The sequence below is a fragment of the Coturnix japonica genome, chromosome 4 (genome assembly GCF_001577835.2).
Source record: "Coturnix japonica isolate 7356 chromosome 4, Coturnix japonica 2.1, whole genome shotgun sequence".
NCBI classification, from domain to species: Eukaryota; Metazoa; Chordata; class Aves; order Galliformes; family Phasianidae; genus Coturnix; species Coturnix japonica.
The window spans coordinates 51872710-51944798 of NC_029519.1; the positions used below are offsets into that span (position 1 = coordinate 51872710).

A 72089-nucleotide genomic window follows, 5' to 3' on the forward strand; every position below is an offset into this window, starting at 1 on the left:
AATAAATATATTCAAGAAGGCACAAGCTTGTCAACTTGGGCACTAGACTTATTTTTAAACATTTATCTAGTCAGCATGCCAAGCTCCCAGATATGCTCACCAGCAAAATTCTTAAGCCCAGAGCTTTATAGCTGCAGAAAGTGTCTCTTGTCTTTCTTGGGAAATTCACTGTTTCGGCCCTGTCTGCACACAGAAGCTGTGCTGTGCTGACTGCTCGGGCATAAGAGCAGCAGCACAAGCTTTCCTCTCTTCCCCCCCATCGTGGCTGCCATTATACTAACATAAAGACCCCATACTGGTATTATTATTCCTCGCCAGGAAAAGGAATGAATTGCAAGCACCTTCCTGACACTGTAAGTGAATTGATACCAGAAGCTGTAGACGCAGTTAAAAGACCCCCCTCGTGCTTCCCCATAAAGTCTCCCACGCAACCGACACAGTTACACTTGTACAAAATCTACCTGTAGAGCAGGCTTTCATGGACTAGGAGTCTTTACTCCTTTTTAATCCACATAGATTACCAGCAGCGCACTGCTAATTCACATGGCAAAGGGCAAAGGGCTTTCTGCAAAGCACTGCTTCTTCTTATACTAGAAATAGATGAACCCACTTTCCTCCAAAGAACTGATTACTTGATACCTTTGTGGGTTTTGTATGGCACTCTGGCCATGTGAATTGCACATAGCTTGGTGACTGTGAAAGCTTAACCTCCCTTCCTCCAACAGCGTGCAGAGAAAGCAGGAATTTAAGTTCAGGATTGCAAATAATACAACAAGCTTCTTCTTTTAATAGGTCATATTTCTGTTTTTACACATAATATCCCACATTTTAAATGAACAGATACACAGAGCTTTCTAAAGTTTTCCTGAGATGTCTGTCACATTAAGAAACACAATTTCCAGCAAAGTGGCAGAACATTTTAATGAGAAGCAAAAAAAAAAATCATAAATATGTTAAGGGCTAACTTTACTGTGTTGACACAGCTACTGATCCTTGGTCCACAAGTAAGTTCTTGTGAGATAGACAAGTAAACTTAAGGGAATTATTAAATATTAAAGGATCCCATTTACTTTACGTACAGAACTTGTGTCTTTAGGCACTCTGGATTTTCACTAACAGAAATTAAGCAATTCAGAACATAGGCTGGTGCTGTTGCTTCAGCCCACCTATGCTGCAAAAGCCATTTTAAAGCATGATATGTTCTTTAAGTACAACCAGCCATTCATTTACATCAGGATTATTTGACCACGTGCAACGAAGACAGGCACTGCAACAATTCTAAGACAACAGAACAACATATATAACATGACTGGTGATACTAGAAGTGATGGGAAGTCGGAGAGGTAACACATGAAGGCAATTTGTGACCACCTTAATCCTTTTTTTTTTTTTTTTTTAACTTCCTCTGGAATTTGGAATTTTCTTTGTGGGATTTTTCTCACAGCAGTGGGAGATCTCTGAGTAATTAACTGAAGATGCTAACATTTTTTTTTAGTTTCTAATACTCTGTATACCAACTCAGTGACATTATTCAAGTAGTTAAAATTAAGCTCGAACTTCAGGATCTTGCTGAAAGAGCCAAATAGATTTTTCATTGCTTACTCAGCAAAGGAGTTACATCAGTGCTAACAAAAAGGGTTTATGCATGAACTGATTATTAGTCATGTTCTGTCAGTCTGTCAGATTTCGCTTCCTCCTTGCCTGATTCCATATCTACTAAATCTCCATTCACCTGTAGATTAAAGCAACTAGGGGGGAAAAAAAAGGCCTGGATTTTTTTGTGTGAAGTATTACCAGAAAATCTCAGTCGGGTATTAAAATGAAAAAATACTGTGGATTAGTAGAGATTAAGACTACAGAGAGTTATTTTCTCCCAATATTAATTCGTATTTAAGGGGAGCCCTAAATCTGAATTTGCTTGTGCTTGTAATTCTTATAAAAAGTTTTCAGTTAAAACTGAGATTTTATTTTCTTGACAGTAAAATGCCCATGACTGCAAAAGGAAGATTGTTTTTTTTTCAGGATGTGATGGAGATAAATATTGCACCATCCCTCTTTTCCTCTTCTCTTCCTCAAACTCTGTTTCAGCTCCTTAGGCTATGACAAATGATGCTTAGGTCCAGGATCCCTCAGTATCACAAGTGCAGTTTCCTTAAGCATAACATCGTGCTCTCTGTACCAGTACACTTCCAGTGTCTACAGTGGAGTGCATACTTCCATCCAGCCTGCGTGCAGTCTCCTGAAATGCAGCAAAGCTGTAGTTGTAAGTCAGTTGTCTACACGCATCAAATTTGAGAAGTAAAAATAGATTTCTGCTAGGATAACATGCAGAGCCAACATCATCACCAAACTTAACTGTGATGTTGATAATATCTGCTAACAATTATAACTTTGATCTAGTGCTGTATTGTACATTCCATAGGGATAGTGATGTTAATGTGCTCTCATGTGTAGACCTTTTCAGCTCCAGTTCTGTACATTTTATCACAAGGCTGCCACCCCATATACAAAAAATTCCTCTTTTGTGGACCAGATGCTAGGTTTAGGGCTTTTAAAAGCTGTATCCAAGATCCACAGAAACAAACAGATTAAGTAATTTTGCATCCAGTAACTCTTTTCTTGGGACATGAAACTAAGAGCTTTCTTCTGCACACCCACAGATGCACAAAGCTGATAATTTTGGAGATGTAGAGAGACTGCGTCCCCACACTTCACTGAAGCACAGAGGCAAGACATAGTTGAGGCCATTGCCAGGACCCAGAAGCTAACAGGTACTTGGGGTCAGGCTTCATAAACACAGTCAGTATTAAATCTGTATTGTTTGCTTACACCGCAGTGCCTCAGGTCTCTGAGAACCTTACTGTGATAGGCACTGTACAAGTCCAGAGCAAACTTACCCAGCTACGGGCAACATAGAGCTGTGACAGACTTAGAACACATCAGTAAAACATATTGTTAAAAATATTTCAAATAGCCTCCCCCAGCCCCCCTTCCCCATTTTTTTAGCAGTAACACCCCTTCTTACTCCCTTTGGAGGGGAGACCTTGACAGGAACTAAATAAATGATTACAGAAGAGTGTTTATGACACAACATTAAATAATGATTTATGTTGAGAGAGCCTGAGTGCTAGCAATACATCTAAGAATCTTGATGCACCTGAAAATTTATTTCCTGTTTCAGACTATTATATATATATATATATATATATATATATATATATATATAAAAGAGAATATATTTTTATATATTTATATGCATATATATAAGAGAAAAACTCTTAGCATGTTTTAAAGTGGAAGAAAAATTTCACATTAAGTGTTAACAAAAGTGATCTGCAATCCCTTCAAAACAGAGCCCTCTACTAGAAATGGGGACAGAAACTGCTGTAGGTGTTCTAGCACAAAAAACAGCATAAAAGAAATCATCGCCATGTGCTGTATGGATTCCTTTCCTCATTCAAAACTTATGGTTTCATAAGTCAGGATTTTTAATCAGCCCTGTCTTTTCTCCATTCCTCTGCTTTCTCTCCTTATGTTAAAGTGCCTATTTGCTTCAGAACAGCCTTCTTAATTCTGACCTACCGGTGGCCCAGCTAAGCGCTGAGCTAATATTGACTAATATTTCAAAATAAATTGCTCCCTCTAGTGAGCCTGCTGCAGCATTGATGCTGGTGGATGGTGCTCTGCACGGCTCCACAAAGCCTGGCCCGTGGTTGCTTTGGTGCTCGCTCCAGACTAGCTCCCAGGGAGCCTTGCCTGGGCAAGGAGAGACTGATAAGGCCTTCAGAGTTTAAGATAATATTATTTTAAACAGGTTATGCCTTGTACGTCGTTAAAGCCTTCCCTTAAACAGCAGACTGGTTAACTAGCAGACTTCTGGAGAGCCACATGAGTACACTGAATACGGATCTCGTAAGCATGTGGGTGCCCTTTTTCTTTTTGATGTATTGGAGCTGCTCTGGCAGCTTGATGCTGCTAGTATCTCCTGAGTGGTCCCAGGCCTGGCAGGGGGCTTCACTGTTTTGCTGTGGGGCTGCTGAGGTTGCTGTGCTGGGGCATGGGCTGGGTAGCCCCTGGCAGAGAGCTCTTCTCAAGATGTGGAGTGGCATGGAGGCCGCAGCAGGCCTTGGCACAGACAGGCCATTACAGTGCTGCCGGGGCTGTCACAGGCAGCAGGGTCAAACCCTGGTCATGCTTCCCAAAGAGGGCATTTTCTTTAAAAGAGAAAAAATGTTTTTTTGTGTGGCGCAGATGGAATAAGACAAGAATTTGGAAGAAGCTGCAGCCACTCCTGACCATACTAGGAAGTGACTGCCTCGCAGAAGTAGGTCCAGGGGTTGTGACATGTGGCAGGACTTGTGCTTCACGTTTGCATTCCTGTCAGGGCAAACTCAGCCCCCCTCTGCAAAGATGAGTCATTCAGCACAAATAATTCTCAAAACCCCTCCTTGCCACCTCACAGAGGGACAGAACCTTCTACTCAGGACCCTGCGGCATTGTGACAAGGCCCCACTGCCCTGCCCAGTGCTGCTGGGATGGGTGACTGATGGCTGGATGCTCTCCCTCATGGGCCACAGACTCCCAACCTCCCTTGTGCTCCTCAGTCTTCCCCTTTTAACACTGCAAAGGTCTCATGGAGTCACTGGGGCCTGTAGATGTGGTGTTGAGCCTGAGTCCACATCCTGATAGCAAAACTCAGCTCACCTGGATAGCTCTTCGAGGTCAAGGCAGGTGCGTGCTTGTGGGAGGACAACATCCACAGACTGAGATGGCTGACCTGTTCCTCTGTAAATGCCATAATGACTGAAAGGCGGGTGGTAAGTTTTCTTAAATCAATATTTCTTAACCTCTTTTCATTAAGGAATGAAAGAACATATCAGTCTTAAAAGCAATGGATTAAACAAGACAAACACAAACCTGTTTTGGAAATACTGAGCTCAGACTGAAAGCGCTTTGTTGAAGGCTGTTGTCAGCTGGGCAGGATCATCCTGCACAGAGATGTCCTTTTGGGCAGGACATGGCTCCTCAACCTGGGCTCTGTCATTCCACAGACTATTCTGATTGTTGCATGGCTCTTGCTGCAACTCCATCATGTTTTGCTAAGTTCAGTGCGGTTATCCAGCAAGCTCAAGGGCAACTGCTCGTTTCCACAGCTCCTTGAAACATGTTTGTGTGAATGTTTATAAAAAAGTCAAGTTTGCAAAGAGCGGTAATGTCTTTTTAAGGAATCAGGTGCATAAGTGGAAAGAGCTTACAAATATATGTTGCAGAATGGTGAGTTGATGCACATTTCTGGTTGCTGCAAATGACATATGGCTGTTTTTGGAAAAACAAAACAAATTTGAACATAAACAAACAAAAAAAAGCCTTTCTTTGGCTGCAGACAGCTCCTTGAGGTAAAACACCCATCTCTCCTGAGCTTAGTGCATCTGCTGAGTACAGGTGTGCAGTTACTGCTGTCTCACTGTAAAACAGTAAAACACTGTTTGGAGAGTTTTACTTCCTGATCCTGTATAGCAGTGCTTAGCATTTTTTGAAACATAACTTGCATTTTTAGCAGTTCCTAAGAACTCATATGGCTAAGTAATATTTTCAAAGTGACAGAGGACCTTATGGCTTTGTTTTTGTGTGTTTTTGTTTTACATGCCTACGCATTTTAGCTAAATGATAACTGTTAATTTTAGGTTAAGTAGACTTATTCAGTGTTCCTTATCAGTGCCCATATGTCCAGTAACTGGTGTTATTCCTACGATCCTTAAGACAAATTTCTTTTCTTAGATGTATTTCGAACTATTAAGGACGCTGTGTTAAAACCCAGAAAATATAATGCAACGACTACTAACTGTCACTAGAGGCCGCTCTTAATACATTGTGGAGAAACAAAAATAGGAAACTTTCCTGCACGTTCCCTCGTCTCCCCTCCCATACAGGAGACTGATTTTTCTATCTTTCACGAGAAAGCAAAAAAGTTCATTTCTGTTTCCATGATGCTTCTGCATAATTAACCTATTTATTTCCATCCTTTTAAGCATAAAATCCTTCTAGATATTACATTCTGGTGAGATTAGGCAAGACATGGATAAACCACATATCCTAGATCAACAATATTTGGTTTTTTTTTTTCATAGTATTTTTAAGCTCCATACTGAGAAGTACTTGAGCAGTAGTAGCTAATTTATAAAATTAAATTTATAAATAATTAAAATTAATTTATAAAATTAAAATTATAGTAGCTAATTTATGTTTTAATTTATGTCTGGGGTAGCAATATCTTTCCTGTAATATAAACTGGATGCTATTATCTTTCTAATGTTTTCTGATGCTTGCTGTTTTCCACCCTTAATCTTCCCCATCTTATATTGCATTCATCTCCTGCATAAGGAGTCACAACTGAAATAATTTGAAAAATATATCAGTATTTTGTCTAGAGCTCTAAAATCACTTGTGTGGATCTATTAACATCTAAAATAGGCAATATCCAGGATAGGATATGTATGTCATCAGGACATGTACATCAAATTACTCTGGCAAGTCACATGCCTTTCTGGTACTCTGTCCTGCACATTGCTTCCACGTTCATTTGTTACTCCAGAAGGGTTGTTTGTTTGTTTTTCCTGAGTGAAACTACTTATCCATTAGATCAGAATGAGCAGATTGTTTTGGGCTAAGGAGGTGTTCTCCAGGCTATCAAAACACACCGTCGACCGAACATCTGTTCTCTGCTCTGTTCTCTTTTAGCCGTGCCTCTAAAGAAGTGTTTGTGAGGAGTGGTCGGTCCAGGATGCTCTGTTCTGGAAGCTGAATCGTGTCAGCAGAGCAGCATGCTCATATGAACAACGTTCTTGATCCTAGCCCTGACTTTTCTGTCCAAGCTGCTCTGGTGCCAACTATGACATGCTATTTGGCCACATACTTGATTTCCCTCTCCTGCAATCTGATCTTTGCCATGGCTGACCTTTCCATCGGTTGTGTTGTTTCAGTGCTAATCGTGTGTTGTTGGCTCTGCTGGCTGTTCTGTATTTGTAATAATGGAGTGACTGATTCAGGGTTCATTAGAACTAGTCCCTACTTGCATCAGCCTCTCTCAAATTGTGCAATGACATGCTTCTGTTTTGTGGCTAGGGCAATACCTGAGGGTGCAGTTTGCTCTGGTTCACCTCCTAGTTTGCACTGGTTCAGTTTCCTGCCTGAAGCTTGTCTTTCCTCTCTCACAGTCTGGCTGGGGAGCTCAGCAGCCTGTGTGCAAAGCCATGGGTCCTGTTATTTCAGGGCACATGCTGGGGAAGCACATTTTTGTTTGTTTGTTTTTCTCCTGAACTAAGGAGGAGGGGAGTGAGTCTGTGCAGCTTGAATGAAGCTTTGTTTTGTGCTGAGGAAATGAAAAGCTGAAATCTTGTCTAGCCTGACACAGAAATGTTTCCTTCCACAGGACCGAGTCTTTTGGCTTGAGGTCCGTGAAGTGGTGAGGTAAAAGAAGGGCCGCATTTACTAGAGTGCCAGAGCAGAGGAACACCCGTTACACGCAGCGGTTGGAGACCTTGTGTGGGAGGTGGTGAATTATTGTTTCTGCTGGAGAGAGTTTTTAACCACATGCCTTCCCCTTCAGGCTATTGCTCAAACCACTGTACTATAGAATTGTCCTATTGTGCTCAACATTTGTAATTGCTTAGGGCGTACTGATGCAGATCTGAGCTTATTAGCACCTCTGTGAAAGACATCCATCTTTACTTAAAATAATAATAAAATATAAGAGTCTGGTGCTCCTGTGTTTTCAGATGCTCAGTGACAGACCAAACTAGAAAGCTATTCATTTGCTTTTAATCCTGACTATTATTTAAGCACCATCTGGGAATCTGAAAGACCAGGTTCAGTATACTGTCATGTGGAAGAGTTCATGTGCATTTCTGTGGAGGAGACAGAAGTGAGCCTTGATCTGTTTGCTTTTGTTGTAAATGCTCCAGTCCAAAGGCAGCTGACAACTTTTCATCTGTGATTTTGTACTTTTAAGCACACAGTGTTTTCTCCATCTGAAGTTGCTTAACAGATGTGGGTGGGCCTTAATTTCAGTTTGATGAAAGAGACTATTTGCTAAAATAAATGAATCAATCTGCTTTTGGCTACCCACCAGACACCTGCAAAATTTGCTTCCTAGATTGCCACAACGACTATTTCAGCTCATGTGAACTTGACCAGTGGCATAACAAGTTCTTATAATGATGTTGTGAAACTTTTGCTCTGGCTGATGGCTACACTGTTTTCTGGAGAGCACCCTGCTCAAGGTGCAGACCTGCTACAGATATGAGACCTGTAGCTCTGGGGTATGTAGTCCCTGGTTGGATTGACTTCTTCACCAAAATGCAGTTTGCGAGTTCACCTAACAGCAGACAACACAGAATGGGAACGTTGTTGTGACAGGACCGCATATGCACTTGGCCTTGCACTCCCTGGAAGAAAATATATCCGCGATCAATTTCTTGCTCACTTCAAACTGCTTAAAAAACCCAAAAGTGCTGGAAAGGATTCTTAGAGGCCATTTCATCCATCTTCAAAGCAAAGCTAGCATGGATGGTTAAGTTCGAGTGAAAGTTGTATCACATATACAACTGCAGCATCTATTTCAAATTGAGGTTTCATTCTTACTAAGAAGATAAATCCTATACCCTTAGCCTTTCTCTTGCAGAGTTAGGCTCCAATCTTCTCTCATGTCTGGATCTCTTCCTTTCCCTGCCTGCCTGTTCTTTAGATGACCTGTACACATTGCTTCAGCATCATTATATCATCTGTAGGCAGGTGTTAGCTGACAGCAATCCCTGGACATCAATGTGTGAAGAAGAGAGTTGATATGGAGAGGTTTTCTGTATGTGAGGGATTACTAAAACAACTACTTAGGAGCAGGATTTCTCAGACAGTACATCACGACTGTGTTTTTCAGGGTTTGTTCCTCACTTACAACTTGGAATATATTCCAGGAATCCAAAACCTCTCTGACAAACTTTCATAGTGAACACACATAGCACAAGATGAAGTCTTAGCTTGGAAGTATAGTATTGCTGCTAATAGCAATGGCATGAGGCCCCGTCCTTCTGACCCTGCTGGGCTGGTCTCTCCTTTGCCTGCTATGAACTGATTTCCACCTTAAATCCTCAAAGCTGCTGGAAGATGCCATCACCCAAAACAGGGTTAGGTAGGAAATAGCTCTGATCGCTATAGGATTATTGTAGGGATACTTCCTAATAATGTCCTATTTCAACAGTGAGACATAGGTATATGATATTTCTTTCTGTCTGAACACATTGTAGAGATCTTAACTGCTGTCTTGGAAATGGCTTAGCTGAGGAGTTGTAGACCTCATGGAATTTTCATCGTTGCTATTCATTTTATGTTTTCTTCTGTGAGGTAATATAATTCTGTGGGGTTTCAGTTATTTCTTTACCTGAATCATCAAGATAGAGCATTTTCCTGTGCCTATCATGTTTATGGTCTCTTGAGGTCACAGGCTTTATAGGACACGCAGCTGTAGCTGATAGGAAAAAGATTTGCAAGGCTGGGGTAAGGCAACACTGGAACAGTCACAACAGTGGCCCCTCTTAAACTCCACATCGCACTTAGGTTACTCAAAGCATTTCTCTACTTCTCTGTGTGCAATAGTTTTCACTCTGGTACAACAGGAGCAGCAGAGCCTCCAAAAGCTGTGTGGGTCTAAGGGGCCAGCCAGTTCTGCATTCCCTCACTTGACTTTATCAGTGGAAATTCCTTCCTTGCTGATCGAATGACCAAGGCAAAATTATCTCTTTTTAAAACAGTTCACATTTCTTTGGATTCAGTTTCAAATTGGCATTCTTAAGCTTATCACAGACCATTTGTAAATGCACTAGTTCCTGACCGAAAGATTTAGCATGTACCAGATTTGTTATCCATCTAGGACAAACAGTCTGAAAGAGACACATGCCATACAGAACATTCTCCATGAACCATTTAGAGGTAGCAACAGCACCGCATAATCTAGAGAACATTATTTAAAATTGACAGGATCTTTATCCTGCTGTAAAAGCAGCCTTCTTCTGGGGCTTTTGGATTTGCTTCCACATTCACCTACCCACTTAAGATCAATGCAGACATCCAACAAACCTTTCTGTAACATCAAAAGCAGCCAAGTACTTGCCTAACATCTCTCTGATCCAGCACCACTCAGACACAAACACTGCACATGGTCCTCTTGTTCTCTTGAGTAGAGCAGGACTCTAAAGATGGGAGGCCATTGCTTAGTCTGGTACTTTAAATCCCCTTCTCCCTTTCAACACAGCAAGGTCATATGCTCAGTACTTGCTCAGGCTTGTCCTCAGCTCCCTGCTCCCAATTTGCCTTGGTGGTATTTTTCTGTCTTTCCAATTGACTTTTTTTTATTGTTGTTCTTTCCTTTTTTTTTTTTTTTTGTTTCCTACAACAGTGATACATAATACTGCCAATATGTGCCCAGTGGTATGTCTGTGGGATTTGCTTGAAGGCTTCTTTTGCTGGAGCTTTCCAGCACTGCAGTAAATCTTCCTGACTGCTTTCCCTGATGACAGCTTCCTACTGTAGCTAACGAGGTTGGCAAGCTTGATCCTACTCCATGGTAGTAGGATCTACATATAACAAAGGACAGAAATCTTTGGAAGTAACTATTTAATCTTACCTAATTCCCATAGTATCTCATACATTTCTTCCTATAGGGAATTGTGGCAAAAGCATAGGGAAGGCTGTAGGATCAGTCATTTCTGTCAAATTTCATTGTCTTTACTTAAAGGGGAAACTACTGATTTACATGCTTGAGCATCTTCATCTCAGTTCTGTATTATTACATGTCATGCTTGGCTGGAGTTAAAAACCTGCAGTCAAAGCATACAGCGCTGGTAGTACAAAGGAAATTTCTGTTAGCTGATCATACACTCTGCTGTAGAGTCACAACCTTGCAACATGCCAATAGCATTACAATGTGGGGCAACCAAACCCGTTTGTGACCTTGAAACCAAGAGAGGTGCCTTCTGTTGTTTCAATTCACTCCCTGGAAGAAGGAAACGATGAAAGTGAATTGCCATGTCTCTTCTGGAGCAGGTAGCTGAACAGGGCCAGCCCTCTCCCTACATCCTGACCTGCTGGTAGCTTGCATCTAGGTAGCTGCTTCACTCACGGTTCTCTACGTGTCAGAGTGAGCTGTTACAAAAGCTGGAAGAAATTGCTTGGCCCTTTGCTGACTCTTTGCCAGAGAAAAGAAGCTGGCGTTTACATTAAGTTGTTACTGTTCTTAGTCAACACCCTTTTGTATTTTGTTTACATTAGGTAAATGGCTACTGACATTTTCCTTTCACAGAATAACTGGCTTGGTCACCAGGTCTGTCTGGACTTGTCACAGCTGTTTGAGTATCTTGGGAGAGGCCCAAATCTATACCAGCCTGAAATCTCCTGGAGGAGTGGGGTGAAGTCTTTCCATCTGGGCCTATATATGCTTCTCTTGTACCCCAGAATTTCTTTACATTAGAGCCATCTCTTCAGTGCTATCCCTTGGAATGGAAAAAGGAAAGACAAGTGTTATTCCATGCTTCTATCATCCCATCCCCCCATAGTTTCCAGACAGCTGTGCCTCACCTCTCTCAGATCTATGAAAAGGAAGATACTTACAGGCCTGCTCCCAGGGCACTCAGACAGGGGCCAACTCAAGCTGGCTCACTCCTGCTGCTTCTTTCCACTCAGAAGAGCAGGGAAGAAGGCCATGAAGATGGTGCTGATGCTGATGTGTGCTACTTGTGCCATGTCAGAACACAACCCAGGGCAGGCAGGCAGAGATGCCCCTGTGCCTTCTCCAGACTAGCAGTTGACAGAGGGACTGGGAATGGAGAGTCATTTGTTTGCTTCCTTTGCTTCTGCAGTGGACTGAATTGCTCCCCCTACCTCATTTTGCTGTATTTACAGTTCTTCAGAGACAATAATTTTTTCCCCCTTTAAAGTCACTACAGCTGTATGTATCATAAGCTGGGCTATGAAACAGTTGCTTTTCTGCATGCTTTTCCTATTATTAGAAAAAGGCAAAATTCTGGATAGATTTTTAAATTTTATTTTTCCTTAAGAAAAGAGACAAAGTACCATCTATCTTGTTTGCAGTAATGGCTGCCACAAGTTTTTTTTAACAAGACTTAGAAATAAGACAAAAATAACCAAGACAACTGCTTCCCTAAGCTACAGAATTTCAACTAATAACATTGAAAAAGAAGCTGATAATATTGATCATTTGTGTACCTGTAGTTAAACTTCCAAAATTGGTGGAGGAGGAAGCTTAACTGGCCCTTCTGTAGTATAAGAAGGCAGAGCTAAATTCCAAATGCAAAATTTGTATGGATATAAATATAGGGGATGATTTTCAAGCGAAGTTAATATTGCTGCTTAATATCCAAAGGTCCCACAAGGTGCATTTGGAAAGGAATCCCTGAGTGTAGTAGATAAACTTCTGTATGAACCAAGAAGTAGATTTTCAGAGTGGTTCATGGAAGGTCTGAGACCAGCTTGATCAGCAAGGACCCCTTGCTGCCATCACTTCTGCCTTGAATAACTCGAAATATTTGTCCTATTTGTTCTGGAAAATTGATATCTCAAAATATAAAGGTATTCATGTGCACAAGTACTGGCAGGATCCAGGATCAGCAGCTATACAAACACTGCTCTGGCAGTGGTCTCCTGAGTGTCTGTAGAAAAAATAATAGACCTTGGTCCTCTAAGTTGCCTAGTTGAGAAATCCACATTGCTAAATATCTGAGGATCTGCATGCCCAGAATGAGTGCCTGATGTTTTTAACAAAGACTTCAAGGGCCTGTCCATGCCTCCAGCCACATTTGTATCTCCTCCTTGTTTTCTTTCAGCCACTGAATATTGTTCTTGACCTGCTCGATTGATTGACTCCTGGGCAATTCTCCTGCCCCAGCATTAGGATATTTCTCAAAGAAATTTTCCATCTGGAAAAGAGAGAGAAAAAGAACTGACATGAAGAAAATCATACTACTGTTGGGCAAGTAGGTTTTGGCTAAGTGAAATATTGAAGCTCAGGCTTGTAATACTGGATATAATTCATACTGCTGTACACACTTAGTGGATAAAAAAATCAAGCTTTCCAACTAGTAGGTTTCAAAATATGCCTTCGTAAAACTGAGAGAAATGCTGGCACCGTACCTGCCAAAGCTGGAGGTCAGTGTTGAAGTTCTGGCTGATAGTTACTATGCGGCCAAGGTTTCTATCATTGATAGTGAATCTAGGAAAACAGAACAAAACATCAAACAACATTTGATGCAAAACTGTTCAAGATAAATGGCACAATCAGTTATCCGAAGCTTAAACTTCTAAATGCAATATAACAGAACATGCACCCAAATTTTGGTATTTTTGGAAATACTTGAAAAATGGTGCTCCTACAGAATACCTGTACTGTTCTGAAATATGTCAACTAATGGAATGATCTTTTCTGTTTGTTTTATTTTGTTTTCTTTTTAATTTTACAGCCAGTAGCTTATTGTTTCACATTGGAAATTGTGTGTTTAAAGACTTTTTTTTCCTCTCAGGACTTCCCACTGTTTTGGAACCAAACTGCTGAGCAGCAGAAATGCAGTCAGGTTCACAGCTCTAGGCTGGCAGGTGTGTTTGGCTTCTGTGCCTTCACACATTGTTTAAAAGGGGAAGGAAGGAGAGTGAAGAGCAAAACTAAATGGTTCACTCGTAATTCAGCTGCTCATCTTTACCTATGCTGCTTGCTATCACCATCAGGAGGAATTTTAATATTACCTCTCTGTACACCATCTTCTTGTTATGAAATTTATAAAAAGAAAACTCTACATCAGCGTGAACACATGACTATTGCAGAGTATTTCTGTCCAATTGCAAGATTTCTACACACTGGTAGAACTTTCTATACTTTTTTAATCACTGCTTCTTGATAGCGGTTATTTAGGGAAATAATGGATTCTAAGCTAGCAACAAAATATTTTTTCATAGCAGGTGGCTACAATTATGTTGCATATGCTTTTTGGTTTCCATAATAAATAGGAGCTGACTATAAGAATCATTTGCTTTTATAGAAATTAAAGAACAATGTCAAACTTTGTCTTTCCATAAATAAATAAATAAATAAATAAATAAATAAATAAATAAAAGAAGGCAGTGATTATAGCTGTATAGCTGAAAATATAGAGTGGCCTGGCATATGAGAAGATGCACAAGTGAATGTAGATCCAAATGAGTTCCTTCACATACCTGCCAACTAAGTATTCCCAGTTAAGACGAATCCAGTCCCAGGCCATTGTTTTTCCATACATGTTATAGGAAATGTATCTCAGAACTGTGAACACATCTTGGCTTTTGATAAGGCTGGAGTTGTAGACGTATTTCAGATACCTAAGAGAAATCCCATAAGGATCAGTGTGAACCTTTTGTGAACGCCCAGGGAAAGCAAGTAGTAACTTAACACTTTCAATGGAGACTTAGCTGAGGAGAATGAAAAATAATGCAATGTTAGTATCTACATCTGCCAAGTTTTTGCCACCTCATTCAACAGCTTGTTTACAAGTAGTGATACTATTTTTGTCTAGAGCATCTGAAAGTTGAACTATGCTAATCTAAAATGTAACTATCTATATGTTGAGAACTGTATAATGAGATAATAGTATACTGAAAGAAACCTGAAGAATTAGACATCTCTTTAGGAAAGAAGCAGAACTTATACATCTTAAGCTTCTTTGAAATACCTAAAATCCAGTAGTATTTCAGTATTTTAATCATGTAGTGAAAACAATGTTGGAGCAGTCAGCAGCCCATCCAAACATCAAAAGTAGAATCACAGAATCATAGAATTACCCAGGTTGGAAAAGACCACAAAGATCATCAAGTCCAACCACAGCCTAACCATAGTACCCTAACAAAATGTAGCAGTCCAGGCTATAAAGATCTTTTAGGAACATGAGGACATGTGCTCATGCTGAAATCTGGGCTGTTGCTTTGTTTCTGAAATCCTTATTTACACAAATGAATTAGTCTGGGCACAGCCTGTCTGCATGTGCTGCAGTTATTCTCCCACTCACAGCACAAATAATTCTGGCTGGCAGAGGAGGGGGCCCTTACCATGCACATGTGCAGGGTGATAAGGACCATGGTCTTAGCTTCACAGTGGCAGCTATAGAAGATCACCCTTTGGCTGTTATGTGCTGGGATTAAGGCTGTTTTTTTTTTCTTTCCTATTTGCTAATAGGAAAGGCACAATTTTATCAACCTGTTTGCTCTGTTTCCCTCCTTTACTGTTTTAATAGTAAATTAATATATACATTCTCCCTAATTTAGGAGCAGGTCTTTATTTTCAGCAAATTTAGGTTGATATAGATTATTAATTTATATCCTCATCATGACAGTGATTAGTTATCAGTTGCATTTAGGTTGTGGCTGTTCTGGCTACAAAAATTATGAATAGAGTTGCATCCTACCACTATTCTAATTATCTTTTATATTAACTATTCCTGTATCTCCTATATTTTCTTATTCCATCTTGTCTGAACTTTCAAGCAGACTGCTCCATTTCATGATATTTAAACAAGGCTCCAACAAAGTGGTAAATGGCTTCAGTGAGGACATTTGCCAGCAGATCTGCTCTATGGTGCAACTACATGCCAAATTGTGAGATACACTTAAAGGAGTTGGTGCATCCCAGCAGAGTGGCAGGCTGGGGAGATGCTCGCTTGGTCTGACAGCTGCACAGACCAGTATATCCAGATTCCCCACTGCTGAATGAAGTTTTTCCCACTGATGGGAACCCATACCTGGCCTGGGATGAACAGTCATGTCTTTCTTTTCAGATTATAGAGGAAATGTAGAATAGGAATCTTCTCCTGATGCCTCACTATTAGGCAGCTAAAATTACACAAGGTAAAGGTACTGATGGAAAAGCTGAAGGCTTTTGATTGTTTGCAGAAACTACCGTGTGTTCATTATCTGTCCACTAAAGTAGCAAGGCTTTTTTCTCCTATAATGCAATCTCAGAGGTGGGTGTTAAATAAATGTTCTAGAGAATGTGTTGCATTCTGCATATTGTAATCTGACAAAGATGACTGCACAGGAAAGAAGAGAAATGAAAGAGTAAACAGTGAATAGTTGCAGCTCTAGGGAAAGAATAATCTTTGTGTATAGAAATCACCTGTCCAAAAGGGTGATGTTAGTCACTGATGCCAGGCCATACAGGAGTTTTTCTTTTTCTTGTGCTAATGGAGTTTCCTGGTATTTCTCAAACATGTAATTCCATGATGACTCATTGCCTGAATTCTGCATCCCATAGCGATATACCAGGAGTCTGAGATTTACAGCAATGCTAGGAAAAAAAAAAAGTGTTCCAATATTTTTCCCACTTTTCCTGATGGAGATTTGTGACCAAGTCACACGCAGTGTCCTTTGCCAGGACACATGAGAACTCACGTTTGTCCTTGTAGCCATTGCTCGAATTGTTGAGAAGCATTTTTAAGAGATTCTGCATCATTCATACTGCACGCAAAGTCTAGAACAGATGCACGAAGAAGCCTTTAAAAGAGGGGGGAAGAGAGATAGAAAGATTTCCCTTCTGCTTAGCACTCCTTGAATCCAACAATTATATGATCAAGAAAAGTAAAAAGATTGTTCAACCTGTCCAGATGGCTTCCAGTATCACTCCAGCTCAGTTTATTCACAATGGGTTTTACTAGATAGCGAAAGTATTCCTGGGGTAGAAAAAGAGATGGTTGTTTGTATAGATTTCATTAAATGGCAGTATATTTACATTTATAATTTATTTCCTTTCATTTTCCAAGAACTACCATATCTTAAACGAACAGGGATATAAACATGCACACACACACGATCTTTCCAGCTCACCATGACACGTCAAATCTGAACGTGTTCATGCATTTTTTCTTGTAACACTGATATGCTGGTAGAACAAAAGCCAGCTTGCTTCTTTCCAGCTTTGTCTTTGCCCCAGAATGGAAGCCAGCGTATAGCAAGGGCACACTGCCATAACTTTTTCCCAAAGGTAAACTTGACTTGAGGACATAGTTATTTTAGTGACCATTAAATCATGTTCAGCTTCAGGTCAACTGTCAAATCTTCTGACTGCCATATTGAGATACAGTCATCCTTCGTGCTGAGGACAGGTGTCAGAGCTCTTGCTGCCCTGTACGTACTTATTTGTTGTATGCAGGGCAGCCTTGACAAACAAATCTCTGTACTGTGACTTATGGTGGTTGATTATAAGAGTAAGCAGGCATAATTTATTTCCTCCAAATACAAAGACCTGAATTGGCAGTTCAGATAATTCAGAAATCAGTGCTAAGCAGTTTTTAGCATTTGTTTAAGAGTACAGTAACAAAAACAAATTACTGATAGCTCAGCAACACTGAAAATCAATCAAACTTCAATATTATTGCCATTACAGATTCTCAACTGTCAGATCCACTGATCCCATGCAGGAATGTATTTTTGCTTCATCACCTGAAACCGGAGATAGAGATTTGTATCATCTTCAAGCATGTCTGCAATGTAAGTCACAGCTGATATAGCTCGGTGCCAAGGTAAATAATGTGTTTCATTTATTAGGTATCTTGTGAGATCCAGGGGAACAGAGTAATCCACAAGTCCAGCTCTGAGAAGTGAGAAAACAGAACTTCTTTTATTTTAATGGATTTGGAGAACTTGCTTCTTTAAAGATGCTAAAACATTACTCACTTTAGAATGTCTGAAATAATAAATTTTAGGAGGGGGAAAATAGTCTGGAATGGAATCTAGAGGTCTTTTCCAAAGACACCACTGAGAATCGCTGTTGGTCAGTGTCTAATTGCAGAAGCTCTTGCTGTAATGAGGAAGTTGCCCATATTATATGGGTCCAGAGCTCCCAGAATTGAGTAGCCCTTAACTGACTACATTAACACCAGCCATATAGAAGAAATTGCTAGTTCTGTAGACATCCCGAAGTGCTGAGGAGCTTCAGACTTAGTAGTTGTTAACATTGCTCACCCAAAGTTTATCTGCATCAGTGAGGCCAGGTACAAGAGCTAGGAGTTTCCAAGCATGATTCTAAGGAAGATAGCTTATGTGGTGGTAAGTTCCTAATGTCAATCTATGTGTTCTAGGCATGCTTCTGATATTCTGGATACATAGCATCTTCTGAAGTACTTCTATAATCATTTCCTACATGATAAAAGTACCCCTTTCTGAAACCTCTGCAATTAAAGACATCTTTTTTCCTCCACTGAGTAGAGAGGGAGCATTGCTCTTGACTATATTGACACTGCAAGTTACTCTTATTTGCTCCTTTGAAAGGGAAACATAAGGTAAAAAGCAATTAAGAGCAATTCAGAAAATTTCTTTTAGCCACTCAAGTCAATTCTAGTTAATGAAAAATGGAAACTGAAAAACATCTGCTGGACTCTGCAGGGAATTAGTTTACCTTGCTAAGGAAAAGGCATCATCCAAAATCCCTGCACGGTCAGCAGCTGAAAAAGTCTGTACAGAAAGAGGATGAGAGTCATCAAAAATACATGGATTATTTGCAGAACTCCCCCTTTCCCTCCCCCCCCCAAAAAAAGAAGCCTGCCTTTATAAACCTCTGTTAGAGACAGACCAGACAGGTTAATACTGTCACACTCACTTCATGGTTGTTGACCAGACTTGTGCTTAATGTGGCCCAATTTTGACTATCGTATTTCACACGATAGAATCCAATGTGGTCTGGATTAACGTTCAGAAAGGAATTAGCAGTTGATGTTATTGTAATTCCTGAAAACAAACAAACAGTGATTAGTTGGTGCATCTTAAATAACACAGAACTCACTGGAGATGCCTTAATTCCAAAAGTAATATTTGGTTTTAATGAGTATCAAAACAAGATCCAAGTCTCAACTTAGTTATTTTTTTTCTTAAGTGGCTTTGAGTCTTTATGAGTTAGTGTGGGCATTATGGACTGGATACCGGCACTTGTGTTAAAATGATGAGTTACACTGGGGCAGCTGGTTTGTTAAATTTAAAATGGAGACCTCTGTGATTAGGCTGAAAAATGATACTGAAAATCTTTATTTATTTATTACTCATAAAAGAATCAAGGAAGTTTACCTGCAGAATCAGAGGTGTTGTAGAACATGTAATTTGTTGAATTCCCCAGTCCCCATTTCACTGGTATATTCCATTTGTAGCTGAAATTATTTAAAGGGAAAAATAATCAAATTATATTTGAAAGCAAAAGCTAAAAATAAAACTCCAGCGTATACTTGTATTGGGCTAAATGTGTACATCATGTCTTATGAAGCAACATATTCATCTACTAAATATCTCTCATAACTTGCCCTCCCAAGCATTTTACCATTAGCTGTTGTCTATGTTACAAAGACATTTCTGTACTGTGATAGTCTATTCAGAGAACAAAATGTCAGACATTGCTGTGGTATGATTGGGGCAGTTATACTCCCTGAAAAGCAAACTAAAAAGCATGAAATGTCTGAGTGTGTTCATGTTCTAGAGATGGAGAATAAAAAATAGCTTCTCTTTGTATTTATAGAAAGTTCTCAAAATGCGACTGGTGAACTAAGAAAGAGAGTAGAGTAAGGTTTTGTCCAGAGTCCAACGTTGATGTGTTAGTCTAAGTTACTATGGTATGTTGTTGATTATATGTCTACAGAGAATCATTTCTTTTTTTATTTTTAGAAAATCAGTATAAGCGTTAGGGCCATATCCTTCTGAATACAGCCTCCCCCTCTTGGTGACTATGCTGGAGAGGGTAATTACCCACAATCAGAGACTGTGCAGATGAATTTCTGGTGTGTTATGCTGTGTAGCTTATTACCATAACACTGGAACGTGCAGCTCTTTTAAGTACCATCTTCATGTCATGTCAGATAATAACAAGGAGTACAGCAATTAATTTAGTAAAAGATGATTGTACGTGGATGATTCATGTCAGTGTTAATATGTCCAGGGCTCTGTGCAGACACCAGTTAATCTTCACAGTGCTCACTTGAAACAAGTGGCTAAGTGTTATTAACAAGTGGTTAAGTGTTATTAAACCTTTTTAACAGATGAGAAAACTGAAATACCAAATGCGACCTTACTTCTCACTCCTTACATGCACGAGTAGCCACAGTGGCTAGATGCGGGCTTCTCAGTCTGGGCTGTGTCCCATAACCAACTGTGTTGAGAACAGTCTGGAGGTTAGACAATAGGGCTGTAAGAGAGCCACAGCACAGTCTGACCAAGACTGTGAAGGGTCAGTCAGGGGGACAGGATGGCAGAGCATGCTGTGAGCATACTTGCACAACAACCTACGTAGTGCTGCTGAAATTAAGCCCTTTTGAGTAATCATCTGCTGTTCCATGTTAGCATATTACAGTCCAACTCAGGGAGACTTTTCTATATAAACACCTTTGTGACAAGTGCTATAGGAGAACTTGCTTACAACTCTGTATTAAATGATTGGTTGTTAATTTTCAGGAAATGCCAAAATGAAGGTAATTGTATGTCTTGTCTCCAGGAAGAAACATCAGCTAATGTTTCGTATCTTCTAAAAAATATTTAATGGGACTTTTTGAGTTTTTATGAGTCCTTTTCTGGAGCTTATTCCCATAAAATTTAGAGAGGTTATTGTTTGGCCAGAATCCATAGTATTGTGTTTCCTCGAGAAAAAGCACATAAAAGATTATTTTTTTAAGTGGCTTTTAAATGCATTTAATGGGGGAGAGGAGAGGGATTTTATTTGGTTTTCATTATGTGGTCTTGGGATTGCACACAGAAATGCTTTTTCCGAGCGTCAGATATAATATCTGTGTTCTCCCAACTGTGCGTGTTGTGCTCACGTTCCTGATGTGCTATACTGCAGCTATATATTTGCTCAGTAGCACTATTTTAAGAGCACAAGGTTTCAACCTTCTTTTTCTTTCGAGTGTCAGCATTCAGGGGAGGACTCTTTCAAGCCAAACAAGCTTGAAACAAGCAGGCAGATCAGGGTACTGCACATGAAGTTTTCAGAGGATAAAGCATATACAAGACTTAAGAGTTTTCACTGCTTAAATCAAAACCCAGAATCCAGACAAATAAGTGGGCCTGTCCCATTTTTGGGGTAGAATCTCTTCAGGACCTTCCTCATTCCTTCATCTGTGAGGCTGGAAGTGGGAGGTACTTGCTTTTAGGCAAGAGATTAAGCCTGTCCTGAGATAGATAATATCAGTATTATGATATATATCATTACAGTTTCTTTTGAAGCCATTTATAAACATTGCACAGTCAAAACCAAATTCCGAGCTCACTTTAGGAATGGCAGGTACAGTACAAAGCTCAGCTTCCTGATAGGTTAAAGCAGGAAACATGTTGGGATTTCTACTCAACAAATGACAAGGCATTCCAAGTCTTGAAGTCAGGCAAAAGTAGGATTCCTGAGTCTACTCTCTCAGATCTTAGTGCAGTAAGTCAAGATTTTAACACAAAGAAGTATTGTTTGCCTGTGTAGTCTGCAACACCACTCTTCATATGGCACAAGACTGGAGTCTGCAGCTTCAAAACACTGCAATTTTTTTTGCTTATGTTGGGAGAAGAACAACATCATAAATACTTGGGTAATAATCTCATCCTAACTCTTTTCATGTCTGTCCAAAACCGCCAATACTGGGGGACTTCTATTGCTTAAGTACTTTCTTTTTCATAAAAAAAAACAAACAAAAAAACCCCACAACTGTTTCTTCATTTTCTCCTTGTTCCTGCTCTTTATGTAAAAATAGCTAGCAGCAGGTAGTGGGAAGGTGTATTTGGACAGACTTAATTGCTGTCCATACAGGCAAGTTTTACTGATTTTGTTCTATCAGTCTGACTGAAGGAATTAAACCTTCCTAATACGGGTTAATTTCAATACCTTTTGCTAACTACTAGAAAAATTGTGCTGCCTAAAAATTGGGACTAAGAATAAATAGAGTTATTCACTTTTCAGTGCTGTCTCTCCAATCCCCAGGCAGGATTAATCTCCCTGTAAATTAATAATCTGATAACCAATACACTTTCCTATAGTATCCCACCTGTTCTGAATAGATGATAAGTGTCTACATCTGGTTGTCTGGCTACATATGAGCCTGAGATGTCTACCCTTGTTTCTTTCAGATGGCTGTTTGACACTTAGCCTGAGCTAAACAGGAAAAAAACAACTCTGGATAAGACTCAGTATTACTTATTAATGACTAATTATTTCACAGTGATTTGTGCTTTTAAGAGATGTAGAGAATACCCTGTATTGTATTACGTTATACATCCTACATCATGTAGGAAAAGGAATAAGTTTATGTAGTACAAAATATCTGGATCATGATATCTGATTTCTGGGTAGAGACAATTTTTGTGGCAGTTTTCTTAATTCTGACAGACTGTAATTTGTAGTTATTCAGCAGATGCTTTGCAATCATCTGAGCTGTCTGAGTATGGAAATGAAGTCTTGTGAGAGACCCTGTCCAATTTCATTCTGTGGTGATTGATGATGAAGCCCTGAGACAAAGGGCTGAGGCTGTCCTAAATTTGTAATATTTGCATCTAAATTCCTGCTTTATTTATTTATTTATTTTAAACATGCACTGGGAGTAAGTTTACCAAGAGGGAGAATAATGCTGCCTATTTGTATGTCAGTAAGAGAGGGTATCTGTACAGGATTTCTACCTGGTTTGGACAGATATTTACAGAGGGTCTTACCCGAGATCAGAAGGAGGAGAAGAAATATCTGCATTGGGATCCAAGAGAAAACGTTTCTGTGTGAATACTGAATTATTTCCCATCTCCAAAACAGGGTAGCCCATCTGCCTTGTCCATGTGTCCATGACTTCACTTACAGGTTTATTACTTGCCTGTGAATGATGGGAGAAGGTTGCAGGGCAAAAGCAAACTCATGACCAAGAGAAAAACAACAACAACAAAATAATTTTAATAGAAAGAATTATCTAGAAACTTGAACTCAGACAGAGGAAATAAGAATTATGTGGGAAGGAGAATGGCTGGTAACATGGGCAAGAAATACTGAGGGTTCTTTGAGGGGGGCACCTTGCATGCTGCAAGCTAGCACTCTTTTTTTATTTAAAGAAAGTGATAGAACAGGACAGGAAGAATGTAAAAAGACTTCTCAAAGCTAGAAGTTGCATTGCAGCATGCTTTGTTTCAACTGTAAATGGGGAGCCGCTGTTATCACCCGCAACTAAACTAATGTAAAATTGGTCTCTTCTGTGGATCAGGAATTTCTGTTCTAAAGGCGGAAGCTGGAGAAAGTTGCTTCTATCTCCTTGGACTGCTGAGTGTGAGGGAAGGATTATGCTCTGCATACTTTTTCAGATAAAGCCGGTGATGTGAAGATGCAGAGAACCAGAGAGAGGACATAGCTGAGGAGGAAGAAGCATGACATCAAGGAGAAAAAGGGAACTATAAAGGGAACACCTGGGTGCAACTTGGGTTGGATGAGTGTGCACCCTGAGGGAAGGGAAGGGAATCAATAGCATTAGGGAAGAACCTGGTCATATCTATGTGGGCTTCTAGAGGATAATGAGATAGGAAGAAACAGGTCTGCCATAAAGAAAGGGAAAGATCAGAAAGTGGTGTGGCATGGAACAAGCCTGCTGAAAATTGGAAAACAGAGCTTTATAATATTGAGAGCTTTCAAACATACGAAATTGGTTAGAGATGACTGAGAGTGTGGTGTGTGTGTGGTGAATGAGGAGTGTTTTCACCCATCAAGTGAGTTTGGAGGGCAGAAGGGATGTTTCAGAAGCAGGTTATTTGTTAACAAGGCCTCCTTTTCTTTTTTCTTTCTTTTTTTTTTTTTTTTTTTTTCTTATTCCACTCCCCACACTCTTCTGCAAAAAAATGAAGAAATAATATAAAGTTTCAAGAAAGAAGTGATGTTGTAATATTCTGGGAGGCTGCCGAGCTTATGATCTCTTGTTGACAGAATAGCTATAGAATATAAAATGTTTAGGAAACTGAAATCAGTAGAGTGAGAACTGAAACTTGTGTAGGTGACAGCATGGGTACGTACCATTTCCAGAGCTTCCCAAAAATGTTGTGTCTTGGCATTCTGGAAATGGTGGTTCTTCAAATATGCCTAGAAAAGGTAGAAGACTGTAAAAATATGATCTTTTTTTTTAAATTGTTGCCTGTGAAAACAGTACATGTATTCAAGTAGGATCGGTTGCGTGGAGTATCTGTGGGTGACATTTTATTGAATCTGGAGGGACTTTGAGCAATTTGTACACTGGTCTATTTCTCCATCTTTACAGGCAGCATTTACCACAACACTGTTCTAGTACAATGCCCCAGGAATGTTTTAATCTGTTCTAAAAAAGGAGATCTGTTGCCTTAATTTCATGAGTACAGGATACAAACAGTTGCTCTAAGCAATGCTTCTAGCTTTGCCTAAGGTGAAAATGTGGAGAGGTTCCTCAGAAATACTGAAAAGGTCTGTTAAATAAAAAAGAAGCATTTTCTAGTGATAACGTTGTAGGTGGGAAAGTACTGAAATACTTTAAATCACTCATAAAACATTATGATTATCTATATACACACACCTACACATATATCTACATATATTTTCCAGATGAGAACTTTGCATCTTATGAACAACTGTGTTAAGTGTATCCGTCTCAAGGAGAAAGCCAGCAAAGTCAAAAAATAGCATTAGGGAAAATAAAGTTGCTCACTGAAGATATGTTTCTGAGCATAAAGGTCCCTGATACATCTATCTTGTATTAACACAATTAAATGAGTCCATATTCATCTGATAAACTTCCTTTGTATGTATCCCATAACGCTGAAAGTCAGCAGGTTTGTGTGTTCTTTGTATTTCATTTGAATGGACAGCAGCATGTGCTAGTGCAGTTTTCTGTATAATGAAAGAGGTTGTTATAATAGGGAAGTTATTTCAGGAGATTTAACTGGCTGTGGAAGCAGGGAATCCTGGTCACCTCTAAGATGTGATCAAAATGGTATAGTAAAAATAGCGTTATAAGAAATAATGGTATGTCTGCCTGCTTTAAACACTGCTCCTGTCCTGCATGTTTTTTATCAGTTTAATTTGTGCTTCCCTACCCTGTTAACTGGACCTGGTGAGGTTTAGTCAGTAGATGGTGCTGTTTGTCTCATTGTTGGCTACAGCTACCTAATTTGTTGTTTTGAAACCTCTGAGTAAAGAAGCAGCATTTATCTTTTGTGGACAAGGTGGTTTTCCTATATTGTAGGACTGTCCTGATTGAATATATGGAAGGAAAAAACGAGGAAAATACGACTTTCCTGTAGCTGCTCATAAATGTGCTTTCTAGAAGAGGAAGAACTAAGTGCATTTGGTAAATCTCCACTGTAACTTTCCAGAGACATCAGATATTGATTCAGAGGAAAGAGCAGATAACTTTATTTCTGGATGGTGTCCTCTATGCTATTTTCCATTTTTGTAGCTTAGTAGTACCACATTTTTTTCCTTCAAGAGAGAAAACTATGAACTAGACAATGTCTCCCTTTTCTACTCCCAGTTACCTCTGCTCCCTTATGCTGGTGCTCCAGCATCAGGTCATCTTAGGGCACGGAGCAGCTTACATCTGTAAGAATTTCCCTGCAAAGCTGGCTGGGTTCAGTTGGTCGCATAAAGCTGCCGACATGCTTTACAGCTGAAAGAGGGAATTCTAGCTAACAACAGGATGAACTCCACAGTCTAAGAGGCTTCTTTGCTATCAGTCATAAATTTTGGTCCTCATTGGCAAACTATCAAATGTTGCTGCAGTTTGCATTCCTGTTTTGTGGGAGAGTGGAACTTTTCCTTGAAACTGTCCACTCAGCACTGAAATAAGCTGAATGTTTCTCCTATTAATAGCAGATTTTTTTATATTCACTTTTTGAATAATGGCTTTGCTCCTGCCCCATGAGGAAGGGCTGCCCTCCTGGCATGTTTTGGTGCCGCTCATACCTGACACCCTTTCTGGAAAAGTTCTGGTGTAATCCAGTCTCGAAGCATCCTGAGAATCGATGCACCCTGAAGGGAAAGGAAAGAAGGTCATTTCACACTGTTTTAGTATTTCTTTAGTATTTCTATTCATCTGAAAAGCAACGTATGAATGAATATTTTAGAAAGCAAAAGTAGAAACTATCCATCTGATAAAGGAAGTGTTTTATCTCATTCCTTTGCAGCATTGCCTGCACAAACCTGATTGAGCGTGTGAGAGTTGGTCTTTAGTATTGATCAGATTCCTACTGCTGGGGGTGACTCTCTCACCACTCTGCCAGTTCATACAGGTGGGGCTCCCTGTTGAACTTCAAACAGGAGCCAGTCTCATCCAGCCCAGCAGCTTGAGTAAGGAAGCGAGGGAAGTTCTATTCAATGCCTAGCAGGTAGGGAACTAGAACACTGCAAGTCTGGGAGCATCACATATTGGGGGTGTCAGCTCCGTGTTCAGAATGAGTTTTGCTGATCACTGATGTAAGAGCTTTAGTATCAGAAGCAGGATAGGACTGGGATCAGAGGAGTAACTGACTCTGGTGTCACAGAAATAACTAGAACCTCAAAAGAAGAAAGGAACAAAGGGAATACAGATAAGAGAGACAGAGAACAGTGAGGGTCGAAGAACAGTGTAGGCAAAAAATTAGGAAAGCAAAAAGCAATGCAACACAAATCTAAAATGCAAAATATGATTTGGGGATCAGTGCATTTTCATTTTCCCAACTCAATCAAAGGGCAGCTGAAAGCCTAATTCTATGAATGGTTTCAAAATCCAGTTGTCCCATGAAAACACAATGTTATATGAGTTCCTGGTCAATCTTATCTCCCTTATTTACGTGCCTGAGAATAAAAACTTGGCTGCAAATATTTCAGGAGAGTAACTGAAGAGATATGCCTTAGAATGCTTTCCAGCTATTGTTGTGAAGTCAGGGTGGTTAGTAGATGACACTTTCTGATATAGTAACTTAATATACTTTATGTCAAATAGATTCAGTAAATGGTTGAATAAAACTTAACTTCTAATGGATGTCTGTTCTATCATAAGGCCACCAATGATTAACAGTGATCAAAAGGCTGTGTGTACAGTAGGGTATCTCACCTTTATCAGCTGCTTCTTATGTGATATAACCTCTTATCCCCCTCCCATTTATATTAAAAATCAGAGGAGAATTATGCACTCGTGCAAATATTTGGGCCAGTGGAGTTTTATTTTCCTTTAAATTGTAATGTGTAGTTAGTTGCTGTATCTTAATGCAGTTACTTTCCAGTCTTTTCTCATTTCCATCCTTTAAAGTTAATAACAGAGTGCATTTGAGGAAAAACCCATGCTAACAAAATTACTAGTTATAGGAACCCCAGTGTTTTCTGAACTTCTCTGTATTTCAAATATTTAGGCAGATTCAGAGAACAGCCTTAACTTGAATATCTGACATCTGATGATGTCTCTGCTTCTTTGATAGAGTTGGAGTGATTGCCAAATGTATGGTTGGACTACATATAGTGGAAATGTGGAACTTTTAATCCTAGGCTTCTTTGGCTGGGAGGTTCTAAAACTGTGGGGCTCCCACAGAACTCTTAAGTATTTGTTTTCTAGAAAGGTAATCAATACTTGAATTACAAAGGTTTTTTTTTTTTTTAAATAATTATTTTAACACAGTCTTCTGCATTAAGAGTGATGATTAAACTGGAATGCAATTATTTGTATTCAGCATTCACCTGGCTCTGTTCTAGTATGGTTTTCCCAGTGCATAATACTGTCCTGATCATGCAGCAGCTAGAAGTTCATTTACAGAACAGACTGCAATGGCTCCACAGACCCTGAGGCATTTCATTAGACTTCTAGGATCGCATAAGCCTTGTAATTGCTCTGGTAAAACCCAGAGAACATTCCAAGTTATGCTTTATTTGTTTATTGATGTATATTATCACGAGGAGATTGTTTTTCTAAGAAAAATGCTAAATAGAAGCCAAAATAAGACCAAAAAGAAACAAGTTAATTTTGCCACGCATTTATATATAAATACCAACAGTAATTTGAGCTAAATCTAAGTGAAGTCTTTCTCATTCAAGCCAAATTATATCCCAAGCCAAATTATATCCTAAGCAGACTGTTCCCAAACAATGCATGAGTCCTCAAGTGTTTTTGCTATAAAAATTATAAAATAAAATTTCATGTAGCAATTATCTGGGCACAAAGAGATGAGTTAAAGCTATGATTTTTTTTCTCCATTGTGGTCTTTTTTTTTTTTTTTTTTCAGACTGCACAAAAATGTGCCTCTTGCTTAGGCAATAAAATGCATTTTGGTCCAGTGTATTTGATATAACTCTGGATGTTTTCTTGACTTTCGTTAGCTTGATTTAAGAACATCAGTGTTGCACAACACAGGTTTTCATATGGTTTATGATTTGAGTGTGAGGAATTTATGATGCAATAAATACTGATTGTATTGTTGGATAGAGGATTTAACAGTTGAAAACAGAAAACTGATGGAAATGGATGGATCAAGTCTAGCTAATAAAAGTAATACCTACAGCTATAGATTTCAGCTGAAGCACGAGTAAGCTAAGATCAATGAAATGCATTCTGTGATTCTGTGATACTTTTTCTCTAGTTAGTAAAGAGTACTTGCAGAGAAACAAGTAGGATTTAATAGTGGTGGATTTTGCATGTTCAGTGAAAACATCAGATAAAAACCACAGACAGTCATAAGGAAGCTGTCAGTACAACCATGTTTTTCAGCATCATATGCAACACGGTATGGGAGATGGCTGGCTGAGCTCCACAACGCTCAATGGGCTGTGAATTTAACATCTTCCAGTTTAGAGACAATGCTTTTAGGGTCTGGGGATAACCCATATTTGTTCAGACTTCTAGGGTGCCTGGGATCTTTTGAGTAACACAAGATAAAAAATTACTTTCCTGCTTTCACTGCTTGATTCCCTTCCTTGCTTCCTAAAAATAGAAGTTACGATGTCCCAAAGTTGCCCTAGGTAAGATAGTGGACACGTGGACATCTGCCCTTGTATTATACTGTATCTTAACTGGGCTGCATCAACACACAAGGTGATGGGAGAAAAAGCTGCTTAGTGACCGGCTTAATATAATTATTACTAGTAGCAGATACTGCTAGTATCAGTGGCTACTCTCACCATCACTTTTGATTAAATCATCAGTGACAGCAGGAAATATCCCACAGAAAAGTTTTGAGCAAACACAACCCCCGCTGGCTTAGGAACTCTGGCATGAACTCCTCCGACTTTTATCTCCCCTCCTAAGCCTCCACTTCCTTTGCAGCTGAAGTCACTGCAGGAGGATGTCTTACCTTACTGTAGGATATCCCATCAAACACAGAGGTAATTTCAGCTGGGGTTGATACGTCAACCACAATTGGGTGGGAAGAAAGCAAAGAGTCATCCTTCATTACAGGAAGCACATCATCAATTAAAACCTGTTCAAGCTGAAAAAGAGAAAATGTTAAGAAATGAACAAAGCAGGACTGTATACTTCAAAACAGAAGTAGTTTGAGCTGCAGCTTCTCTACGGGGAGGCATTTGGAATTGGAATGAAATGTCACATCCTTTAAAGAGGACTTGCAAATTCATACTTCACCTCTGAGATGGCAGGGATATATTTTTTTTCCTTAACTATGATAAATCACCTTTTGCAAATCCTATTTCCCATGTGAATCATACAACAGTAAAGCTCCCAGTAGGCATAAAAAGTCTCTGTTACGGATTTGAGCAGTGTGACGGTATCTTAAAGCATTAGGGGTTCCTCTTGCAAAAATGGAGCTGGGAGGGAAGCAGGCTTCTCCATTGTGCTAGTGATGATCATTTCATTAAGATAAAGTAACCTGCAAGCAAAATCCCCTTACTTCTTAACTGATATTGGTACAGGACTAAATTTCAAATTGGTTTTCCTCTTTCAGTGCTCAGTAGGATGAAAATGTTGAAATGGTGCTCAGTCTTAAATGAGCATGACATCTGCATATGAAAAGGGCTGTTGAATTCTAGGCTCAGTAATGAATTTTTTTTTTCTTACAAAAGCAGAACAACAGATCTCTTACTTCAAAGTTCAAAAGAAGTGCAAGAATGATTTTTGTCCTCACTCTCATATAATTCAATAAGAAGATATATTTGTGGAGTAGCAGGTAGATGCTGCCTGCTCCAAACATCACTAGTCTTGATGATTGTCTCAACCTCTGCAGCACCTACCCAAGTTCCTTACAGGGTATGTGTTGTTCCTTTTCTAGTATCTGGAATGTCATTGCTCCTGGATGACTTAGGGGGATCTTTGAACAACCTTAAACCAGTTCTGAGGCTCTGCATAGAATCTACCTAGGTATTGTCTGCCATAATAATAACTAAATACTTTGCTCACTTGTTGAAAGGAAATAACAGTTCCCAGTGGACTAAAATTTTACAAAGTTTATATTGATTAATTTCAGACTATAATGTGGGGAGGTAGAAAAGTAGTATCCAACTTGTTCTCTTTATTGCAACAACATTGCATTGTTGTTATGTTTTTGTTTTAATCAATGTATTTTAAGTCCTCATCATTGTTGCCTAATTTTTATGCTGTGGTGGAAACCCCAAGTCATGGCTTGAAACAGTGACTGAGCATCTGGTGGGAAGGCAGGGCCAACCCATGGGAGCTCAGGTGCAAGCAGTGCACCTGAATGACCAGAAGGGGTGGAGCCAGGATCCACCTCTTCCCAGATCTCATTTAAGGGTTGGCAGTGGAGGGATGGGTGTTCTGCTGGAGGTCCTTGCCTACCAGGGGCCTTCTAAGGGTAAGCAGATTCTTTCCTTTGTTTCTGTGTCCATGTCTGCTGCATTTGAGCATATCTTCACTTGCTGTAGCCTAGGACTTTGCTACTCTGCTATCATTGCTGTGCTTTCCATTGCATTATAGCGTTATGTGCACCCTTCCAAAATGCTCCCCCACCCTTGCCAACCCCCTACAAGACAGAAATAATTACCATCTGCCAATCTGGTTCTGAAGCATTTACTCCCAAGTACTCAAAGTAGCTGGCAAATCCTTCATTTAACCACAGATCATTCCACCACTCCATTGTCACAATATTTCCAAACCACTGTAATTATAAACATTGAAAGAAATAGTTTTAGCTGAGTAGTAAGTGTGCGTTTCTGTATTTCATGTCTTCCCATAGCATATTTGTTTACATTTCTTGCTGTTGCCAGATGAAAATTATCCTAATTCTAGGCTTTAAATTGGAATTCAGTCCCTGCCTGATGTTAAAATTTTTACTTTTTAATATAAAATTACATATTGCTGGGGAGATCACTAATGATTCATATGCCACTGAAAATATTTTTAGTTTCTTCCTCTTGATTTGATGATTTGTGCTTGTACAGATATGTTTTCAGACAGCCTTCAGAGTGTATAGTTGTTCCTATTTGCTTGCCCAAAAGAGACATCTGCACATGCAAATTAGTTCATTTAAGACATTTCCAACAGATTTTCATAAGCTGGCTCACCGTATGGACCCAAGCATCTAATTTCCTGAGAAAAATTCAAAGGCATTATAGTAGTTCTGGCAACGTGAAGTTCTATCAGGGAGTGGTTTTAACATGATATTTGCAATCAAAGCACAAGCACACACAGAGTATCCTGAGATGTGACCAATTAATGCAATTTTCCCAATAAAAAAATTGCTACTATATATTTAAAACACTTTAAAAAAAATGAACTGTGTTCTGAAACATACCTGATGAACGAGCTCATGGGCTACCACAGCTGCCACTCTCTGTTGGTTGGAACTGGCAGACTCATTGGGATCATAAAGTAAGTTTGTTTCTCTGTATGTGATCAGCCCCCAGTTCTCCATAGCACCTGTTCCAAAATCTGGAATAGCTATTTTGTCTGTATGGAAAGAAAGAGAATCTGATTACTACTCTTAATTTTAAGCCAGCTGAATTACGCTCTATCTGCTTTTTCATAGCCTGTTCTGCCTGCCATACGTGGTTCTGGCTTACTGTTGTGGACTGCATTCCAAACCTTTGCTCAAGAAGCACAGGACTGGCCTATAGAAACTGACAACAGGTGCCTGAGTTCTTCTGGGGTTAACAGAGCTACAATCAGTTGCACTAGCTGAGGATATGTCTTGAGACAGGATGCTGTGTCACCTCCTGAGAGCATGCATATCATACGTTACTTAATTTTGGCTCCAGAAATTAATAGTATTATCTGGGGATGTGCTGTAGGCAATAAACCACCTGAAACTATCTGTAGCATAATGAGGCATGTCATTGTTTGTCACTCTGTTGTATTAAAAATATTTATTGATGTGTTAACTGAAGTAAATCCCGCATGCAGTGAACAACATCTGCTTCTACTCCTGGCAATTTGTGAGGGTCATTTCTTCATGGTCAGTAATCAATACAGGTTTAAATGAGAATTGTGAATTAAATTGCACTGGCATTTTCTTCTGCAAATAATGACTACAACTCCTATTCAAGTAAGTGAAAAAGTACAGATGGATTTAAAACTGAATAGAACAAACAGCCATCTCTCCACCCTAATAGAACACAAAAATTAGTAATTTTAATTTAAACAATTTGATTATAGAATCAAAGGCAATAGTCTGTCAGGGGGTCCACAGAGTGTCAAAATGAGCATTGCAATGAGAATAGCAATTCCAGAAGCCATAACTCAGGGGAAATATCTCAAGCATTTTGCAGAAACAAATTTGGTTCATCAGGTTTGATCCAGATGACTTGTAATACTGAGGGAACAATGTAGTAAGTTGAAAATTGTGATACAATGAATAAGATATTCTGAGAAAAATAATATAAAAATTACAAGAGTATTTACCCTCTGATACTGCTGACTTGGTGTTTCCAGCCTTGGAATGCAGACAGATCTCTAATCACATGCTGATGTGCAAAATCATCAGGCATTTATGAAAATGAAAGCTTGGGTATGCAGCATGAGAGAGAGATATATAGTCCTACCTATTAGTAGGGATTGGTGTGTAAAATGACATCATATTGTACTAGCTTTCCTAATTCACTTTTGTTGAAATGCAAATGGATATTTCCAGTAAACTCCTCCAATATTTTGAAAGGAGGTAAGTATCTATCACTGAAGTAATGTAAGTTAGACTGTTAGATGTGTTTATTTGTAGTTAAGAGGCTAGGGGATAAAATGTTTATTAACATGATTGAATTACCTCTTTGGAGGCTTTAGGATGGGATGTTTCCAGTGCATTTTCACAACTCAGATTCCATTCCTGACTTTATTACTTCAAACTGCATAAATCAGATCCACAGTCCAGATATAGCCCAAGTTAAATAATGCCCAACGGTACTTTATTTTTTGTCTTATTTTGTCATCATGGGCATCATCTACCTGCTCTTGTTTTGCTCTGTCTTTTGTCAGTCCAGCAGTAGCAACTGCTGTAGAATTATATGCTGAACTACAATCATCTTTTTAAGATGTGATTACACACCAAGTTTGCAAAGAGAGTAGTAAATAGTATGACATTCTCTCTGGCAGTTTATATTTTTACTTATCGCATGGCTGACTTTTTTCCAGAAGTCCTTATGGAAGTGATACATGTTTTTCTCAAACTTAATCTGGCTTTATTTTAGCTCATCATGTTCCTCTGCTGATGTCACCAATGATTCCTCTTATTTTCCACGTCACTCTAAATAAACTGTGCCAGGATCAGTTCATGTGGGAACTGCTAGCTGACCTGTTACTGAGACCAGCTCTCTCACCATGACATTCAAGAACCACATGGGTATGATTTTTACATCCTGAAAGAATATTAGTAGGTAGCAACCAAACACTTTAATGCTCTTCTTTCTACCAAAGCACAGGGAACAGTAGGAGAAATATAATGTCAGTAAACTAACAAAATGAAAAATGTAAGTTCTAATAATCACCTAATTTTGGAAGAGAGTAACTCAAATTAAAGTACTCTTCAAAGTAGTCAAACACCTTTTTTGTTACATTTGCCGCGTATTCTGCTGTGTGTAGTTGCTGTGGCTGGGCGTAGACTCTCAGCTGTAAAATAGAGAGAGACAATTAGAGTAGTCTTCAATTAAGAGGAACCAGCACGTTGCAAGCATTGAAAATTAATTTAACATGCACACCTATAACACTGCAGGTTTTTTTTAAGAGACTGTCCTGAATACTGAATTCTATTCCCTGATAGATCTCATCTCTTTCAGGAGGCACATCTTTTAGCTCTGTGCGCAATGGTGATCATTTCCATGCTTCTTTTGCATATCTGAACTTGCATTTTTTGATGAAGGCAAAAAATGGTGACTTGAGTGCTGGCTTTTCTACCCTTGGGTTTGGTGTCTGGGGCTGCTTTGACTGTTACTGTCAAATAATAGGAAACCTTGAGCCCAGGAGTCCTTATGATATTCATCATTACGATTAATAGTCCTATAGTGTGAAAAGGCCTTTTGAGACACTATCTCCGCATTGTAAAGGCAAAGTTTCCCTTCAGATCTTGAGACTTTTTTTTTTCCTCTCCATCTCTTTGTCCCAGTACTCCTAGGTATATAACCTGTGCTGTGCTTGCAGGATCTCTTCCCTGTTCCTGAATGTTTGTGGTGTTGAGTGAATTTTCTGGCTTTGGGATAGCTGGTCCATCTTTTTATAGGCTCTGTGTCTCTTATGAATGGGCCACATTTTTTCTGGCTGTGTTGGTGTGGCTTGTTACTCCTCAGTCCTGTTTTACAGCTTGGCATTTAGGATCCAAACTGAGCAAAGGAGCTGCCCTACACTAGGAGCATTCTTTGAGCCTGACAAGACATTGGTTTCAATACCATGAAATTACACTTCCTCCAGCAAAAGGGGAGGATGGGAAAGTGATCAGAAATAAGAAAGGAATAAAAAAAAGAAACAAAAAAAAGCTTATGAAATTCAATTGGGAATCCATCCCAGCCAAGGGATTTCCCTCAGGGTTGGTTTGCAATTACAATCTGTAATTTCTACTTTAGTAAGCTCTTTACCCAATTTAGCAGTCTTCAGTCCACTAGCTGATCCATATTAATGGGTTCCAAAACCTTCAGTGTGCACTAGAACTGACTTAGAGTTTCAAATCTCTTCTTGTAATCTCTTCTGTGATTTTTCCAAAGCAGACATTTGGTACCTGACAGGTAATTAGATCAGAAGAGTTGTTCCAGCTGTGGGCATGTTTTCCACCATGGATTCTGTTAAGGTCTTTGCTAGGGTAATGATTTTCAGGGCTGATGTCAGAGGTTTTAAATAATGCATTGTGAGTTAGTTGCATGCAGTTGCTGTGGTTTATTACAGAAATATATGGATCATGTGGATACTTTCCATTGGGTAATTTATTGCTAACAATTTATATAGCAAACTACGGAATATTGTTCTCAACAATCAACAGTTCTCAATATCTCATTGCTCAGCTAAGAAAATCCATAATCTAGAATGTGGCACAGATGAGTAGTTATTAAGTGAATTTCTATAACTAGAAAGCAATGTTTTCTGCCTTCTTCAGCATTTATGTCTTCAACAGTTCTTTTTTACATGGTGTTTTGTTTTTTCCTACAGCATTTCTACAAAAGTTCTTTCAGTTTTCTTCCAGGTGACAAAGGATAGGACACAAGGAGATGGTTTCAAGTTGCACCAGGAATGGTTTAGATTGGGAATTAGGAAGAATTTCTTCAGGGAGTGTGGTCAAGTGTTGGGATGGGCTGCCTGGGGAAGAGATAGAGGCCTCATCCTTGGAGGTATTTGGGATCTATAGGGGAATGGTTTAGTGATGGTAGGTCAGGTTGATGGTTGAACTTGGTGATCTCAAGGGTCTTTTCCAGTCCAAATAATGCTATGACTCTACAGCTGCACAACTTCTTTTTGAAATAACTAAACTCTAGAGGATGTCTATTGAGGCGAAAGAATCAAAGTCCTTTTCCTGACAATGACTGGAGCAGCCAAGCCAAAAAGCATCTTGTTAACAAAACCATGCTGCTTAACATCCTAAAACTTTCTCTTATTTTGCAAACTAAACCAAATAGCAGGTATCTAAGAATATTGCATCACTATCTCAAGGCAGACTCCATTTCTTTGGTTAAGTATAATTTGGCTTCAGTTCATTTGTCAAGAATTAAAATAAGTTTACAGCATGATGTTAGCAGAGGTGCTGAGGATGGAGACCTCAGTACAGTGCTATGCCAGGAAGTCTTTACTGAGAGCTGGCTCAGCACTCTAGTGCTTTGACAAGGCAAATTTTCATATCAGTGGACAACCTGAATTGCCATCCTTCTGGGATGTTTGCTAAGGGAGGAGTGACATGGCTGGGGCTCTATGCTCTATCTTCCACATCCATTAGCATCCTCCAGAAAAGGGAAGAGCTATCAGCTGAACTAAAGGAGCATATGTCACACTGTTGAGGGGAGAGGACGGAAAGCATTCAAAGCACACAGCTCTAGCATCACCCTCTGTCTCATGAAGAAAAGCAAGAAACCTATAAATAACCAACAGTGGGCTGAGCAAACCAGACTAGTTTTAGGCTAAATAAGGAGTTTAAGTTGAGGAGCAAATTCTTTCTGCGCTGTCATGTTGAGATTCAAACCTATCTGCTTATTCCTGATCAGCTGCACCTTCAGAAGATTGTTACCAAATCCAAGCTAGAACTAGATTGAAACAGTCGTGTCTGTTGCATCTAAATCAAGATGCTTGAGTTTTATGGATTCAGATTCAAACACATCATTAGGGTACCTGCTGAATACCCAGGTGCTGTCACTTCTGTATGTTTTTGTACTTGCACTGTGGCAGCTACCTTTAGCTAATGTTGCATAATGGAGAACATTGTAGCCAACATGCAATTGCACATAGCATGGTAGTTCTATGCCACCATCACTGTAAATAGGGTAGACATCGCATTTAGTGTGTATTCATACATCCTAAGCTTCTAAAAACTACAGAGTGTTTGCATCTCTGTGTATCTCTTGCATCCTTGGGTTTGTACCTTCCCTCTGCTTCTGGGCTTCAAGTCAAGGATGAGATTGGAACACTAGTGTTCCTTCCTCCCCTGTGTGCCTCTATGAGAGGTACTAGCTGGGACCTCACTGAGATGGGAGACTGAAAAATAGTGAGTGTAGAGAAGACTGGAGGGATCACTGTGAACACTTAGTTTGATCTGCCATGTAAAATACTGGAAAGGAAAGAATCCTGCTTACGTTATAAAAAGAGCCGATTGATTAAAAATAAAAGTGCAAATTAGAGTACATCTGTCATCTGAATTGTGCTTGGTCTGTAATGAAACTTACAGGTATTCCGCTAGCAGATGTTCTCTCTACCCACTGAAACTGGTGCACTGCAAAGCATACCAAGTAAGTGCTCATGGGAACTGACTTCTGAAAAGTTGTCCGATTCCAGCCATTACCCAGTGATACAGTTTCCTGCAGAAATGAAGGAAGAATTGATTTTGAAATTGCAAATATATGCAAAAGAGGGTATAATATTTTTATGAGGGGTAAGACTACATAGATATGATAAATCACCTCTCCAGATTTACCTCTTTTGGCATCCCATTGCTAGTGGCAAGAGAACAGACAAAATAAACAAGAGTAGACTTTGTTTTTCACCATTAAATAAGTTTACCTGGTTCTAATTTTGCAACAAGGATTTGAAATCATTCATATGCATAGGAATTTTGCCAGCAGGAGTTTTCCACTGTATTTCAATGTATTTTGTTCTTGAAATAGTTTCATAAAATAATATCCCTGTGGACAGGTCAGAGGAAAAGCTGGATTCTGTCCTCTTTTAAGTCTGTGCAACACGTAGGTGTCAGGGAGTGCAAAGATGTTAGGCTAAGGACTTCACTAATAATTCTATCTTGAACTTGTTAGTACTGATAATTGATGGGATGTTTAAGAAATGAAGCTGATTGTAGCTTTTATTTTGCATATTAATTTAAAAGCACTCTAGGTTTTCTCAGCTGATCTACATGAAGAAATTAGAAAGTATTTTTATGCGATTCATCCTTTGAATACTAATTTCTGCTATCCATTAACCACAATTAACAGTCTGATAATTTTTTGAGCTTCTGCCTGGATGAATAAAATAGGAGAAAGATAAACAGTGTATAAAGACACTAATCTTCTACTAGAGATTCAGTACTTTATGAGGTTCCATTTTTTAAAAAATAAATACAGTGTAAATAAAGCATACATATTGGATGTTACCACTAATATGATTTCATGAGTAAAATTTTTTTCACAGATATATTCACAATCTACTTTCCCGCAATTTGATTCTAATTTACTTTATTTTGTGCCTTCAACAAAGTTGGAATCTCACTGAAAAAAAGTTAAACAAAATTTACTCCAGTGAAAAATGAAAACGAATTGTACATGGTTCTGACACTGCTGAGTTGATTTTTGCCATGTGGATTATAAGGCTCCACACCACCAAAGCTGCTATAGAATATGTAACACATAATGTGTCCTGCATTTACAAACTACTGCTACGTCCATTGAATTGATTCCCCAGAGATCCCTCACTGCAAAGAACAGAGCAACTGACCTTGTAATCTCAACAAATGAAAAGTGGTCCTTCTGTTGTCTCTTAGTCAAACCCTAGGGTGAACCCAGCATCATGTTTCCCTGCCTATATTTGGATTTTAACAAATTAATTAGCAAGTGGTGCCTAGCCCTTTGAAAGCTTAATTTTAATGTTTGTACTGGAGACACGATCCACACTTTAAGATTTAAAGTGAATCTCAAAAGCTACTGAACCTTGATAACATCTGGCTTTACCTCCTCACCTCCCATACTGGTACCCTCACTTATATGAGGTCTTTAAGGAAAACTGCTGCACATGCTCTCCTTTCATGTGTGCTGTTTACCAAAGCACCTGCTTCTCTTATATGTATCTTAAAAATATTTTTAAATAACAGTAGGTTGGAGATTTAAATTTGCCAGAGGTCTGTGAGTCTGCTGCGTCAGATTGCAGCTACACTGCAAGTACACAGTTCGGGCAGCTCCTTAAGTAAAATAGTATGTAGCAAAGCAGACCTTTGTTTATTATCTCCCACTTCAGAACACACTCATTAGAAATTAGACACTGAACTACACATTTAGTTAAGCTATTCTTTTGAAGCTGTCTCTGCTGTAAGCCATTCAGTCTTCTTCCAGAGTGCCCAGGGATAGATAACTGATGCAGCTGTGTTTCATTCCAAACTTGGAACTGGATGCAGCAGTTCCAGAAGTAGGTTTTTTAGAAAATTACAGTTGGTGTGGACTGACAAGTGTCAATAGCCCTGAGCTGACATAGGGATCTTTAGATTCTGTGGTATTACGTGTAATAGTGCTAGAATTTCCTGCTAGCAGTTTCCTTTGCAATTAGATTGTGATCAGCAAGTTCTTGCTTTGTAACACTACATATTTAGTGATTATTATGAGACTCCCCACTGAGGAAGCAGTTGTATTCCAGAGTATTTCTTCTCAGAGTCCACCTGGTTTGACCAAAGAACCTGCCACTACCTGCGTTTGGATAGTAGGGGATACTCATCTAGACCATTTGAGGAAAGGGCCAGCTAGCTAATGACAAGATATATGTCGTGTCTGCTTTGAATTTGGCTCTGTACTGTTATGTTGTGCACTAACTGGCCACTGGGATTTCTAACCAAACAACCAGTTGTATTTTGTAGAATATTTATTAACCGTTAGTTTTACAGTGTCTAAGTGGAAGAGTCTGTAAGCATACAAGGACTAAATGCACTGGCTTTACAGAACGATTCCCCGTAGGCAGTAGAGTTGGGAAATACTTACCTGTACTGGCATGTTTGAAAGTGCTCCATACTTATCTTGATGGACGATTGATATACTGTAAGTTGCTTTTTTGTTGGGTTCGTCAAAGCAAGGAAATGATTTCCGTGCATCTGTTGGCTCATGATCAGTAGCTGCAATGCTCCTTAAACAAACAACAGATTGGCAGATTGATCTAAGCCTTCGCTGCATACTTTTTGAATTTTATCTGCACTGCATAAGTATTTTGCAACTTCATGAACTAAAATCAAGTACAAATATTTTTGAGTACTTTTCCATTCATAAAAATAGGTGATATCAGAAACGCACAAGTTAACATTATATAGGCTCGTGGAATATGTGTATCACAAAATCTGGAAAAAAATGAAGTGAAGGTTGTGAAAGCTCATGTTGTATGCTTGCTTCTCACAGTGGCATTAGACTCCCCCATTAATGTACTGTTCAGTGGCAGAGCGTATTCTCCAGTGATTAATGGTGAAAGAGAGCGCAGATGCTCCTTCAATTAATCTGGAATGTTGGGCATTTTCTGACAGCACTTCTACAGCTGCTCCGAATATGTTAAGGTAGTTTTTCTTTCCAAAAAGTAATTAAAAGTGTACATCATAAATTACAGGTCTGCAGTAAGCCTACAAGCTCCCTTGACAACCAAGTTTTCAATGTTTCTGTTGGCTTTTCTTTCTGTTGCTTAAATACTAAACTGGTCATTAGGAACTTAGAGCAACGAGGTTCCTTTACAAGCCCATTGGAGATAAAATGTCTGCATTTTCACCATTTATGCTCACTGGAGTACTAACTCTAAAGTTAATGGTCAGAAAGCATAATGAATATTAACCTTAACTTCAGGCTTAATTGAATTTCATTTGCTTGGTAAACTGTTTGATCTCTCTCTTAACTTTTGGTTGCATTTGAGAGCTATTTCACAATGAAGTTAACTGCCAAGTCCTCAGGGCAACACTTCACATCTATTGCTTAAAAATTGGGCTATATATTTTGACACATTTATATCTTGTTCCTAAAGACTGATATCAGTACGATAGCTTTTTTTTAAGCTGGAATGGGATTATCTATTCTCATATGTTTATAGAGGCAAACAGATATCAGGAGTGCAAAATCTCAGCACTGCCATTTCTATATGAGAAATCCAGGGTATGGCCTGCACAAAAGTAACACTAGAAACATAAGATGTAATTTCCTTTCAAGCTGTGTTATGTAGATTTTAGATAAGATTTTCTTCACTGCCTGTTGGTTTCCACCCTTCTACTTGCTTTTGATATTCAGAACTTTAAATATGAACTAGAGGTAGCAGTTGTAAATACCGTAGTAATAAGGAGTGAAGATCTGGCTGAGATTGCATCCAGCTGTTGTTCCCAAAATAGAGCAGTGCTGCATTTAGAACTATGATTAATATCCTTTTCTTTTCTTTTTTTTTCTTTCTTCCTTTCTTTTTTTTTTTTTTCTTACAAAACACAAAGTTCAAGCATAAAAAGCGCTCCCCTTAAGCTAAATGAGGTGTGTTTTTTTTTTTCTACCAGCCATTCCTTACATTCATATTCATTGCTTCTTTCGAGAAAATATTGCTCCTGAGCTAAAGTCAGGAGTGTAACTTCCTTACAACAACAACAACTAAATATTGCCTTTCTCTAATCAATAAAGTTCTAAATGCAGATCTTCTCATATGTTATAGACATGCCCAACTGAGTATTCATTTACAGGCCTCTTGTTCCACTCTTATGGAGGATAGATAGAATTCCTATAAAAGGGAAACCATACATTCCCACAAATAGCAATATAAAATCATAATCAGATGTCTTGACATATTTCTATTATCTGTTTTCTATGCAAAAATAGTGGAAGATTTTAGCACATTCATTGCCAGGAGCTGAAGAGTTAAAAGAATCAATAATACTAGGAAAAAACTATTATGCCTTTCTCCAGTATCTGAAAACAACACAACTGTGATATACTCACTGCATTATTTATAATAGGGGAAGACTGTTATTCCCCTTTCATCACTGGGGAATGAAGTGCCCAGAGACAGAGGAGTAGCATTAGGAGAAGATTTCAGTGCTTACAGCTGGATTCAGGTACCCTCAGGAGAATCTAGGCAGGTCTATGCCTAAAACCTTCATTCTCAAGGTTTCTGCTTTCCTGTTACCTACCCGCTTTTCCACATTAATTTAAGCAGCTGTGTTCCCAAGGTATCTGCAAATTCACTTCTGAGTATATCCAAAAATATCCCTGTCCTAATGGGGACAGTACAATCTCTCTGAACAGAATTGGTGAACAAGGTGCTCTTCTCTCTAAGCCTCCCAAGGTTCTTGGACTTGCAGGCACTCCATCACAGATCTACATGTTTTCCACGAAACATGGTGGGAGATTTGAATCTAAGCAACGGAAGAACCTGGACTTCTGCCCACTTTGTAAACAAAAGGCATTACAGCAATTCTGTGGCAGACCTTTGCCCTTACAAATAGATAGCTCTATCCTGGAAGCTGACTTCCGGGGCCATTAATTTTCTCAAAAGGTCCCACTGCTTCTAATACTACCCAGAAGGGCTGGGGGCATAGGTCAAGTACAAATGGGCTCTCATTTTTACATCAGCTCCCTTCTCTCTTGCATCCAATATTAATAGACTTCCCTGACATTTGCTATTACCTGATCTGATCTGTCCCCATTTGGGTTGAAATTTTGCAAGGGTAATATCTGCCTCAGGCAAATGTCAAGAAAAATTTAATGCTAAAACCAGCACTGGTTTTGAGCAGAAAGCCAAGGCAAAACACGTTTTTAATATGTGAGAAAACATTTTCCTCACCGTCCTTCCTTAAACTGTCATGGAATCATAGAATCATTTAGACAGGAGGAAACTTCTAAGATCTTCAAGTCTAACCCTCGTGCCAAATAGCAGCAGCTTGAAATCTGGCTGGTGGTTGCTTTCATTTCAATGCTGTATTACCGCTCTGATGTACATTGTCTCTTCTGCCCCACAGACAGTCTACCTAAACTTAACCATGTTGAAAGCATCTCAGAAATCATCATTCAGTCATTCTTATTAGAGCCCTTCTCAAGCCTAAGAAACAAACTCACCTTCATTTTGTCTTGAGTACTTTCAGACTGCTTGCTAAGGTCAAGGACTAGGAACTCAATGAAGTACACTCACATTGTAAGATTTTTTTAGACTATTAAATTCTCCTTTCTTCCTACCCTTAGATGCTTGGACCTTGTCTTTCTACACTGTCTGAGGAACAGCAGTTTCTTCTCCTGCACTGTGACTCAGGAGACCTGTGTTCTGGTCCTGCTGTTCTGTTGTTGTGACAAACATGGGTTAATTCACCTAATATCGGGGTTTCCTTCACCAACCAGATGGAAGTAGCATACTGTAATTTATAAAAATTCTAACAGGTTACTCTTTAAAACTGCTGTGAAGGTGTTAGTTGCTCACTGTATAAAATCAAGGCACCTTTGAATCAGAGCAACACTGAGGTATTAGTTGGAGGAGAAAGAGAAGAATTGGTGGGGTTTCATGCTGTTCTCCATGTGGTTGCTTTCCAGATCTGATAAGCATATTTACATACAAAAAATGAGTGCTTGTTTTTTCCTCTTCCTCTTGGATTTGCTGCTGCTGGTGCCTATCATTGCTGCTGCTTCCAGCATTGCCTGCCAGTGGCTGTATGGAGCTGATGCAACTCTCACACATGACACCATTGTCCCAGGAGGGCAAACAAGTGTCTGGAAAACAGACCAAGGTTTGGCTTGCTACAGTGCCCTAGGAGACTCCAGCCAAGTTTATCTTCTAAATGTAAAGGCTGGAATAAATCACGTCAGAAATGCAAATATTGTAAAATGGATGGCATTGTGTCCCCTCTGTACACTAACTGAGAAGGACTGCCTCAGCATGTACAATGGCTTTTTCAGGCTCCCCCTGAAACAGTACAAATCTGGGAAGTTAAATGAGGTTAAATGAGCCTAACTGTTCAGTAACTATTGATATGTTAAAACAAAACAAAACAAACAAACAAAAAATGGGATCTGGAGCACAGAAACTCCAAGTCAAGGATAATCTTCATAGTTTGGATCTCCCTAACTCATAATTTAAACCAGCTGCAGGAGTGACAGAATTCGGACATTCCTCAGGCTTGCAACATCAAGGAAGCACAGTGTCAGGAGAACTATCACAAGAGTGTTTCACACCAAAACTATTACCTTGGGGAGTGACAGGAGAGAGTGGTGAGAGCCATATTCTCTTTATTGGACTACAGAGATAAAAACCAGGCCTCAGTGCCTCCAAAGGAGCCTTCTGCAAAGCTCAAGCACAACCTGGGACTAGTAGAGTTTGGAAAAGATTTTCAAAATAATAAATAAAGCCCTCAACATTCTTGCCCACTCTTGTCAACAGCCAAAAGGTTTTAAATACAACATCTTCCTTAGGGGAATGAGAAAGAACAGCTCAGAAACGTCAGCAAGTTGGTGAGAGACAAGTCTGCAAAGCTGACACAGGAAAAGAGCAGGTCTTAGAAAGCAGGAATAGAGAATATAGTTTAATAAATAAAATAAAATCAGATTTACTTAGTCACTCCTTTCTCAGTGTAGGTCGTCCTATAAAAGCCAACCAGGGAACCATTCAGCCAGCCTTGAAACTTCAGGGTGAGTATATAAGGATCACTTTCATCGGTGACGGTAAGTGCTGCTTCTGCCTTCATCACTATGTACTCTTGTGCCTTATATTCAAAACAGTCAGTCAGAGCAATTTGCTGTCCTGAGGATTTCCTGAGTGTAGGCATTTCTGTAATTTTGGTCTCCCTCAGATGGAGCCACAGGTGGCTGGTAGATTGTCCCAAGGCAATAGAAATATTGACTGTCCCAGTGTAAATATCTGTGTCCATCTCAGGCTTCACTTCCAGGTCATAGTGGATAGGCTTCACATAGGTGGGCAGCCTGAAATTTCTCCAGTCTCCAGAGTCATCACTTTTAGCAGGACAGGGACCTGCATTCACTGTGGGAGGAGAAGTTGCTGGCTGATCCGGCTGGTCTGAGTACTCTGGAGATGGCTGGCGTTTACTCAATCCCACACCAAGACCCACAGCAAGACCTACAACAGCAACAACGCCACAGATGATAGCCACATGCTTTGTCTTGATGCAGTACTTCTTGGACTTCTTATCCTCAAAATCCATGTCTTCCATCTCAGCTCCCAGATCTGTTCTCAGTGCAAAACATGAACCATGTAAAGCTTATAAGTCACTTCAGCACTTACTTTCAGTAAACTCAGCAGACTTGGTTTGCACATTAATTGTGTAGCTGTAGCTGTTCTCTGTCTCCCCCACCTTGCTTTCCACAAGGCACTCAATTAATTAAAGATAACATGCATTTAGAGGAAACATGAATGATCAAAAGGCGTGCAGCTGGGCAGAGAGACTGAGGGAACCAACACAGAAGAACATTGTTCCCGCTGCGCTCCCCTTTTAAGCAACTCAACCCCACCCCCAGCCCCTCCTGCTCTGGCCTGAGTTAAATATAAAACAGTGCTATGTTAATCAGCAGTTAGGAGATGATCAGATGCCAAAGCTCTGTCAGCAGCTTTCTGAAGGAGTTCACAGATAGAGGTGTAACTGCTCCAAAGTCTCAACCTTTGCCACTACCTCTTTTTTTACCTCTTTTTTTTTTCTTCTTTTTTTTTTTCCTTTTTTTTTTTTTTTCTTTTTTTTCTTCTGAGCAGGGTCTTGTTTGGGGTTTTGAGATTAGGTCCTTTTTTTCCTTTTTCCTTTACTAGCAAAGATTTCCTTGAACTTCCCCCTAATAGTTTGTGAAATGACATCTCCAAGGTCTCAAAAATCCAGCAGAATCACATATATCTTTCAAGGTAGTTTCAACCAATTCCCCTCTTTCTAGGCTCATTTACCTTTCCTGAGTAATTTGAGGCAGTCATGGGCAGAAGAATGCACAGTGGGATTGTAAATCTTGATCATTGACTTTAAAGTTTAAAATATATCCAATTCTTCTCCTTGTCTCCTATGTCCACTTCTCCAGAAGACTGCTCATAGCTATGCACGTACGCAGGCAGGCTGGAACGTGGCTGGTCAGTGCAATTGTGGTGCTGCCTGTGAACCCTTGCTGAGAGGGACACCTTTAAATTTGCAGTTGTGTGATTTATTCACTGAAGATCTAATTCAGCATTTACTGCATGCCATCATAGCATAGTGCCTTGTTGAAACAAACTAATTGGATAGAGCCCAGTTCTGCCTGGAAAACCACGTTATAAGGAATGCCTTGCTAAGCCTGCAAGCAAGGTGTTGCTAATGCAACACCAAACTGCGTAGGCAATACTCTTGACCTTGTTTGACACTGGACAGAAGGAGAACAAAGGAGAACAGAAACTTCAGTCTTCTTAACCCTTTTTATCCACTTACAGAACCCATTTCAGAAGATTTTAAACCAGGCGCATCTGTTTGGCTTCATGTCTTGTGTTCTAGTTTGTAAAGGGGCAGATAACATTGCTCTTCATATCAGTTACAATTCTCTGACTACTTAGAGTCTTTTTTGTTTCTCTTTCTTTTCCTTCCCTCCTTCCCTGTTTCCTCCCTTCCTTCCCTCCTTTCCTTCTTCCCTCCTTCTCTCCCTCCTTCCTTTCTTCCATCCTTCCTTGCCTCCTTCCTTCCTAGATGGATAAGTTTTCACCTGCACAGGGAGATTCAGGACCCGGACTCAGTGAACGCACAACACACATTCCCAGGGAGATAAACTAGCTCAGGAAAGAAACCTTTCCAGGCTAGAAAGTCTATAGTTTTTTTAGAAATGAATCTTCTCACAAGCTTTGTAAGTCTCCCTTTGAAATATTGCCAGCCACCACCAGGAACTTTAGCCACCCAATCCACATCAGCACTCTTATAGCACACTACTATTTATATAGCTCCTTGTTTTAAAGGCGGAGTTTTCCATCGGGAATTGAGCAAAGGTCTTTATTTTATTTATTTATTTCTCCAGACCATCAAGTTAACTCTTACTCAGATATTTTCAAAAGTGAAAAACCAATAAAAGAAAATGAAAATAAAATTTAAAAAATAAGCGGAAAGCTGAAAATCTGTTTCTTATTACATCTGGTTTTATTGTTTCCCATTTCTTTCTCATGATCAAAACTAGATATGACAAGGGAAACCAATGCCCTTTAATGGATTGGGTAAGAATTTAACTTCTAGCAACGAAGCCAGCTCTGAAGATCATGATCTTAACATTTAAAACAATTTCTGCCTTTGTTTTGTTCTGATTGAAAATGACATGGAAACAGAACAAGAATAGATTTTAAATAAGACATCTTAAGCCAAAACAGACTGTAAATGATGAGATATTAAATGCGTCTTGATTTCAAGCATACTTTTTACATCAATCTGATTTTTTTCCTCCATAGTCAAGAGATTTTCTGTTACATTTTTAATTTGAAGATTAAAAATGCTGTCTAAGCCTATGGGTTGCAGAACAAGTTATTTATTTTAATTATGAAGAGTCTTGCAGTTTTCTTCACTGTTAAAAATTACATCCCTCAGGGAAGCGCTAGGAAACATATCTGGATGAGTTGCTCCTAAGTAGCAAAAATATATGTATTTTCCATCCTAAGCCTTAAAAAAACCCGGTAGCAGTAAAAGCTATTACAAGCTAATGAGGAGTGACAAATGTATTAGCTCAACAAGTAGCACAGATTATTGGTGTCTTTTGCCAACTGAGAGCAATAGCAGTTATGCACACACTCAGTATTGATCTCTTTATAAAAACTGAGATTCAAGCCTGGTTGCAGCCAAAAACAAGCGTAATGCATTTCTGATAGTGGTAGTTTAAGTGTAGGCTGATCCCTCCTGTGTTGGAAATATGCTTTGTTCTTAGCTGACAGTAAGGTGCAGAGTGAGGGAAGGAACAGCAAGCAGCTGTGCTAAGAAGCTGTGTAGATGCCAAGAAATCTAGGTAGCAATAACCCAATACACATTTCCAAGGATGAATGAGGCTTGAACTGTCAGTTCCACAGCAGCAATAAAGGACAGAGTGCCCAAAGGAAGTGCCAGTGCTCCAGGCTTGGCTTACCCTATCTGGATGGGGGCAAGGAGCCTCTCCAGAGAGTACATTGTGCAGATGAGCACCATGGCCCCTCATCTAAAAGCTTAAGATATTTTTACTTATCTAAGATGATAAATATGGAAAGTGACAAGAAAGATCACCCCGAGCCACTTCTGCATAAACCACTAGCATGTCTATTTCAAAACTAGCAAGTGCTGGTTAAGGCTGGGGGGCTACAAATTGGTTTAGTTTAATTTCTAGACAACTGGAAAGGCTTTAAAGCAATGTTATCAGTCACCTAGACAGTACTAATGCCTAGCATTATTTATTTCATGTTGATCTATTTATTTATTTATTTATTTATTTTTGTGATCCTGTGATTTTTAATTGAAGCAATTTCACCTTGAGTTAGGATTTAGTTCTCCATCTGAACTGGAATTACTGCAGAAGTTTATCCCAGCCCTTTTGGCTACCTGAAAAGGAGGAGTATAAGGTTACCCTGCTCTGTCTTGACATTGCTGATGGGGACATGTACATGCCTCTAGGAGCAACATCCAAACATCTTTTCAGACAACTGCCAAGAATGTAAATGCATCCTAAATTTTTTCCCCTAAATGGTAAGCTTCTCTTTTCCAAGAGCATTTCCAATTGTAAGACTAGAAAATGGAATAAGATTTCTTCAGGTGACAGCCAAGAGCAGCACTAGCATGAGCCTCCTGAAAGCTTTCAGGGAGAAATGACACAGGCCCAGGAAATCCTTGACTGAAACTAACGACGAGCAAAGAGCTGCTCTGGAACGCGTCAAAGATGTGGAAATAAACCAAGTATATTTAAAATAATACTAAAAATCAAATTCTACAACAAATCACAACAAATGAAACTCCCCCAAGCCAAATCCATCCTTGGAATTACACAAAGTACTTACTGGGACCATGCCAAAGATGTCTTGGCTCCCTGCATCCAGAGACATTAAGACAATATGAGGGCAGCAGAATCAAAGGACCTCTGGTTTCCTGCCTGTCCCTGAGCTACCCCAGCTATGAAATTATGGGTTGCTGTAATAAATGGAGCCCCTCTGCCTCCATCAGGAGCAATTTGGCTCTCTTTATACTAAACCAACACTCTTCATTAAATCCGTGGTTGCAGAAAAAAAGAAAGCATGAAGCAATCTCCTTCAGTGACTGCTTTCTGGCAGAACTGCACTTGTAAACTTCTCCCCTGTGGCTTTCTATCCCCAGAAACATTTAAAACATGAGAGATGTGAAACTGCGATGTTCCATCAGGTCACAAGTGAATTGTACCAGAAGTAATTCCCTTGTGCTATATTTTCCTATGCCTGTAATGGTTGATCTTGTCTCCATATTCAGCTCTGAATATCATCTAGCAATTATGAACCCCCCAGAAAGTTCTCTGGTCTTAGAGACTTCTGGCTTAGAATGATCTTTGCTTTACTCAGTCTTTCTGTTGACAGTTTTTAACTCTTGGGTTTGTGTTGTATGGAAATACAAATGTTTCAAGCTGGTTTGAGAGGTACATTTGGGTTTTCTTCAGTTACAGCTGTTTCCCCCAGTAAAATTTTTGACAGCTGGACTTGGTTGTGCCATATTGACAGCTGTGGAGCCTCAGAAGGACAGCGTTACCCCCTGCTGCAGTCTGACGAGCTTTGCATATAATACTTTCAGTCTCACCATTCCTTCTGCTGGCTTCCCCTAGCAGGCTGGTGATGGATGTGTTACTTCTCACTTGTATCAAGGCTGAAAGGATTTATCTGGATGCCCTTTCACAAGGAAGTACTGTGAGTTATGTTTTTTCCTCCCTCTTTTCTGTTTCAAATTCCTGGATTTGTTTTCTGTGTCCTGAAGCATGAACATCATCCTATACTCTCTGTGTTCAGAAAGGAGCTGAGACTCTTAATTTGCTTTGCTCTGAAGTGTTATTTAATCATCTACTGCCTTGCTGCCAAGGCGAGCTTGCTTGGGTTCTTTCATTCAAATTGTTAATCTCTAATACAAAGCCACAACATAACATGGGATTCTGATAAATGTGAATACTCCTTATTTGTTCCATCGTGTTTTATTACAGTTACCTTTTACAACTGTATTTCTTATCAGCACTGGCTATTAAATGAGTTACAGGTTATGGCTCTGCACTTGAAAGGCTAGCTTCCAGTGGGAAGTTTCCTTTTTAAAAATGGACCTGACAAATAGGCCTATCTGGACATTTTTCTCAACCTGTCTCATTAGAGCATTTTCCTGCCATTTAATACATCCTGTTTAACAAATTCCTAATTAATAAGAAAAAAATGAGAAAAGAAACAAGCAGTTGCAGTGTTTACGTAGCTGGTAGAGTGTGCTGGGAGACTGGTAGGCCCACATGAAAATGTGAAACTTTCAGTAGGAAATTCCCAGATGAACTTGTGCAGTCCTTTTATCCACCTAGCATTAGGAACTTACTTCCTTTTCCTTTCTTTGTGAGTGAGTGAAGGTGATACCTTAGACTTTCTCCCTCCACGTGCAGCTCAGGGCAATACTTGTAATCTATATCATAGGAGTTGCTGTTCCCTGAGATGCCACCTCTGCCCTTGAACATTGCTGTGTCATCTAACACAGCACTATTGATCTGTTTGTATGTCTAGATAGCAGGGTGTTAGAAGAAAAGGACTTTTAATGGAGCAGAGATATAAATTCCCTTCCTACCTTGACTGGCCACAGCTTGTAACTATTAACCATTATGACAGGCTCCTTTGTACGGCTCCCTCTTCTAGAAGCAGTGGGAGTTTGGAGGCCAAATAAGTAGAAAAGTTTTAACCAGATCTGTAAGGATGTCTGTTCAGCATGCAGTGATAGTTCTAAACCCAAGTAATATGCTAGCAGGTGATGGAATCTACTGTATTATCTACTGTATAATGTATTATCAGCTGGTGATGTGTTTTAACATACAGCAAATTAATGGTTTCTCATTTTACTGAAAAAAAACCACACACATGGAAACAAAAGAAATCACAGGATGTCTTAGGTTGGAGGGGATCTTAAAAAAAAGCATTAAGCTAACTGGCATGACAGAGTAGAAGGATGAACTATTCTTCTACTCACTAGAAGAGATTAAAACACAGAACCGTGCTCTTAATAGCTTTGTGCACTTGGAACAATTATCTCAAAGTCAGTATGAAAGTGCTTGAAAGTCTGCTAAAAGAACAATAGGATATGATAATTGTAAAAATAGTAGATGGCTTAGATTAAGATAATTTGACTATTCCATAGCATGTAGGAGACTTACACAACTTTCAAAGGCAGTGGGTTTGATGTAGATTAGAAGAAAATCTTTCCTAGTAATTTTGCATCACACCTGTGGCATTCATAGTGAGGGGTCACAGATGCTGTTCCTGAAGGCTCTCATGCAAGCCATTGTACACATAACAGTGAACTGATAAGGCCCGATCTCTTCCGCTGCATAGATTCATGTGGCTCTTTGCAGCTGAAGAGGCATCAGAAATTGCTCCAAGTCATGGAAAAATTGCTGGTGTGACTTCTGGTACAAAAGGATTGTTGTAAAAGGAATCAAATTAATGGTAGAGAAAACAACTGTTAAAATTTTTAATCAGTTGGAGATATAATGTCAGAGGAATTCTCTGTCTGTGTGTACTTTGGGTACTTGCAAGCCTGTTACATCTGCATTTGTCCTTGGTTTCATTTTCTTGGCCAGGGCAATGAAACTGATAAAAGAAAACAATTGCAATAGCATGAACTTTCATTTGGCTATCGTATTAAAAAATAATAATCCTTTTTCTCCTTTGTAAACAGGATTGCAGTTATATTAAGGTATTTGAAAATGAATTGAGATTAGAGGATGAAAGAAAGTAAAAAATTAAATATATATTTATCTTCCCTTCTTCCCCTTGAAATATATCTATTTGTCATCAAAATGGAAATAGAAAAAGCTGTATCTTTGGAGCTTCAATCACGTTTACTCAATCTGCATAGAATTCTGCATAGAATCTTTCTCTCAAGAACTAGCTTAATTTTCATCAGTCCTTGCCTTCCTGCTACTATGGAGGTTGAGTAGAGCATGAGATAGAGATCCATCCCTTATGTCACATGGGTGGAGTACTGGGAGCACCTAAAATGATGGGGAGAAGAGTGCAAGGGTAAAAAGCAAGATGTTAATTGCTGAAGTTTGTTTGAAGTAGATATAAGAACAGATAGAGAATATTTATGTAGGAAACCTTTTTCTTTGAAAGGCTTAAATCTCTACAGTTAAATGAGTTTCTCTGTATTAAATTTGGCTTCTAACTGATCATCCACCTCATTTTATTCTGAATGAATGCAGAACTATGTAGAGTCCTTCATCAAGATTGTCACTCATTGTTGGTGTCACTTGTATAGATGGGATGCATACAATCTGTTCATGCAGTGAAGTAACAAAATCACCAACATCAATATATATTTGTCTTCTGGGGGTTGTGAAAATTAAGCTCCTTGTGAGGTTGTGAAGTGCTTGACTTTCTGGAAGCTGCAAACTCTGTTTGTAAACTACAGGTCAAGGAGTAAAGGTGGGATCTTTAGGGCAAATGGATGTTACAAGGCAGAGGTGGGAATTCCAAAGAAAAAAAAAAAAAGATTGGCTCTGAAGAGCCCAAAGACATTGTACCAGAGTAAGAAGATGTATTAAAGTAAAAGGTTTACATGGGTATATGACATATATATGACCTACCTAGTCATATAATTATTTAGTATTTTTATCTCTAAAACTTTGTAATTCCATACTGCTCTGAAGTTAAAATATTCCAGAGGCTGGGAACCTGAAGATACGGGCATTAATTCCTCAGCCCAATCTTAGAATAGCAGATGGCTTCAAAACTAGTATTAGAGTAGATTGACTGATTCCCAAGTTCCAAAATTACTCAGCTTCACAAACTGGTGAGGGATGATGAAGTACATGCACTAAAGGGCTAGTTAGAAAGCTTGCCTGAAAGGGGGTGTCGTGTTAGGAGGAGGGATTTGACATGAGTAATACTTATTTTTATCTTGGTATTATTTGAGAGTCGTGGCCTTCACAGCAATGACTAGCCAGACTTTTTCACACAGAAATGTTCTAAAATAGTTCTACTTTATCAGACCCAGGCTAACCTGGGAGTACAATTTCATTGGCCAACAACTAATTCCTCACATCTGAATTGATCCTTTTACTATAAGCAACAGCATCCAAAGTAGTATTAGTTTCTACACAAGGATAAAGACAGCTTAATTCTTCAGACTTATAACATTTGGGCTTGTATGCAGCAGTACAGCTTGCCAAGAGCATAAAATAACAGGCAGGCAAAATTTAGTACTTGGTAAAGATTACACAGAAAAAAAAAATAAATAGCAAAAGCGATGAAATCCTGGAATCCCATATCTCACAGATGATCAAAATACTCTGTCTTCTAAAACCAGTTAAGGATTGGCATATTTTTTGGCTCTGTTTGGTGTTGAATATAGAGGCTTAGACTTGGAAATCACCAAATAGTGTCTTTTTCTATCTGAATCCAGTTCAAGATTTTAATCCATTGTCCAGAATCTTCTCCACTGATAATCAGAGCTGATAATCAGAGCTTGGGGGAGTTTAGGGTTTATGTACCCATTCAATTTTAAATTTATTAGATTGCTGTCTCCACTTTTCCTGGAGGAGTTGAAGTATTGGTGTTTTATAGGATGGACTATTGTTGTACAGCCAAGTATTTCCTGCAAAGTCTTTCCTTTCTCATTTGAATTCACTCTTCCCCTCAAACTTCAGAGTGTGGATTTTGTGGGGTTTTTTGTTTGTTTGTTTGTTTTACCTCTAGAAGAAATTTTGCTTTCCTAGAAGTTCTGACAACAGAAGCCACATAAATGCCAACAAGCATGATAGAAGAAAATAGATATTAAAGACAACTTCTCAGCCTATGTCCTTTAGAAACTGTCTTTTAGGAACACATAGTAGTAATATTCGTATATACTGTTTTCAACCTAATTCTGAATTCAATAATGTTTCCATCCTCTTCAGAGGGACCAAGAAGTAAAGCAAGGAATTTCAGGCTTATGTTTATTGCCAAGTCTGAGGGGAAGATTTAGACACAGGATGATTGACATTTCTTCCTACAGAATATTTGTCTATTTATATGCTTGCATTCAAAAGCAGCCTAATGGTTTTAGGGTAGAAATTAAGTCCTTACCCAGAGAGTACATTTGTTGGTATTAGACATGTCAAAAAGTAGGGCACTAACAAATGAGAAGGAAGAATGCTTTGATGTGATAGAACAGTTAAGCCAGCATAGCTGTATAGGCAGGTAGATATGTACTATTTTTCTTGGTTGTTTGTTCATTAATTCATATAATATGCAATTCTTTATTTCATGGCAGTCTCTTATTGTGTTGGTGAGCATCTCATGACGACAGAAGCCTTTAAATGAAGCTTTTAAAAAAGATAAAATAATTCCACCGAAATATCTGCTTATCTGAGAAGAGCACTTACTGAACTCTCAGAGCTGAATTATCAGAGCTGATAATTCCAGCTGAATTATCAGAACTCATATCTATGGTGCAATCAAAAGCATTCTTTAGTTGTGCTGAGCCAGACTCAAGATCAAAAAAATCAAAGGGCAATTTGCTTGGCATAATTTTACAGTGATCATACCTAATTTTTTCAAGAAAACAATTGTGTATTAAATATATGAATAAAGCAATAACATGAGGTTCAATCTGTTTAATTCCCTTCTTCTAAGTTTATATAAAAATTATACATCAAATTAACTATTATAGAAGGGCATCTCTGCACAAGTTCTGAAGTCTGAGTCACCTCACTACAGTTGGAGGTTCAGTACGTGTTTTCCAGAAGCTATGCAGCCTCCTTCCATCTAATTTGGTCTGAAATGTATCTGTTATTGACACAGATGTTCAAGTATTCAGATATGGCCAGCAGGAGAGGAAGAAAATTAAGAAGGTGTGAAAGATGATCACAAATCAGAGAGGCTCAAATCAGCATTGTCACTGTAGCTACTTGTCAACACAAAGATGCCAAAACCTATTTCTATCCACCAGACCTTCCTGCTTATTCTAGTTGGCCACAATCCTGGACCAGGACCAATAACCCAAACTGCTGATATTCTGGGCTTTTTTTTGTGTGTGTGTGTCTAGATTGTTATGTGGAACATTTCAATAATGTTGTTTTAACGATACCAAGTGAAAACCAAAATATTCTTGATACAGCAATAGAAGTAGCTTTTTCTGCTTTACTGAGATGGAGGATTATTTTCCTGAGTCATATTTTCCTTCAAGGAATAACTGTACATTTAGTGCTGGAGAGAATGTGGTGTTCGTAGCCTTGCTTTCAGGCAGACTTGCTACAGTTTAACATGCTGCACAGGCTGTTCCCTATTGTTCTGTGGCAATGTTTTGGCATACACTCAGCTCAGGCTCTCAGATTCATGTGGAGCATTTCAGCAAGTGGCCCAGTTTTTTGAGTGCTTGCTTGTGAATCTAAGCACTTAATTTAGCTCTGAGTCTTTGGGAAATAAAAACAAAACAAACATTTAGACTTAATAGTTTTGCAAAGAAAACCAGGATTTTTTTAAAATTAAGTAGATAATTTTCAGTACCTGCTTTCCTTTACAAGGTTTTACTGAAGGTTTATATGTGGTACATGTTATACTTCTGGGTTCCTGGGGACTACTAAAGAGTTATAATTTATCTGTTCTATATCTGTACTTGCAGAGAGAAATACAGCCTCATCTTAATAAAGAGATGAGTTCTGGTTATGCTTGTCTGATCACTCGGATTATTGCCATTTTCACACTGAGATGGGTGTCTGTGCTCACATCATATCAGCCCTTCCCTGAAGTGCAGCAGCAGTCAAGACTTTGTCTCCTGCAATACACTGAAGGAGTACTGGAGAGAGGAAAGCTTTTAGGTTCCTTCAGGTAATGCACGTGACAAGCACTAATGTCCCAGCAAATTCTTTCTATGGCGTGCTGGTGCTTTATATCTGACTATATTCTTTATATTCTCCTGTGCAGTGAATGTCCTGAGTCCAGCCCTGAATCACAGCTTCTTTGAGCAGTCAAGTGGGACAGCCAAGTCCCAACAGCCAGCCATGAGTTAGCTCCGTTCAGGCGGATCATCGCTTCTGCTGTATCAAATTCATTTCTGTTTCTGAGTGCAAAATACATCTCCTCAAAACTTTTGAGTTCTTCTCCTGTGTGTGGCATAGACTCTTGCCCATCAATGTCTTTTTGAGGGGAAAATTCTAAAAATCAGATACTTGGATGAATTCCAGACATGTCTGCAATTTTAGGAGTGTCAGAAATTACTGTCACAGGGGAAAGAAAATGCTTTTATGCAGCAAATCACTAAAGCTGCCTTCCCTCTGGGGACACGATAAACTGGTCTCTTAAATACAATCCAAATCCCCTGATCTGCTGGGATTTACTGGCCTCACCCAGAAAGTGAGGGGTGAAGCCAGGCAATGACCAGGAAGCAGAGGAAACTGCCTTAAGCGCTCTGCATTAAAGCAGGCTGCAAGAAAGTGGCCAAAGGGTGATGAAAGAAGCCTGCTTTCTGAGATGCAGCCTCATGATCCAGTGAGATTTCTGTATAGCTGCTGTCAGGGATTGATACACCTATGGAGAAATCTACCCTGGACAGACAGTCATTGAGGCTTGTTCATTATCTTATAACTCAGTGACAGATGTGTAACACTTCAGGTTTCTGTTCCCGATGCTTGTGTTACATGCGCAGTACCTCCTGTCCATTTGCCATTGGCCTAAGAACAGGCAGGACTAGACCTGTGTTTATTCTGGCTCCCAAAGCTCTGTGGTTATTTCTATACTTTTAGTAATAGAATTTCAACAAACTTAATCCAAAGGACCTATAAGCAATGGAAAAATGGGTTTGAGGTTTTTTTGTTTGTTTGTTTTTAATTTTTAAATCAGATTTTGATTTACTTTGCAGTTCCAGCAAGTGGAAACCCATTCAGCTTTCCTGTGCTACCTATCTTGGAAAAGTTTGCTGTTCTCAGGACTACAGGCTTCCATTGTCTCACTCTGTGGCAATTTCATTGCTCATTCATAAACAGGAACAGATTTTTCACTCACAAAAATGAAGAACAGGTGTGGAGAGTGAAATTATTTTCTCCTGATTTAATGTTGTTTCACTTCCTTCTCACTAGCTTCTCTGTGAGAATAATCCATCTCCCTGCTGCCCAGCCACTCAGGCTGGAGTGGAAGACCTGGAGTAGGCATGCTCCTCCCTTACTGCCCTGAGAACATCTGGATTCAATACTCCTGTTCTCCCCAGTGCTCAGAAGTACAAAACAGATGGGATTTTTGTTGCATCTGTGTGAAAGTGGCAGTGAGGGAACCTGAGTGAATATACCTGATGACACAGATGGTGTCAAGGCACTGTCCAGCTTCTTTATTGTTAGACATGAGAGTACAGGTAGCCGTGGCTGTTGCTTAAATGGAAACTGGTTCTTCCTGTGGTAGTAAGAGGTTAGCTGTTTGCTCAGAACTCATCAGTTCATTTTTAAATGATGTAGAAATTGTTCTGACTTGTTACATGTTGTCAGACTTTACTACCAATATAAAATACTGGTATGATTGTTTATTACTGGAGGCTGATTTTAAATAGTGAATTTGAGTTGAGGGGAAAAACTGCAAAATTGTATGAACAAGACCTTTAAGTTTAAAACCACTAGTTTTTTGGGGAGATTACTAAGTACATGACTGTTAAGATCTGTGCTTTGGGTGTGTTCTTTGCTGATCACTTTTCTTAAAAAGGAGCCATAAGGCTAAAAGGGCACTTACAGCATCTATAGGATTTTCCTCTACTTGTACAATCAGCACAATGATGTTTCCCTGCCATCTCATTCTAAAGTTAGATGCATAATATTGCTAAAACAGTGCACACAGTCATTCTGATTCTGAATTGTCCATTTATGAATTGAACTGTACTATTTTTTTACAACACAGTTGTTCCTAAAACCAGTTCCTAACACTTTGTTACTGAAGAACTTAAACTGTGTCCTTGCTAGTGCATAATAGATTTAAGTTATTTCTCTGGAATTGAAAAGGAACTAGTGTAATTTAAGTGAAAATGCTGACATACACAGCATTCATTTGCAAGACAATATGCATGCTTAGTTATACTGATCTTCCAGATCAGTTCTGGTGCCATCCAAAAGCAGTGCTGGGCTTTCTAAGATAACTGATGTTTCAGTTCATACTTCTCTGGTACTGCTCTTGTTGCAGCCGCTTTTCCATATCTGCAGGAGTTACACTTGAATCAATTAGTCTCTCATCTGATTTGAAGTCATCCTTCTCAACTCCATCACACTATGACTGTCTTGGAAACCTGGTCAACAATATATTTGTAGTACTTCTGGTTGAGGCTTTTGTTTTGTCTTTCTTGGTATTTTCTAGTATGCAATGGTAATATTTCTTCTAAGAGCTATGGGAGGGAACAGTTTCTACAGGAGAAATGTTTGGAAGCATTTCTCCCTGACCATGGCTGAAGTACTAACTCTAGTAGCATTTCCAGTGTAGCATACCGTAAAATGAAAAGGATTGTATTCTTTAGTGAAGAAACGGGATGAAATGCCTGCAGATTTTTTGTTTCTGACTACATAGCAGGTAGAACAGATTGCTCTGGTGTAAGATGCTGAGCTGCAAGCTTGTAAAGCATGCTGGTTCTCTGGGTTAGAAAATGAAAACTATCATAAATAGATTAATTTTTTCAAGGGGGCAATAAGATGTTGAATGAAGAAAGATTCATTTAGGAGCAACATTAAACCTCTTGGCATAGACTGATTTAAAGAAAGAGTAAAGCTGCTAGATGTATCATTTGTTCTACCATTATGCTGATGATTAATAGAAGTTTCACATTTCATTAATACAACTTTTCACGTATTCTGGAGTCTTCAGTGCAAAGAGAAAAAGTCAGCTTACTGTAAGAATGTTGATTGTTATTAAACAAGTATCGACAATTCCAGAGACCTGAATACAGTAACCTCTTAAAAATCAAATTCAGTGCTTCTGTAATATTCTTCTGTCATTACCATCTTTGGGTTCAAGATGTGATACAAGACTTCAGTTTCTATGGCCAGAAAGTTTCTGGATTAGTATTTAATTTCTGTCCAACCCCTTCACTGCCAAACTTTGTGTTGCAAAGAAGCAAACCAGAGCTCACTCTCATTAACAGCATAAAATGGAGGAGTCAGCATTCTTTGAGGCACTTGTAAAATTGGTACAAAGATGCGACTTTCAAATACTTCTTTCCACAATATTTGCAGCAGCTTCATGAGATGTGGCACCTATTGCTGGTGGCCTGCAGTTCACCAGGATTCTGCTGACTGAATTAAAATAATAAAATGTTTTATTGTACAATAAAATGAATTATAAGAGCATAGCCTTGGAGTTTGATTTCAGGCAATCATTGCTGAAAACATTTTTTCAACTTGGAGACATCCTAGATTTAAGATTGGAATTCTCCTTGCCTATTTCATCTCCAATAGAAGGCTTACAAAATTGTGCACAGCCACAAAACATCTACACAGTCTCCCAAATAGCTCTTTCTTCAAACCCTAGTTATTTCATTTGCTTTCATTTTGGATTCAGGAGTAGCTTGCTGTTGATGTGAAGGAAGAAGCTGTCTTTCCTGAAGAGGAAATGGGGCCACAGTCCTCTTGAACAGCACGAAAATCTCAGCATCCCTTGGAAGAAAGTATTTCCCTTAAGTGATATTTGTGATAGAGCACTGGGGCCACCTGCTTTTTTTTCCTTCCTTTTTTTTACTGTGGATTTAAAGATGTTAATTAGGTGCTTGCTTCATGTCCATCTTATCTGTAGGGCTGTCTCCTCCTAGAGTTCGATGCTGAGCTACTTAAATGGAATAGAAGCAGCAAGGGAGACAAGACTTGTCCTCCACATCCTCACTAGCTCGCTCACATGGCAGGTGAGCCTGGCCTTTATTACCTGCCTACTACTTAATAGTAGCAGTCCCTTCTATCAAAGTTACTGGTTTTCATTCTCACCTATTTCCTGTTTTTTTGTTTGTTTGTTTGTTTTTGCTTGCTTGTCAGAATTATTTCATGAGCTGGAATATACAAGCCTAGCTTTGCTCAGTTTGCAAATGCTTCAGCATCTGTGCCTTCCCTACTGAATGGGCAGAGATGCATTGGAAGTGAAGTGCTGATGCTATGGTTTGGTTCCAGGTCTTCTGAGCAAAGAAATTTGAACAGTGGGGTTCTGACATATTAGCAAGAGTAGGATTTTATGTTCTGAAAGTGCTGGCATCAGGAGAATCCTGCTGTCTATTTCTGGTGACAAACTACTTTTCTTACTGCGTATACAGAAGATCTCATCTTCTACCTTCTGTGTTTTGTTCTGACCTTGCATATATTTGCTTTCATTTAATTATTTTATTTAAACAATCCTCCCTAACAGTAATTCCCACACTTCTAAGATACAGCAGCACTGCAAAAATTCATCATATACCATAAAACCTAACAATGCAGATTACCTCTGAGCAAAAGGCACCTGAAGATGTCTTAAAATTGCATTTTTTATCTTGTGACTGCAATAAAAACAGGTCAGAAGCTGTCATAAGTTGCATCATTTGGGACGTCAAGAACATAGAACAATAAACATGAAGTTCCTGTTGAAGTGCAGTACTGTCAAGGAGAGAAAAAGCTAGAACCAATACTTCTATTCAAAAAAAGAGATGTAGGTTCTTCACTGAAACTGATATGATTTAACGTTATGAATCAATGGGACCTTCACCAGTCTACAAGTTGTTAAAAGCAATAGAAATGTTTATTTGTTGTTTGCTGTCCAGAGGCAACAGTTCCGGTATGCTAATATTGCTGAAGTTTGCTCCAAGGTGCCTGGGAGCACGTTTATCAGTTAGGGTTTTCTGAAAAGTAGTTACATAATCGTATAAATCTCATGACTGCTATTTTGCTTTGATACTGCAGTGAAGAATTTGTTATGGTACCGCTCCATTGGGCATACCTGTTTTCAAACAACATTGTTCTATCTCTATCCAATGAATGACAATACCTTTGTGACCTCGAAGTTTAGACTATTGATACTACACACCTTTACATTTGATTGATTTCCTTTACTGTTGAACCTGTGAAAAAACTTAAAGATAACCATAAAATCTTGCTTGTAAGACGGTTCAGGAGGTGACCAAGAAATACAAATAGAATAGTAGGATTTAGATGAGAAATCTGCATGTGTTCTGTAACTTGCTGCTGACATCGACTGGCAGGGAGATAATCATTAACAGAATTAATACAGTGAATGTTATACCATTTACATGATTTATTTATTTATTTTATTATTGCTCTGTCCTCACAACCTTTATCCAGTTTTCCTTGGTGAAGGCTGATTTCGATAACAGGAAGATTACATGAAGTATTGAGGCATGGGTCAATTTCTTTGTCAATCCGCTTTCATCCTTATCTCTGATTTTTACAGCCTAAAGCAGAGCTAACATATGCATCTTTCACACCACTTACGGTGTAGTGTACGATGCCCTCCATGCAGTGATAGCCTGGCACTGCGACAACAACTCTTACCGTCAGTAGTGATCTAAAATGCTAGAAACCCAGTCACAGTGGCATGATAGGGTCAGAGGACAAATCATGAGTAAACATTCTTGTTTGTGTTTCTAGAGTCCTCAGTAAAAAATGTTCACTTTACCTTCAAAAGGATTATTAACTGTTTCTCAGTTTCCACATCTTCAGTAGGTATCCCAGACATTAAGAACTCCCAGAGGGTGCTGTTGAAACAAGCACTGCTGTGACTTGCCAGGTCTTCTAAACATTGAGGAGCAGCCAAAAACTGAGTTTGTAATGGAACTGAGGAGGTAGAGAATGCCATTCTCAGCACCAAGCTGCAGCTGACAACCACGCATGAGATCAATTTCTAAAGGGTCTATTATTGCAACAATAGAACTGTTACATTTCTAAAGCTCAGGGTGTGGAGTTCATTGCACTCTATGGTGGATTGACTGTTAGACAGGAAATTCACTTGAAGACAGCCTTTTTAATCTACAGCCACACAAATGCGATGAAATTTTTTTCTGAGCACTTTAAATGGCACAGAAAAACCACAGTGCTCTTGTTATAGATAACATGTTTTCCTTCAGACTGACAACAAGAATGGCCTCAAGTAACCCTGTGTAGTGCACAGTGATAGTTGCAGACTGACGTATCCTGGCAGTCTGTGGTCTGCAGGGCATTACAGAGCCATGGGAGTTCTCATGGATGGGCTGCGCAGCTGTATACCTGGAGGCAGATTAATAAGAATGATTTGTAATAAATATTGTGGCCACAATTACAATGGAAGGTGCTGAGTTTTTCCTTACCACTTATGCAGAATAGGTTGGTCAGAGACATTTTATGGTCAGTACACTTCTAATCTTATGTATCTTGCTATAATTGCAACATGAATATTTAAGAAACTATTTTCCTTTGGTATTGTATGACATTTGCATAATCATCACTGCAATTCCTGTCAGATTCAAACTGTCAAGTCTGTGTACATTGCAGTGGAAAAGTATTTACTGATCCACACAAATGTTACATTTGCATTTGTAACAGAAAAAACATACCTTCTCAGTTTGCTAATGAGAAAAATTATACATCTGGCTAAAGGAACTCTGTCAGAGGCAGAGTTGGCATTTCCTATATGTCATTAATATATGGATATACTTCTTTTCCCCCTGGAATTTCAGTCAACTGTGAGAACATATTATTGAGGAAATGTTTCCTGGAAGACCAACAGTATCCTGGGCTGCATCCAAAGAGGGGTGGCAGCAGGGAGAAGAAGGTGATTGTCCCCCCTCTAGTCTACTCTTCTCAGACCCCATCTGGAGTAATGCTTCCAAGCCTGGAGCCCCCAGTACAGGAAGGATGCGGAGCTGTTGGAGTGGGTCCAGAGGAGGCCACAAAGGTAATCAAAGGGCTGGAGCACTTCTCCTGTGAAGAAAAGTTGAAAGAGCTGGGCTTGTTTGGCTTAGAGAAAACTCCAATTAGACCTCATTGCTGCATTCTAGTACTTGAAGGGAGCTTACAAGCAGTAGGGAGAGTGACTTTTTACATGATCTGATAGAGATAGGACAAGGAAAAATGGGTTTAAACTAGAAGAGTAGAGGTTAAGGTTGGATGTTTCGAATAAATTTTTACACTGAGGGTAGCAAGGTGCTGGAAAAGGCTGCCTAGAGGATTTGTGACTGCCCCATCTCTGGTGGTGTTCAAGGCCAGGTTGGATGGGATCATGGGCAACCTCATCTAGTGGCTGACAACCCTGTCCATAGCAGGGGGTTGGAACTATATGATCTGTAAGGTCCCCTTGAAAGACTTTCTATGAATGTATGGAATTAAGTGGCACCAGAATTTATAGGAAGTATTAAACCCCAAGCTTTGGAGCTGCTGACTTATAATATTCACAGCCTCATTTGGCTGGCCAATCAACAAATACAGCATTAACACTGGATATAAAAGGCCAGTGAGGAGGTGATGAGTACTGGATAGGATTCCATACCGGAACACAGCTCACCACTGCAGCTAGTAAACCCTGGATAATTAAACTAGCTGCAAACCTGCAAGCAGACTTCGTGTGAAGCATCTCAGTTTCATCTGGGCTTATCAGCTACTGAATGAAGTGACTCTGGTCTACAGCTGGGTTCAGTGTGGTTTTGTGCAGTGATTATGTGTCTTCGTCTTTGCTCTGCGCTTACATTCACTGAACCGAGAAGTAACCAGATTAGTTGCCTCAGCACTAGTGCAAGTTAGTGTTGCCTTAACTCAGCCTCCTGAGTGAAGGAGGAAACTGAAGCCCTCTGGACACCGCAAAAGAATCTGATAAGGAAGATGAATTACATGAATTATCCAGAAGTATAAAAAGTTCAGATATCAGGGGTCAGGTTCCAACCTGCACCAAAAAGTGTAGAATTTTAAGATATGTTCTCTTCATCTTTAGACACTTATGTATGCACATGAAGTTCTAGACATGTCTATTGAATAAGAAAAACAGCTGAACTTGACATTCCTGTTAGCAAGAGCTGAGACACAAGCACATTTGTGATCACTGAAATAAGACCAGCACTGCATCCAGTCCAACTGATGACCCTGTTCAGTCCTGGAATACTATCTCTACTGTTTGTCTACACTAAGGGATTTTTAACTGGAAAATCAAATATATTTATCAAAAAGCCTTGCCCTGCTAACACAGGAGGTGTGGTAGATATCAGCTATGAATGCACCTTTGCCATTGAGCTGCTTGTGAAAAACATAATTCTTTAGATTGTTTCCAACACTTGTTTGTAGATGTAGATGTACAACATCTAACTTAAAATGTCCAAGAAATGAATAACCAAACTGCAAAGGATGTCTTTGTATTGAGCAGAGAAGGATGAAGCTGTTGCTTGACACAAACATGTTTCTTCCTTCTGTGGCTCTTCCCTTCAGCAACTGCAGCTACTTTATTATAGCCATTGAAAACTAGAGGGAATCATTAGATCTTTTCTGTACAGGAATGAATTAGATTTGTCTTTACCTACCTATGAAGAGTTACAAAATTAGTTTCTTCATGCCTTGGGTAACCAGGGTTTTAAGTTCTCATGTCATTGGCATGATACACCACTGTTTTGGGTTTATTTTTAATTAATTATTTATTTATTTTTAAGCAGTGCCCATTAAATTATGTATCATCCATAAGAATTGCCTCTGAAATATTTCCCCAAGGTTAAAGCAGAGGCATTTCTCCTCTGTAGCCATATTCACCCAAGTAGCCTATTTTGTTGAAATGTTAAAGTCTTCCTTCAAAAGACTTTTTACTTAATGCATGTTCTACTTACATCTTTATTTGGCACTAGCCTTCATTTATGTAATTTGAGCATGTGCTCAAGTTAGACTGACCTAACATTTATAATCTTGGTCTGACTTTAAGAAATCTTTAAAGGTGGATCCAGTGTTTTGGTTTGTGGCCCCGGTAGTTCAAATGGGAACTCTGATGTTAAATCTCTGCATTTCTTCCACTTTATAAAAGAAGCATTGTATTTCACTTATCTATGTAGCAAATGGGAACATATCTCTGGGTGTTCTTTGTTTTTTGAGGGAAAGCCTTTATCAAAATCTGTTTCACAAGGTATTTTGTTCTGAGTGCATGTACTTCAGAGTCTCTAGTCAGTGGCAGCCTCTCCCTCCATGACACAAAAATCCTGTGAAATTTAACTTCACAGAAATAAACTGAATCTCTGGCTCAAAGGTTATGGGGCTATTGAAGTAGAGTATTTCTGTGCAATGTCTGAAGCTAGAGATGAGAGAACAAATGACACAAAAAGAGAAGCATGTAATGATGGGTTTTTCATAGCAAACCTTGACGTGTCCTTGAAGGTCAACACCTGACTTTGTGTTTAGTGTGGGGAGCTGAACAGGACCTGAGGATGGATGAAATGTGGCAGGTGACAGACTGAGGTGCGCACAGTATATCTTTCAAAAACATGTGTCTGTTCTACTGGAACCTTAAAAACAAACCTCTTCCATTTGGTTGTGTCTGATTTATATAAACAACCGAAGGACATTAAAGAACATTTCCAGGTCTTCAGGGCTCCTCATATGATCCTAAAACTTCCCAATAGCATATCACTGAAGGATTCAAAATCCTTTTTTTTTTTTTTTTTTTTTAGTATTTTTTTTTTCTTTTTCATTTGCAGTGCCAGTATTAATGCCATCCAGCACTAGACTCCAAAAAGAAGTACATTTTAAGAGGAAAAAAAGTAAAAAGTAGTTTCAGAAATTTCTGGTTCTAGAGAAATATGCTCCGGGAAGAAAACTTATCTTCAGGTTACAGAGCAAGGTTTGCTTTAATTAACCCTGTAGTAATTTTCCTTTGGTCATGGAAACCTTCAACATCAAACCAGACATGATCTGAGGTGTTTGAAAGCAACCAAAGCTCACTAATGGAACCTTGTGGTGTGCAGAACAACTGTGGTTATATCATTTGTGTCCCTCTTAATCAGAGATACAATTAGCCATGCTGCATACAACACTATTTGTGAGTTACAGTGAGAATGCTCCAGTCTTTCCATTAGTTGATTGAGTTCCAGATGTTTCAACATATGAGGGGTTGACCAACATGGAGGAATAGACAGAATGTAAGGTCTAGGTTGAAAATACTTAAGCTTTTAAATTCAAATATCCTTTCCCCGTGCTTTTAAAATGTTGTGGGTTTATTGTTTATTTTTTTAAACCACTTAATACATTTGTCCAAGCTGGATTCCAAGGATTTTTTTTATTCTTTTTTTAATGATTTTTTTCTAGTACTAAATGTAGAAAACAAAGAACACAAGTTTAGGTTACTAATGCTGCTATTTACGTTTAGATGCTGTTGTACTTCTGCGAATGTAAATTTGTGAAAATACTAAACCACAATCACATTAAATGAGTAAAATGTATGAGAGCTACTGGGGAAGTAATGCCTCTTATCTTATTAGAGTTGGCCCTCAGCGTCAGAGGTGGATGTTGTTGGTCCCACAGCTGGAATGCAACCTTCCCCACAATGTTTTGTTACATTTTGTTACTGTGTGACAGATGCCGGCAGGGGGGCAGTCTGGCTGGTTAATGTCTGATGTGGAAGTGTGTGTGAAGCAAAGGCGCGCTGCTGAATTCCTCCATGCTGATAAAATGGTGCCCACTGACATTCATCAATGCTTGCTGAACGCTGCTGGAGATCAGACAGTGGGTGTGAGTACAGTGCAGTGATGGGGGTGTGTTTCAGCAGTGATCAGAGCTCCAATGGGTCACCTCTGCTGGTGAAGATTTTTACAAGAGTGACATGCAGGCTCTTGTTCATTGCTGGTAAAAATACATAGCTAATAGTGGAGACTAAAAACACAGTGGTTTGTAGCTGAGAATTTTCTCTATCAAATAGGGCTATTGTGCTCTTTATATCTGTTGCAGTTTCTATGGAAATAAATAAGAGGCATTACTTTCAGAGCGAACTATGTCTTTGTATGCATATAACACACTTCTATACATAAATTTTCTCAGATCAGTTTTTTTCTTTGTTGGTTTTTTTTTTTTTCTAACCTGTGGTACAAATCAGCAAAACTTTTTACTAAAACTTGTCAGGGAGCAGCCATACCAATGTAAACAAGTTTTAACTACTTTAAGATGCTTAAGGCAAAACCCCTAATTACAAAAATGCAAGAATAAAATGGTCTGAAAGTAGTGAGTAATGACTTTGAGCTTAAGTCCAATAATTGTGTTTTTGACAATGAGCGAAATGCATATAATCTACTAAAAGTGGAGCAATTAAGTTTTACATCAAGGAGCATGTTCAGTTACCACTACCAATTAATTCCAGAGCAGCTTTCTCACTGCTGCTTAATTTGCTGAGTGCAGCTATTTAAGATTCCTTGCTTTTCAGCTATTCAAACTGCTTAATGGGAATAGCAGACATATCCATTTCTTCCCTATATAAGCTGGCTGTGTACTCCAAACCCAAAGACGAGCAGGTTCGGTCACCCTTTCACAGGTTAACAGAATTCTTTCCCAACTGTTGGAGCATGTAAGAGTACAGCAGCGCATTAACAAGAGAACAGATCCCATATTGTCAGAAGTGCAGAGCTTGGTCGCTCTGCTGCCTGAAAAGCAATTAATGTTTTCATAATCTCACACTTCTTACTTTTACTTTTTACAGCGGCCCAAATTATGACTGAAATGTTATTGAGATGAAGTCATGCGGGCATAATATGGCTGTGCAGAAATATGATCTTTACAGGGTGATTTGGGCTCTGCTGATGAATTACAAATTTAAAATATCAACAGGAATGCACCCCTACTGTGAGATGGGGGCCACCTCTTACATATGTTGCTGCATTAAACGTAATTTTCTTGTGACCTGAGAATCTTAGGATGGCTTGGTTTGGAAGAGACCACAAAGATCACTTAGGTCCAGCTACTCCTGGGCAATATGTCTTTGAATTCTCTTCAAATACACATTGCCATGAAGACTTTGAGGCAAGCATTGCTGTATTTTGTTTCTTAGGCCTTGGAGAGCAACAACCTTCCATCCTTCAAACTCAGACAGTGGCTGTCAAGTGCTGCCTGAGGTGAACCCCAGCCTGGGGTCCTTGCCAACTGGGACATACTGAACCAGTGTCACCCTTGCTCTATCACCTGCCGGTCCTTCTGCCAGATTCTAAGTCTCCTAGCAGCATAATACTCCGGGAGTGACAGGTCTGCTGCCCTCTGTCCCCTCTGACTGCTCACCATTCGGTGCTTGCTACACAGACAGTGCCTGGATGATGCCTACAGCCTGAACTGCTGCTTCTCCTCTGGCCAAGCCCTCAGCACAGGTGGCCTCACAGCTGCATCTTTCAGAAGAGTAGCTGCTTGGAGCAGTGCAGAGCTTTCCTATGTCAGCAGGGGTGTGCACTGAGTGCAAGAAGTGCCCTGACGTGAGGCTTAGTTTGACCTGCAAGCGGCAGTATATGGCTGAAAAAGCTGTCTTCTTCCTCTCGTCCAGCTTGAGGGCATTCAAAGGCAAGGATAATCAGAGGACTGCCTGAATCCTGCTACTAGGGTCTTACTTACACAACAGTTTTCTGAATGGTGCCACACAGCTTTCTGTTATTCCTAATGCTGCTCAAGTATACGGAGAAATTTTCAATCACTTTCTTTTCTCAAGACACTTTAAAGCTGCTTTGCATAGCGATCAGACTTCCTTCCCTGCATATATTTACTTCCTTTTACCTATGCAGACTTCAAAATAGCATGATATAGCTAACTCCTATACAGTACTTGAGTGGCAATATAAATATATATTGAGAAGTAAGTGCATTCAGGCAATGAAACAATCTTAATTTGCATGTGGGATATCCTTTGGGAAGCTGATGTTAAAACTGTTTCATTGTTGTTGTTTTGTTTTGTTTTGTTTGAGAGAGCAAAAATAAACTTTTTGCATTACTGTAACCTTCCCAAGACTTTCTGCTGACTCAACATGACAGCAATAGGCACTAGTCAGATTCCATGGCAATAAGCAGACATTGCTCTCTGCCTTGTGGCAAGGCATGGAAAATGGGGTTAATCCAAGCACTGCACAGGTTTGGCGAACTGGAGGAGGCTGTGACAGCATGACTGCTCATTCCCCATAGGAACAGCTCCTCTTCAGGTAGGACTGCCCAGAATACTGGAAGAAATAAAAATATTCACAGTAGATTCTGCTAAAGATTTCCTACCTTATGTGCCAACAACAGGGTTCAAGTTCATCAATGAAAGGGCAAGAATTCAAGACTGCTTTCCTCTGTTTCCTGAGTCTGGCTTGTTTATTTGTTGGTTGTCACCAACATAGCTGGAAAAGGGCTACAGAAGCCTCCTAAAGACCTGTCTTCCAGATAGAGTAAGGAGGGGCAGTTTGTACGTCCTGTATTGTAAGAGTCTCCCTAGTACTGAATGGCAATCGTAAGCAGTGCTCTTCTTTTCTGTTTCCCATTCTCCCTCTGCTTTTTTGTATCAAGGTGCCATGCTTCACCCTTGTCAGCTGCAAGTCTGGTGCTTTTTCACAGGCTTTAAAAATAAATCTTAAAAGAAACTCTTCTGTTCTGTTTGGCTATAAAGGACACTGAAAGCTTCATATATAGCACATCATGCATAAAAATAATCGCTGCAACTGCAGTGTACAAGTACTCATTGTTCTGAGGTAAAATCAAGAAGTGTCACGAGTGAAAAATATTACTCTGGGAAAAGAAGTCCTTACTTTAAGAAGTGGAGAAAAACAACTCTATCAGTGGGCAGCAAGAACACAGAGAGGGCTTTATTTGTAAGTCAGTGTTTTTATGGTACTCGTCAGAATTCCTTTAGTACCTCATAAATATGAATTAATTTATGCTCATAACTCTTCTGTGAAGCATGGAAATATTATTTTCATCAGTTTTGAGAAGGAAAATGGGTCAGAGAAATAGTAGATGATTTGCCCAACATCACAAAGCTCACCTTTAATAGAGCAGAAATAAAATGCAGATTTCCAGAGTCCCAGGCGGCTTCTGACCACAATTCAGTCTTTCTCTCAAATATGGTTGTTGGTATCTAACTCACAGGAGAAAGGAAATCAGCCTGACTTTCAGGAAAATAAAGGCAGGTTTTGAATGAGTTGTAGAGACAAAGATGAAGTGGTACAACTGGAAATTTCTTAGATTCAAAAGGGAATGGATGCTAATGGAGTTTCTATGGGGTAACTTCGGATTTATGTGTTTGCAAAGTAGAGAGATTTCAAAAAATAAAATACAATATTCCATAAATAATAGGAATTATGGATGAAGAGGGAAATGATGAGCTTAGAGGTTCTTAAGCTTTTTAAACGCACATCTGAACTTCAAAGCATTTGTAAATGCCCTAATTTTAACACTCTGAGTATTCATCTCCTGCTGCTTTTATGATTCTCAATTTTGGAGATGGTATAAAACACATTATTTACTTGGCATACTGACAGTTTCACTCTTGTGCAGCATTTGCCCAAAGCTTAGTGCTTTAGTGTCCTAGCACAGCAAAGACAACTCTGAAGTGGTGAGATTTGTAGAATTATAAATATTTCTTGTTTAATTTTCTCCAGGCATACCAAGAATTATCAACTGAGAGAAGGCCTACGTTGTGCTAGGTAGAAAAGCAGCTGATGAGAGACAAGTCTTGGGTCGTCCTTTTAGTCAGTTCCCTGAGTGCAATTAGACAGCTGAGGACAGAGAAGACACTTAGAAAATTGCCTTGTGCCTTTTGCAAAACTAGCTCTGCAGTCCTGCATGCTGAACACTGCCTAGTTTGAGAGGTCATCACTGTGGGATTTATTCATCTTTATCGGCATGTAACCTGCTAGTAATGGAGTGCTAGCACAGCCTGGAAGGAGTTCAGTGCAAACCCCATTGCATGATGCAATACCAAACATGATATATCTCAGTATATGCAACTGGGAATCACTTTAAAAGAATCTGTTTGCTGGCCTGTTTCCTGAGCTTTTCTTCCACTCCGAAGTTTTCCTATCCCTTTACTGTCACAATAATGTACAGCGCTGTTTCCTACTAACTGGAAAGTGTGGCTTAAGACAGTGTGTAGGACTTATGGGCTGACTACTTTCATTTCAGCCCCATCTCTCCAGTGCCCTCATCTTGAACATAACAATGTTTTGACTTTAAGACTTCTTCCAGATCTGGGATATAATGCCTCTGTGAGGAAGAAGTCCCCAAGTGATACCAGTGAGAAAATTAAGCTGAAGGAAAGATGGGTGAGAATCACAGAATCATTACAGTTGAAAGAGACCTCTAAGATCCTCTAGTTCAACTGTCTACCTACCATCACTATTGCCTGCTAAACCATGTCTCTAAGTACTAAATCTACCCTTAAACACCATCACATGGTGACTTCAATACATCTGTGGACAGCCGGTTCCAGTACCTCACCACTCTTTCTGAGAAGAAATCCAAGCTGAACCTTCCCTGGCAAAACTTCCCTCTTGTCCTATCACTGCTACCTGGGAGATGATGAACCCACCTTGCTACCACCTTTCTTCAGGCCATTGTAGAGACTGATAAGATTCCCCCTGAGCCTCCTCCAGACTGAACAATCCCAGTTCCCTCAGCTGTTCCCCATGAGACCTGTGCTCCAGACCCCTCACCAGTTTTGTTGCCCTTCTTTGAACATGCTCCAAGTCCTCATTGTCTTTCTTGTAGTGAAGGACCCAAAACAGAACGCATTACTCAAGGTGTGGCCTCACCAGTACTGAGCACAGAAGGACAACCATCTGCCTCGTCCTGCTGACTGCACTATTCCTGATACAAGCTCGGATGCCATTGGCCTTCTCATCCACCTGGGCACTCTACTGGCTCACGTTCAGCTGAGAATCAACCAACCCTGTTTGATTTGGAAGGGACATTTGAAGGTCATCTAGTCCAACTCCTTCCCTCCCACCTAGATCAGGTTGCTCAGAGCCTGGTCCAGTCTGATACACACATATCTACATAATATGATAATGATATCTGATCAGGGGGAGAGCTGTATGTCACTTGAGGTGTGGTTCCTGTCCCTCAGTGAGAGGTGCTGTAGGAGTTCGTCCCACCAGCAGCAGGGATGACAAGCAGTCCCTGCACAGCCACTTCCAGGAGCACTGCCGATCACACTGCTCTGCCACTTCAGCTGAAACAAGCCCCAGCTGCAATGTGATTTTTGCTCTGACCCCTTCTACCAG

At 39.4% G+C, this 72089-nt stretch overlaps 1 protein-coding gene across 1 annotated transcript; it reads right to left on the reverse strand.

Moving 5' to 3' along the window:
* Positions 1–12075: 12075 nt before the first annotated feature.
* On the reverse strand, positions 12076–45244 carry ENPEP (glutamyl aminopeptidase). The gene is made up of 20 exons (XM_015861991.2): positions 44360–45244; positions 39800–39941; positions 37295–37426; positions 33932–34052; positions 31750–31904; positions 31000–31113; positions 29341–29475; positions 25988–26053; positions 24071–24136; positions 22741–22892; positions 19138–19217; positions 18677–18804; positions 18476–18531; positions 17521–17671; positions 16678–16751; positions 16474–16575; positions 16199–16369; positions 14272–14412; positions 13198–13276; positions 12076–12983 (listed from the first exon to the last, which is right to left on the reverse strand). The coding sequence occupies exons 1-20, from the start codon at positions 44974–44976 to the stop codon at positions 12834–12836; spliced, it is 2832 nt and encodes a 943-aa protein (XP_015717477.1). The 5' UTR covers positions 44977–45244; the 3' UTR covers positions 12076–12833.
* Positions 45245–72089: the final 26845 nt, after the last annotated feature.

What these genes read in the sequence shown, in the direction of transcription:
- ENPEP (XM_015861991.2), bottom strand. Translation starts at nt 44,976, where the DNA reads ATGGAAGACATGGATTTTGAGGATAAGAAGTCCAAGAAGTACTGCATC. An exon ending in ACTGGAAGCCATCTGGACAG is followed by an intron (nt 16,576 to 16,677) that starts GTTGAACAATCT and finishes CCTCTTTTAAAG; the next exon opens with GCTTCTTCGTGCATCTGTTC. An exon ending in CAATGGCTACAAGGACAAAC is followed by an intron (nt 16,370 to 16,473) that starts GTGAGTTCTCAT and finishes TTTTTTTCCTAG; the next exon opens with CATTGCTGTAAATCTCAGAC.